This window comes from Thalassophryne amazonica, chromosome 7 (genome assembly GCF_902500255.1).
Source record: "Thalassophryne amazonica chromosome 7, fThaAma1.1, whole genome shotgun sequence".
Classification (NCBI taxonomy): Eukaryota; Metazoa; Chordata; class Actinopteri; order Batrachoidiformes; family Batrachoididae; genus Thalassophryne; species Thalassophryne amazonica.
Window position 1 is genome coordinate 26,732,765 of NC_047109.1, and position 72,089 is coordinate 26,804,853.

The 72,089-nt window shown below is 41.2% G+C and overlaps 1 protein-coding gene across 1 annotated transcript; it reads right to left on the bottom strand.

The window, feature by feature from the left end:
- Window positions 1-768: 768 nt before the first annotated feature.
- Window positions 769-48,818, bottom strand: LOC117513406 (zinc finger protein 84-like). Its single transcript, XM_034173591.1, has 7 exons — window positions 48,710-48,818; window positions 34,953-35,074; window positions 34,677-34,872; window positions 32,150-33,459; window positions 5,810-5,956; window positions 5,545-5,728; window positions 769-1,877 (listed from the first exon to the last, which is right to left on the bottom strand). Exons 2-7 carry the CDS (start codon window positions 35,070-35,072, stop codon window positions 784-786), a joined length of 3,051 nt encoding a protein of 1,016 aa, XP_034029482.1. The 5' UTR covers window positions 35,073-35,074; window positions 48,710-48,818; the 3' UTR covers window positions 769-783.
- Window positions 48,819-72,089: the final 23,271 nt, after the last annotated feature.

Below are 72,089 nucleotides of genomic sequence, written 5' to 3' on the forward strand. Positions count from 1 at the left end.
GGTATGTAAGATATCTTTTTCTTTTTTTGTGGTGTACAGTAGCTCTGCAGGACACCCCTAATTTTGTTGTACCCCCAATCCCCCTGTACAATGACAATAAAGGCTATTCTATTCTTCTAACATGGAAAATCAACAACAACAATAAGTAAGCACAAAGACACATACTTAGGAATGTGTACTGAAAACCGGCTCTCTGCTGAGTACAGCTAGAAAGATAGATTTCAGTTGGAATTAATAACTTCAAAGCAAATCATTTTAAATCAAATGACACTTCTTTCCAAACAAACTCCAACTGATCAAAACTTTTTTTTTTCTCCCAAAATGAGATATCCTCTGTTCTTTATGAATTACACTGATCTTGATGTCTCATTTATACCTGAAAGGAAATGCTTTTGACAAAAACAACAGATTTTATTTCTATTTATGTCCAGAGATCGAGGATACAGTGACCAATTTCATTTTAATTTACTTTAAGACTCAACAAATGTTGTTGACATAGAAAACCTGTAAAGCCTACTTTTAATACACAGAAAATTCACAGGAGGTATTGATGAAAGGAATCGATAAAGAATCGGACTGATAAGTGGAATCGATAACGGCATCGATATAGATAAAATCTTATCAATATCCATCCATACACATAATAGAGGTTTTTACATACAGTGCTGTGAAAAAATGTTTGCCCCCTTGACCCTTTACATCTTAGATTTTTATTAGGACATCAAAAAACAAAGCAAAAATTCAGGCCTTGTATATTCGCCTCGAGGAAAGGCCAGAAACCATCTAAGAGCCAGATGGTTTCTGGCCTGTATGAATTACCATGTGTCTGATCAGAACAATTTTTTGTCTAAAACTTTTACCACACTCAGAACAGCCAAATGGTTTCTCTCCCGTATGAATTCTTGTGTGTGTGATGAGATTGCTCTTTTGACCAAATCTTTTACCGCACTCACAACAGCTGAATGGTTTCTGTCCTGTATGAATTCTCATATGCATATTCAAATCGCACTTCTGTCCGTATCTTTTACCACACTCAGAACAGCCAAATGGTTTCTCGCCTGTATGAATTCTCATGTGTGTGATCAGGTTGTTTTTATGTCTAAATCTTTTACCGCACTCTGAACAGCCAAATGGTTTCTCTCCTGTGTGAATTCTCATGTGTGTGTTCAAATCACGCTTCTGTCCACATCCTTTACCACACTCAGGACAGATAAATGGTTTCTGTCCTGAATGAATTCTCATGTGTCTGATCAGACTGCTCTTTTGTACAAATCGTTTACCACACTCAGAACAGTTAAATGGCTTTTCACTTGCCTGCTTTCCTGTGTTTTGCTTTGAGTAGTTTGTGTGACCACGTGGTTTACCACTTTCATTGAAATGAAATGGTGTTTTAGCAACATTGCCCCTGTTATGAGTAACAGAATCGCTTTTTTTCAGCTCTCTGATCTGCTTCCATTCACAACTGTCATCAGTTTCAGTTTCAGAACTGTCTGAACTCCTACCACTGGCATCTGGTTGAAAAGGAGCATTTGCATCATGTTGTGGTCTTCCACAGTCCTCTCCATCAGATTGTGCTGTCAGTGTTCTGTGTACACTTGAGCTGCTGGCTGCAGTCTCAGCCTCAGAGCTCTCATCACTTTGGCTTTGATGAACCTGTGATGATTGTGATTTTTCATTATCGTTTTCAGTCTTCACTGGGACAGCAGTGAAAGGGAACTCCGTAATATCAGCCTCCTCCAGCTGGTGAAGGTACTGTCTCTGCTGACTTATCCAAAGTTTCTCTTGTTCCTCTTTAATGTCCTCCTGGTCAACACTCAGATTCCACTCCTGCTGTTCAGGGAGGATTTCGTCTTTAATCAGCAACAACTGCTGCATGTCTGCAAAGAATTAATGAAATACCACAATTTCATTAAAATAAAGATAAAGCTGCAGAGTGGAGAGTGTGACTTGACTACACTAAGTTATTGTACTGATGGAACTAGGACTGGGTATCGAAAACTGGTTCCTGTTGAGAATCGATAAGAAATGATTCAATCCACCAAGATCAACAGCCTTTTTGCTTAACAATTCCCTTATCGGTCCTTCAGTTCACATTACGCAGTAGCAGCCATTGTTTTTGAGGGTGTGTATCAGATTAGAGTGACTAACTGGGACTCTTGTCTTGTTGCAGGCAAGAAACGAAAATTGTTCTCCATTCTACACCGGAGTTTTACGTGATGGTTCTCTGGAATGAGCTGGACCCGCTTCGCTGGTGGGTAAGCTAAAGTTGTCCATCACGTAAAGGAAATAATAAAAATATCCTCTGTTTTTTTTTTTGTTTTTTTTGGATTAACTGCACAGCTCAAAATGCTGTGCATCTCTCTGCCGAGTAAAGCTGAAAAGATAGATTTCGGTCAGAATTAATAACTTCAAAGCAAATCACCATTTTAAATCAAATGACCCCTCTTTTCAAACAACATAGCTCTGAGTAACTGAACAACTCTGATCATTATGTATTCATTCTGCAGTCTGATTGCCATAGGTAGGAAGGACCTCCTGTGGCACTGTGTGGAGCACCTCGGTGGCCTCAGTCTTTTGCTGAAGGTGTTCTGACAGGACATCAGTGTGGCATGCAGGGGCTGGAAGGTGTTGTGATGGGTGGTGAGCAGTTTTCTCAACATCCTCCTCTCTGACACCTCCATCACAGACTCCAGTTCCACCCCCAGGACAGAGCCAACCCTCCTGATGAGCTGTTGAGTTTGTTCATGTCAGCTGCTTTCAGCCTGCTGCCCCAGCACACTGCAGCGTCAAAGGAAACGTTGGAGACCACTGAGTGACAAAACATCTGCAACATATTTCTGTATTCACTGAAAGATCTGAGCCTTCTGAGGAAGTACAGTTGGCTCTGACCGTTCTTGTACACAGTATCTGTGTTTACAATCTAGTCCAGTTTGTTGTCTATGTGGACACCCAGGTACTTGTAGTAGTCCACAATGTCCAACTCAGTTCCATTAATGGCAACTGGGTTTGGACGGGTCTTTCACCTTCCGAAGTCCACCACCAGCTACTTTGTATTAGATATGTTGAGCTGCAGGTGGTTGAGTCCACACCACTCTACAAACCTGTCCACCACACTGTTGGACTCAGCCTCCAGGTCAGCGCTGATGCACCCCACAATGGCAGTCCTGCTACCTGCAGAGGTTTTTCAGATGCGCAGTGAAGGCGGGTTGGACCGATTTTTAGGGTGGACCATTTGGTCTGCGACACCAGCACCTAAACAAGGCAGGTGATTAACAAAATTCTGTTTGCTGCCTGCACTGTAACATAGTGTTAAGTTTCACACATATCCCTGGGTGTGGCAAACCAAAGACAGCTGCTTTAGATCAGAGCCCTCTGCATGGCTGCGAACCCGTGCATCTGCTAAATGACGGAAACTGCAAAAGGCTGTGATTTGTCGCTTTTACATTTTCACTCTTTCCTCTCTCCTTGTATTTTAAATGTTTTTTCAGTGTGGCTGCTGATTACATTTCAATCATGGATCAAATATGTTTGGCAGAAAAGTCCACTAATATGACCAACTTGACAACACTGAGTTAGAAAAAGACACTCAAATGACCGGCAATTCATAGAGGTTGATGATTGTATAAAGAAGTGGAGCTCATTGAAGGGCTAATTAATCCAGAAAAAGCCACTGTTCCTGAGGTAAATTGCAATAAGACGCCAACCAATGTGACTAAGAATTTTAAAAGGGTCACGTGCACGTCGACGTTATTGCATAGCCAGAGTTACGGAGTTGCAGAAGCATAAATCAGGCTTTAGGATTTTAAGGTACCACTACACAGTGGACTTAAAAAGAGTGGCTCGACCAAATGTAATCTTTTTAATGCACATAATGTCTGGCGCCTACTTAAGTCAGGCGGTAATTTTTTCTGACAAAGTTTTGACCTGGCCATGAAATGAGGCAGGCCTCGATTCAAGGCCAGGTGTTTAATCAAGGAAATACGTAAGCATAATTGGTGCTGAGAATTCCCCGCAGATCGTTCAGCGCCTCCTGACAGTAACTACAGTAATCTGTTACATACATAAAGATTTTCTCAGTTTTACGCACAATGGATTTTGCCCATTTTATACATATAGCAGATTTTGTCCATTTTATAAATATAACGGATTTCGATTATAACGGACCTAAACGATAGTCAGTCTTCGCTGGTCCACCTGAATCCATTTTCTGCGAGTTTTACTGTATACAAGGTCTGTGAGAAAAGTATCGGACTTTTTTATTTTTTTCCGCTCCTCTTTCCATGAAAAAAAAACTCCTGTAACAGTGGAATGTGCCGTTCATTTCTAAACTGGACGCTGTCTTGATCCGGTGTGTCGTCTGACTAGCACAGGAATTGTGAAAAGACGTGGACATCATTTTGACATCAGCACTTTCTCAGCACATTAAGACAGACGTGCGGAGGAGTTCCGCGCGTCACGGTGGAGCCGCATGGCGCAAAGCAACGCCGTGATGAAACCTTCCAGGACATGTTCGGGCATGTCCAGCTCATGCACAATCACAATCGGATAATCCCACGACTGAAAAGCAACCGGAATCCATCTGAAATCCACCTGAAAGCCCTCCTGTGAGACCAACACGGAGGTGGTTTTGTGCCGTGTAATGAACGGCTCCGTGGCGCGTCCCTCCGCTTTTCTTTCCATGAAAAAAACTCCTGTAACAGTGGAATGTGCCGAAAAAGTGCTGATGTCCACGTCTCCTGCCTTTTTGTGAAAGTCAGACGAGGTCCCGGATCAACAAAGCCTTCACGTTGGAAATGATCTCGTTGTTTGAGCATGTCGATCGGCGCTGGGAGCGCTCTCAGCAGTTGTGGGCCGTCCTTAAAGTGGCAGTAACACTCCTTAATCTGTATAATCCCCATAAAATCGTCCCTGAAAGCCATATTAATTTTCTGAACGGTGTCCACCTGGAGGTCTCTCACAGTTTCTGGAAAAAAACTGATATAACAAAGCTCCAAATTGTTCAGACAAAGCCTGCTCACACAAAGCCTGCTCACAGGCGAATGACGCAACCGACAGGCGTGAAAAAACTCACGCATGCGCACGAAGGTTCAAGCTTGTCTGATGCAATCACACGTGATTCAAATCCATATGGTTTTGAAAAAAATAAAAAAGTCTGATACTTTTCTCACAGACCTCGTACATCCACTGCTTCATTTCTGGACTACAACATCCTTGTTTCACAAGAGGTAAAAAACAACAACAACAAAACCAAACTGTTCAAAACAAAACAGGTGATGTCAACAAGTGATTGTAATCATGATTGAGTTCAAAAGCAGTATCCACAAATGGTTGAATTTTTAAAGCACAAAGACAGGCAGAGGATCTGCAGTTTGTCAATAAATGCATGATAAAAATTCACAAGGATATACAATATACAAGCCTTTGATAATAATTCTTCCATTAATTTTCAAGCTTTGTTACATTGAGTTTACACCTTTACAATCTTTGAAATTTGTGCGTTACATTAACTCCATGTGTCATCAGTCTAAGTGTCAGAACTCTTACCATCAGTATCTGGTTGTAAATCTGACTCTCTGGCTGGTTGTGACCCTCCACAGTCCTCTCCATGAGCTTCTATTTTCAGTGTTCTGGGTTCAGTTGAGTTGTTGGAGTGAAGCTCCACTTCATTGCTCTCTTCTCTTTGACTTTGATGCAGCTGTGATGACTGTGGTTTTCCTTCATCTTCACTCTTCAAAGAGACAACAGTGAAAGGGAAATTAGTGGCATTAGCCTTATCCGGCCCATAACGCTGCTTCCCTTCCTGACTTACCCAGAGTTCCCCCTGCTCCTCTTTAATGTTTGGAAGCTCTGAGTCCTTTGGGGCCAGACTCTGATTCCATTCCTGCTGGTTAGGGGGAACATCATCTTTACTCACTAACAGCCGCTGCATCTCTGCAAGGAAAAATTTAAACAAATAAATTATGAACAACATTCATTTTAATTAAGATAAAGCAGTGTGTTGGTGTTTGTGTGAGTGACCTGACCTCAGCATGTTATTGTACTGAGGAATTCAAGTCAGACCTGGGACCATGTGTAGGTACAACAAGACAAACCATCACTCCATCACCACTCTAAAAAGGAGCCATTTAGGTGATATGTGGGCGTGTTCTTGATCTTTTCCTGTTGCTGAAGTCCTCAACACTGAGGCACGTGCACTCCAGATCATATTCAGGGAAGTGCACCATGTGGCCTTAGTGTTGTAGCTGATGTTACCTCACAGTCCAAGTGGTACTCCTCAGCTGAGTGTCAATAAGCAACCATTCATTTCACAGAAAGTCAACCAGTAGTACCCAAGGATCCTCCAAAGAGACAAAGGAACTAAGAAAATTAAGCCATTCCCTGATATGACCACATAGAGCCAAACATTCTGAATGGAATGTGGGAGTTCTTCTGCAATCAGACCCTGAAAGTTGCTGGGGATTGTAATGGTGTTGCCAGTCTCATATCTGAGGGTCCTCAGAATATCATTCAAAGTTCCAGGCTGTATAGAGAGCTAAGAAAAGAAAAACCTTGCTAACTATCTCTTGAACCTTGAAGTAAAGGAGATTCCATGATTAAATCACAGAGGGTGCCTGTATCTGAGATGCTTGATAGATCAAAGTGGGAGAAAAAAAGACGTGGGGCAGTAGAAACATGGGATAGTGATGGTGGTGGTGTGGGGTTGTCTCTGCTGTTCCTGGCGTTTCCGTTGATGTGTCTTGTCTTCTGTATGTACTACTTTGTCCATTTCAGCCTTGATGGATAAGCAGCCCTTCAGTGCTTCTGGTCCACCTCTATCTTTTGCCAATCATTGGGGTCGATGTCACACACTGTTGGGGTTCATTTCATGCAGTCCTTGAAGTGGTTTCGGAGACTCCTGATTTCCTGTAGCCTTCCGTCATTTTGGAGAAGATTTGTGTTAGGAGTTGGTCATTAGGCATCCTCTGCAGGTGACCAAGCCACCTCAGCTAGTGGTATTCAATCGTCATCACCACTGATGGCCATAAGGGCATCATTCAAGTGGGCTTTAGATTACAAAATTCTGGATGCTTCAGAGATACTGAAATTAAGGGACACGTTCCGCTGCTTCTGCATGAAGATGGTGAGTGGTATTTATGGAACATTGGGGGGAAGAATGCTAGTGTTTTGGTTTTCTTGATGTTGACAGAAAGAAATCAGATGTTTCATATGCTTGCGTAAAAGAGTCCATGATTTCTTGGAGACCCTCAGGCATGGTAGGGGCAGTATTGTTATCGGCAACTGGAGCTCAATGATGGCGGTTGTGGAAGTCTTGTGCTTGGCTTTGAGACCCTGGAGGTTGAACAAGCAGCTACTAAATCAACAAAACCAGATCGTAACTGTCATCAGGAAATCTGTAAGGTACATTGAGAAAAGAGTTGGTGTGAAAACACATCCGTGCTTCACACCAGAGTCAATAGGAAAGGGATCAGAAAGGGTTTTGTGGAAGCATACACAGCCTTGCCTGCCGTCATGGAGATCAGGTCGTTAAAGTGATGGGGACAACAATGGCTTTCTCAAGGTCGAAAAAGCTGAGGTACGAGGTCTGTTATTCCAGCTCCCAATTCAGATCAGGGAGACAGACACCCTCTCTACTTTTAAGATTAGGCTTAAAACTTTCCTTTTTGCTAAAGCTTATAGTTAGGGCTGGATCAGGTGACCCTGAACCATCCCTTAGTTATGCTGCTATAGACTTAAACTGCTGGGGGGTTCCCATGATGCACTGAGTGTTTCTTTCTCTTTTTGCTCTGTATGCACCACTCTGCATTTAATCATTAGTGATTGATCTCTGCTCTCTTCCACAGCATGTCTTTTTCCTGACTCTCTCCCCTCAGCCCCAACCAGTCCCAGCAGAAGACGGCCCCTCCCTGAGCCTGGTTCTGCTGGAGGTTTCTTCCTGTTAAAAGGGAGTTTTTCCTTCCCACTGTCACCAAGTGCTTGCTCACAGGCGTGAAAAAAATCACGCATGTGCACGAAGGTTCAAGATTGGCTCATGCAAGCACACGTGATTCAAATCCATCAGGTTTTTGAAAAAAATAAAAAGGTTGGATACTTTTCTAACAGACCTCGTATACTGGTTTCTGCTGTTCACGTTCCTTTTCCAGAAGCTGCAAAGACCATGCCGGTACCTCTATTGGGACGAAAGATGCTTTGTGAATTGGGGAAGGCAGTTTCAGCCAGGGTTGTGAGGCAATTCAGGAGGCTATGTGAGAGGATCTTCCCAGCAGCTGACAAAAGGAAGATTCTCCGGTAGTTATTACACATGGCTTGGTCGCCCTTTCTGAAGATGGTAACAATGATCTCATCTTTGAACTCAACAGGGACAGTTTGTGTTTCCCAGATCAGCAGGACGCTGTTGAAGGACTGATTTGCTGTACTTGTAAATTTCTGTGAAGACAGCGTCAGCATCAGGTGCCTTGTTGTTATGCATCTGGTTAACAGACACATTGAACTCTGCCAGGGTAGAGCGCTTGGCCCTCCATAGCTGCTGTGGAAAAGTCGGTTAATCATCTGTACATCCAAAAGAAGCCCCTGATGGCCTGCGCAGAAGTTTGTGAAAATGTTATCTCCACCACTGGCTGATGGCATAGTCATCTTTAAGGACAGTGTGGTTGTGGCAGCCTTCAGAAAAGTGGGAGCTATCCTGACTGGGACCAGGTGGTGCAGAGTTTATGTCAATGTGCATAGCCCGGAACTTCCTCAGGCCTTAGCCTGCCATTGCTGGTTTCTGCAGTTGGGCCCCAAGTTTCAATTTTAGTTGTTTGAAGAGGTCTTCTTTGGCCTTGGATTTCTTATATTTTCCCCAAGCAATACAAGCTTTGTTTTTAGTGCTGATCAGCTTCAGGATTTTTTGTTTGTTTGTTTGTTTTTGATGTCTTCAAACCAATCCTGGTGGTGTCTTTCGGGGAAGTTCATTTTAATTTCTTCTGTGCAGAGTGTCATTTTCAGATCTGTCCAATTGTTATCAGGAACGTCTTCAGTGAGACTGATGTTCTAGAGAGCAGCAGAAAGAGTCTGGCAGAAGTGACTTCTTACTTCTGGACTTTCAAGCTTCCTGAGATCGAGCTTGATCTTGGAATACTTTTAACAACTTTATCATACTGAGTGCGAATGTACTGAAAATTGAATTTTAATTCCTCAAAAGGTAAGTAGCTGCCAGAATCATGTAATTACTGTTTTGAACCAATATTTTCTCCATCCACTCAGTGAAAAACAAAGACTGACAGTAGTGTTCAGAATAATAGTAGTGCTATGTGGCTAAAAAAAGATTAATCCAGGTTTTGAGTATATTTCTTATTGTTACATGGGAAACAAGGTACCAGTAGATTCTGTAGATTCTCACAAATCCAACAAGACCAAGCATTCATGATATGCACACTCTTAAGGCTATGAAATTGGGCTATTAGTAAAAAAAGTAGAAAAGGGGAACCTGGAGATAAGCACTAGCACCAATGGGCCTCAGGGCGTACAGGGGGCTGACTTACTTACTTAATAATAATAATAATAATAATAATAATAATAATAACAATAATAATAAATTTTGTTTATAATGCACTTTACATTTTCAAAAAATCTCAAAGTGCTGCAGCAATTAAAAGGAAAGACTGATAAAAACAAACAAAAAGTAGGCAGATTATTAAAACAATCACTAGAACAATAGGGGAAGTAAAAATTCAAGATGTCAATTAAATCATTAGGTAAAAAGAAATGTTTTAAGGCCCTTTATAAAATATTCAATGGTTTGTGGCACCCTCAGATGAGGAGGCAGGGCATTCCACAGACGAGGGGCTGCGTGAAAGAAGGCATGGCCTCCTATGGTGCGGGATCGAGTCCTAGGAATTACAAGAAGATGGGTGTTGGAGGACCGAAGAGAACGTGCAGGACAGTGTGGGGTGAGGAGTTCTGGTACTTGTACAAGTACTATTAATTAATGGTACTTTAATTAATTAAACCTGCATGCCTTATTAGCTACAAAGCAGGGCTACTACTCTGACATGATTAGCAAAAAGAACCATACAGCAATTGACACTATGGCTACACTTTTTCATGGCCAGCCACATGGAAGCCACTCACTATTTACTGTTCAGGAATTATTTTGAAGAGAAAATACAGGATATTATATTATGTCACAGAAATCCTACTTTATAATCACACTTCAGTCATTCTTAAATTAACTCCTGTTGCATTTATAATAAACATTTGTATTTATTTACAGTGTCTGTTTTTCTGGTTGAAATGAGATATGAATAATCTACCAGACTTAAAAAAAAAAATGTACAAATTTCCACACATTTTATTTATCTAAAAATAAATGTCGAAGGTTCCTTATGATCTAAATCATATGATCTGAATCTGAAATAACAGATGGTTTTAATTTACAGATGAAGAAAGGTTTCTAAAGAACCTTTTTATTTATTGCTATTACTTTTTTTTTTTACAGCAATCAGAAATTTTGAGGTAAAAAAAAATTTGCAAGGATTTTTCTTCAGAAAACTGTTCTATAAATGAGCAGTCCTGTGACACGTTTCTGTTTTGTAGAGATCAGTGGTTTCTGCCGCTAGTCTTCTAGCCCAACTCGTCATTCCTATTCAACAGGGCTTGTCATCAGCCTGACAAGCGGCAATGTGCGCTCCTGTCACAAGCTTCGGTTGTGACAGGTAAACTTGATTGTATTTGTGCAAATATTTGCTCATTTTGAAATGGATGCTTGCAACACATTTCAAAAAAGTTGGGACGGGGCAACAAAAGACTGGAAAAGTTTATGAATGCTCAAAGAACACCTGTTTGGAACATTCCACAGGTGAACAGGTTAATTCTAAACAGGTGAGTGTCATGATTGGGTATAGAAGGAGCAACACCAAATGGCTCAGCGATTTACAAGCAAAGATGGGGCGAGGATCACAATTTTGTGAACAACTGGGGTATTGCATCATCTTTTCAACCTGGCCACAGGCAGTTGAGAGGGGTCATTTGGGTATTGCATCATCTTTTAAAACCTGGCTGGCATTATGAACAGGTAGGCCAGGTTGCCATCTTTTGGTGTATATATACCATAAAATATCTGGGAGCCAGATTGAATGAAGAATGATACGAAGTGGGCATCTGTTAGGGGACTGTATGTTACTTTTACATTAGAAAAGAAAACTAATTCTAAGGGGCAGGGAATGAGTATTTCACTTAGAAGTAAAAAAAAATTGTTGCAGACGTAAGCGAAAGCTTGCTTTCAATGTGTGTGGAAAATTTTTCGCTTTATTTTTTCCTTGCCTATTTTTGATTGTAAACCTTTATTACACTTATAAAACACAACAAAAACATATATATTCTGAAAGCACAGGTTGTCCTGAAAAAAGACATAAAACTTGAGTGTAGGATGCAGGGAGAGCTGTTAACAGCAATAATAAAACATTTATGGCAGGCGAGTGAACTGTCCAAAAAAATGCCCTCGGACCCCAGAGGGTTAATGATCTCAAAGCAGCTGGGACCACAGTCACTAATAAAACCACTGGTAATACACTGAGATGCAATGGTTTAAAATCCTGCAGTGCACGCAAGGTCCCTCTGCTCAAGAAGGCTCACGTCCAGGCCCACCTCAAGTTTGCCAATGAACAAATTAGAGACTGGGAGAAAGTGCTCTGGTCAGATGAGACCAAAATCGAGCTCTTTGACCTCAATTCAATTCGAGTGTTTGGAGGAAGAGAAATGCTGAATATGAACCCAAGAACACCCACCCCACCGTCAAGCATAGCGGTGGAAGCATTCTGCTTTGGGGGTGTTTCTCTTCTAAGGGGACAGGTCGACTTCACCGCATCGACGGGAAGATGAACGGGGTCATGTATTGCAAAATCTTGGGTGACAACCTCCTTGCCTCCGCCAGGACACTAAACATGAGTTGTGGATGGGTCTTCCAGCACAGCGACCCAAAACATACAGCCAAGGTAACAAAGGAGTGGCTCCATCAGAAGCATATCAAGGTCATGGAATGGCCTAGCCAGGCTCCTGACCTTAATCCTATAGAAAACTATGGAGAGAGCTGAAGCTTTGATTTTCCAAACGCCAGTCTCAAATCCTCAATGATTTGGAGATGGTCTGCAGAGAGTGGACTAAAATTACTCCTGATGTGTGTGCCAACCTAGTAAGCAACTACAAGAAACGTCTGACTGCTGTGCTTGCCAACAATGGTTCTGCCACCAAGTAATAAATCATGTTTTGCTCGGGGGTCAAATACAATGCAAATTAAAAAATTTTTTTCCATTCATATAATTTTCTCGATTTCTTTTTTTGATATTCTTTCTATCACTGTTACAATAAAGCTACCATAAAAATCATAGACTGTTTATGCTCTCCACAAAAAATTATGAAGTGGCTGAGCACTTGCCCAGAGGGTCAAATCATAAAGAGACCGGAGGCCTATTTTTGACATTCTACGATCATGTTCGATTTTCAAGAGTCAATAATTCAAATCCCTTCAAGTTATGACCACGTTTTACACACATATAACTAGTACGCCAGATATGTGTATTCTACAATATGAAGATTATCCATTGAATCCCTTCTTTAGTACAGCTCTTTGATATTTTCGAATTTTTTGCGAGAATGGACAATGCCATTTTTGTGATGCTACAGAATGAAAAATTAGCTCTGTATCCCATTTTTGAAATTTACTACTGTATCTGGGGTGCTCAAATAGGGTGTATTCCAAATTTGAGCTTTATATCTGCATTTTTTATCTGAGATAATGCCTTTTAAAAATGAAAGAAAGCCCAAAATGCATTCACGAGTGTAAAATAGGATTGTGGGTACCCTTATAAAAAAAAAAAAAAATTATATCTAAAAAAAACTACTTGGAATTAGAGATGGGTATTGATAAGATTTTATCGATATCGATGCCATTATCGATTCCGCTTATCAATCCGATTCCTTACCGATTCCCTTAGCGATACCTCTTGTGAATTTTCCGTGTACTAAAAGTAGGCTTTACAGGTTTTCTATGTCAACAACATTTTAAATTGGTCACTGGATCCTTGATCTCTGGACATAAATAAAAATAAATAAAATCTGTAGTTTTTGTCAAAAGAATTTCCTTTCAGATATTAATGGCATGGCTCTCCATACCTCTGAGCTGAGCTCAGTCGGATGCTGCACGTCAGCGCAGGACGTATCATTTTGGGAGGAAAAAATTTTTGATTTGTTTGTATTACAACAGGTGGAAAGAGGTGTCATTTGATTTAAACAGCGTTATTAATTCCGACTGGACTCTATCGTTCTAACTTGACTCGGCAGAGAGCAGCGCAGCGTTTGGAGCTGTGCGAACAGAACGGATGACGATTATCGTTTCTTTCTTGCAACAAGACAGGAGTCCCAGTTAGTGACTTTAATCCTCACAAAAGTGACTCACAATTGACATATTCAGGGATTAAAGTGGTGAAAAACAAAACAAAAAAAAATCTGAAACCCAAAATTACCCTACCAACACCACCTGCACGGAAATTTTGGAATTCTAGAAGCTCTGAAATGCAATCTGGGACTGTTCCAGACAATAAATTGCAGTGAGTGCAGCATCCATTTTGGTGAGAAAAAAAAACAACTTTCCTTATTCAAATTCACTCCAGTAGTATTCTGCCCTTACTAGGATGCAGCAGTCTTGGCAGATAGTTGTGGACGAAATCACACTGTTACATTTTAAGAAATTAACAAATTGAAAATATGGTTTGACTGAAACAAATTGTCATTAAACTTAAATAAGACAGGGATGAAGTGGAGGTGGAAGAGTCACTAGGTGTTCACAGGAAACATTTATTTATTTCTATATGTATTTATTTATTTTCATTGTTAGTTGGTTTTATCTTTTCTGTTCTGTTTTGTTTCATCGGGTTCTTTTTGTCTCTTTCTCTAAAATTGTATTGTAGCATTATTAGTTATTATGAGTTATTATTACTATTATTGTTGTTGCTATTATTATTAATATATGAATAAAATAAATTAAAAAAAATTACAATTTGACTCTTTTACGACAACGAATGCTGAGTCATTAATTATTATACAGAAAACAAATGCACACAAACGTGCTGAGATGTGAACAGCTTAACGCTAACTTTAACATTGAAAAAGCCATAGACATGCTAACGCGTTAGCATCGGCCCCGTTTTCAAGTTATGAAATACATCTATCGCACTGTTTTAGAAGACCATAACAGGTCGGTTTAACATAAAAAAGGTAAATATTACTCACAGATATATGCTCTTTTGGGTTTTAGCGCGGAAAAATTAAGATCATTGATTCAATTGGTTCAAAGTTCAAAGCAAAGCCGTGCTGCAGAAAAGTTGATTACAGACCTGCTGCAGGGTCTGTAATCAATGTAGAGAAATTATCATTTTCCTGACAAACACCCCCAAAAACAACGGCCACTCTGAAGGACCAATAAGGGAATCGTTAAGTAAAAAGGTTACTAATCAATCATCGATGATCGAATCATTTCTTAATGATACCCAAAAGGAACCGGTTCTCGATACCATCCCTACTTGGAATTAAGCAGAAATATTTTGCATGTGTTCATCAAACATATGTAGGTACTTGCAAAAAAAAAAAAAAAAAAATCATGAGAATCCGAGTCGGTGACCTGGGAGGCACCTGATGATATCATACGGAATGACCCAGGGAGGTTGGATGTTTTTAAGATTGAAGTCATAAAAGAATTTTCTTCGGCAGCACTATAATTTTATTTATTAGCCTTTAAACAGGGCATTCATAATATGGCATTGCCAATAAGATCAAAATGCATGCTGTCCGGAAAAAAAACAATATTTCCCCTGAAGGGAAAAATTTTAAACAAAAACATGGACTTGAACTACATTTGGTAGAGACCCATACAGTCTATGATAGTGACTACAGCAACGTCATAGATCATGTGGAGGCTTCCCCCGTTTGTGCAAGGAATGCTGGGGAGCACGTGGCGACAGCCAATCAGAGTAGAGAGGCACAGTGACATCAGTTCCAAACAAAATAAACCAAGACGGCAGAAAACAGTCCAAAACAGCGTATTTCTGTATAAATCTAATATGTTTATCATATTTTTTTAAGTTAGCAAAATAAACACTTCCAAATAAAAAAAAAATGCAGTTTTTGAAACCAGATAACACCTCTGAAGTGATTTACATGACATCTTACTGATGTTAACGTGCATGTCCCATGTACATGCATTATGCAACGTCAAAGGCCATTTCTGGTCATTTCAAGACCTCATGCATTTGCACACGCACTTCCTCTTGAATCTGAATTCAAATAAAAATAAAATATTAGTTATGAAACTCCCCATAGGGAAATATGTTCTCTTCATTAAAATGAGCTGTAATTTTGCAATGTTTCAAAAATAAACTTATAAGGCTTTGATTTCAGTAGAAACTAAATTTTGTCAGTTTGGTTTTTTTTTTATTTGAAAGGCCATACAGCTTTAAGGTTCTGTTATTATCATAGCAAATCCTTCATGGACTAGCACTTCCCTATCTGGCTGATCTAATTAAACCTTAGGCTATGTACTGGTCCCCGTTCTGCATGTGTTCAGGGCTACTGTGTGTTCCAAAGTTTAGAAACATGAGCAGGCCACAGAGCTTTCTCTTGCCATACACCTGTTCTGTGGAACAATTTGCCTGCTGAAATAAGAGTATGATTCTCTGGAGTCATTCAAATCCAGATTAAAATCCAGATTAAAGATCCCATCTGTTTTCCCTTTCATATAACTAACATATTAGTGTTGTACATATTTCTGTTTGTTTTTATGTTGCGTGATGTGCCAAGTCACACCACCTTCAATATTTTGTCTGTACAAATAATGTCATCTCATGAAGCCTCACTCTGAACAAATTTGAAATCACTGCACACAGTGTTGCTATTCAGCGGCCATCTCAGCACCAATTCATATAAAGCCTCAACTTTGTCATAAATTGGTGGTGTTGTCCATCTAAAATCGAATAATCACACTGATCTCATCTGGTGACAGTGATTCAACAGTGGATTGGTGCACTTTCGCTTTTAGGTTCGTATTTTGGAAGAAAATTGAAAAATTAACCAATTTCGTTTATGCTTTAAATGTTTGTGGGTGGAATAATGCGGTCGCTTGCGTCAAAAGGTTGGTTCGCTGTTCCCTGTGTTTGACTCAAACACAGCAGGCTGACCACGCCTCCTGCACTGAGGGGGCTGACCATAAGACTTGAGGGATGCAGTCTGTGGACATGAGCAGCGCAGCTTTCTGAAATGTTTGTGACTTATGGCCCAGTCACACGGCACTTAACGAAGGGTGACGAAGCCCTGACGAAACAAGAAATCTGGACTTTCGTTGACTGTCGTTGGCATCGTTTAACCTTAGCGCAGCTTCATTCCTGCAGCAGGCAGGAACGAAGCTCAGATCGTCAGGATTTTTAAACTGTTGAAAAATTTGAACAAAGGGCAACGAAAACCTCAGTTCGTCTGTGTTTCGTTTTGCTGTCGTTCTTGACGTTTTTTAATCATTTGTGTAGTTTTTGTAACGTTATTGTTTAATTTGACTTCGTTGTAGCAGCTGAACATTTTCACACTGTGCAGAAGCCGGTTTGTGAACGCTGAGGCTGCTGCTGCGTTCAAGTACCGTCGGAAATAACAGGGCAAACTCAGCCTGCTTGCTTGGATTTTTTTATCTGTGTGGGGGGGCAGCTTCAATGGGCTCAGGCACATTACAGAGGCCAGAATTAATCTTTTGTGTGGATAGAATTAATTATTTTGCCACAAGCAACTGCTGAATTTGAAACAACGAAAAAGTTGTGTAATTTCCAACGGTACTTTAATGCAGCATCAGCGGCAGTAGGAGCTGCTCCGTGCGCTTATTATTTCGTATTAAATATAACAATCTGAGTATAGTAATGACAATCCAGTCCTTCTGTACATGTGGCAACAGGCAGATGAATCAAAAATTATGATATAAAGAGCTGTTCTGGAAGGAAGAATTCACGTTGTGGATCAGTGATCAGCTGGTGGAATAACCGAGCATGTGAGTCAATGCCCGCGTTCACATGCACTGAGACTGAAACTCCTTTGACCTGAGTATCCCACTGTAAACATGGGAGACACTTTTTTAGAGTTTCAGTCTTTTGTTCATGGTAATGAGTCATTCACGTCATCAAGGGAGCCATCAGAAAGGCATCCATCCCATCATTAGAGGGACAGCTGTCCTGTCATTAGGTGTGCTAACACCTAGCACAATAGTTGCTAATTAGAGCTATTGTTTAGTCACTAGCCTATAGCAGTCTGCCTCTCAGTAGGAGGGGTCTGGTTAGGTTTAAAACTCCAGCTTTTGTTGGCTTCTGTTTTATTCTTCTCTACAAGAGTCAGACAGAAGTCAGACTTCCAGAGCAAGAATTTTAGCTGAGGAAACTTCTGCGATTTGAAGCTAAACGTCCTTGCGTCAAGCAACCCAGTCCAGTCGAAGATTCAAGCTTCTCTACTAATCTCAACAGTTGTGGTGTGGACAAGGGACTCTGAAGCAGCCTCAGACAGCAGGATGATATGCTCTGTGACTGCTTGTGCCACTTTAAATCAGCGGTATGCAGTTGCGTTGCAAGGTATGTATTTATTCTTTGTAGCTTAGTTTGTCCAAGCTGGTTTACACTTATTGGATGTATTTTGAACATGGGGTGCACCTGTTAGAGTGCAAGTGTTAGAATGGCTGACTGTAAATCTCTTCAAAATAAAGCAAAAAATAATAATAATACAGATGTGACTATATGCAGTAGGGGCGATTCAACCACCAGAAGCAGTGGTTGACTGCAGTCCAACTAAAGATGTAGAGATGCTCCATGGTCTGGGGCAGAGAAAAGAGCAAAGCCACATATGAGACAAAAATGAGCTCTTAAATTGTGGCTTTGTAAAAATTCAGTGTAGCTGAACAATCCTTGATTTTGCCATCATGAGACACAGTTTGGGTAGTACAGTGACTTAGTGGTTAGCACTGTTGCCTCACAGCAAGAAGGTCATGGGATCGATTCCCACATGTGGCCTTTCTGTGTGGAGTTTGTATGTTCTCTCCACATTTGTGTGGGTTCTCTCCAGGTGCTTCGGTTTCTTCCCACATCCAAAGACATGCAGGTTAGGTGAATTTGAAACTTTAAATTCTCCATAGGTGTAAATGTTTTTATGTTTATATGTGTCCATGTGACAGACTGTCATCCTGTCCAGAGTGTAACCCGCCTCACGACCTATGACTGCTGGGACAGGCTCCAGCCCCCCATGACCCTTAATTGGAGTAAGCGACTGAAGATGACTGAGTGAAACACAGTTTGTGTTAAATAGCTCTGATGTAAACTACTACTTCTTTGACTGCTTTCATTAGGAGTCACCACGGCAGCTCAATCATTTGCATCTTACTGTCCTCTGCATCTTCATGTCACACTAAGACCTGCATGTCCTCCCTCAGCACATCCACAAACCTTCTGTCTGGTGGCTCCATCCTTAGCATCCTTCTCCCTATGTACCCTATGTCCAAACCATCTCAATCTCACCTGTCTGACTTTAACTGTCCCACCTGAGCTGTCCCTCTGTGTTTATTCCTCCCACCCGTCCTCGTCACTCCCAAACACAATCGCAGCTTCTCCAGTTCTGCCTCCTGTCTTTTGTTCGTGCCACCGTTTCTAAGCCATACAACGTTTGATGTGTCGCAGTTTGTCTAAAATAAAGTTTAAGTAAACAAACCTGTTGTGTTTCAGCGAACGTCAGTCTTGAAAACAGCATCCAGCACTTTTACTTATTTCTTCTCTTCTTGTAAACCCTGCGATGTTTTATGTTTTTCTTCATTAACAGAAGTAAGCCGCTGTTTTTAAAAACAAAACAAAAAAAACCTCAGCTGTTGGGACTTTTTGTTCTAAGTTCGTCTTTTCGTTTTCTTCCAGTTTATTGTCAATTTGTGCGGCCGTATAGCGCTTTACGAAATATATTAAAGACTTACAGTGACGTTTAATCAGTCCCAAGAAGATTTTTCAAGGTTTCCAGCTAACGAGCTGCAGCTTCTGAAGCTAACGGGAAACCACTCGTCTGTCTTTTTAGGAGACTGACACCGAGCGTTAAGGTGGATTACTGACACCTTGTGGCTGGAGGGGGGATATGAAACGAAAGCGGCTGTGAGCGTTTTCTGCTAAATGTTTCAACAATTCCAATTTGTGTGTTTTACATGCCTGTTCTCGTGAAATCATCAACATACTGAAGGAATACACTCCCACCTGGCGGATATGAAAGCTCTCCAGATTCCCTTTCAGTGCTCAGTTTAAAGAGTCAGACCCTTTCAATGCCAATTGTGTCCACTTTATTTATTTTTTTTTTTGAAAGGAAATTAGAAACTGGCATTTTGGATCTCTGTGCACTAGAACACAGAAGGAAAGATTTACATTGTCGACCAGTTATGGAACTTGAGAAATATTTGCTTTTGGATTTGTAATGCTGGTGTTCAAGCAAGGACTTAGTCCATGGGCCAAGCAGGTTTTCAGTGCCACTTGAGATAATAAAACAACACTTACAATCCAGCCTCAGTGTACCATGGCCAACACAAAAAAATGTAGTACAGCCATCCCAGGGTGGAAGCTGTGGCCACATGGGGGAGGGGGGTCAATGAAGAATTACATAGAGGTAAAAAAAAATGCTCCAAACATGTTGAAAACTGTACCATATTATTTGTCTGATCATATAATTCCAAAAAGGTATATTTGGACTGTCTATGACTGAATGTTCTGTAGTAATAGGGTAAAAACAACAAAAATGGTGACAAAGGTCAGTTTAGCTTGTATAGGGGTCAAACGTTAGTCATTCCAATTTCAGTAAAAAAAAAAAAAATGATGCAAATTATTGTTTGGGTTAATAGGGTTCTAAAAAGAAAAGTTTGCACCATCTGTCATGCTTAGTTACCATGTTACTGGGTAACATATGTCACATGTCCTAGAATCCAATGGATGTCGACCTTGTTTGACCTTTACTTTGGAGACCAAACATTCAGCGCAGTCAAAACTATTCCATTTATTAATCCTTTTATTTCAACCAGTAATTTGCATCACACCTCATGCCCCATGACTGTTGGAATAGGGTCCAGCCCCCTGTGATTGGACTAAGGAGGCACGGAAGATGAATGTATGAATAATTGTGGGGGTAGGAACACAGGTGTTGGCCACCCTTCATGAAATTTCCTGTTTCTTTTATAATGGCCATATATACTGGTTAGCGGTCTAGCGCCATTAGTTTGGATATTTGCTTTACAGACACTCCATTTACCTATCTATACCTATCTCTGCAGAGATCAGGTATTAAAGAATATGATATTTCTGTTTACAGTTATTAATTTTGCCAACAGAGCTGTTTCATGTAAATTTTTTTCTTCAAAATAGTACAGAGTGTAATAAGATGTAAATGTTCACGCAGTATTGTCATCCTGCAGCATATCTGTTTATAGTAATATTTATAGTATATAGTAATTATAGTAGTTATAGTAATATACAGACCTGTATATCACACTTTGTGTAGGTCACCATCTGTACACAGTAAATTTACCATTGTAAAACCAACACTGACAGTGTTAAATTAACGCTGCCACTGTACATATGGTCCTACTCTGGCCAGAGTGGGGCCATATGTTTACTGTCAGTGTTAATTTCACACTGGTGATTTTACTGTGTAGCATTCCAGCTGTTGAAGAACCTGCTGGAAACTCTGCCATGTTGAGCAAGGCACTACTATTTGGTTCAAAGAGTGCATTTATTAATGAACAATTCCAGCCTTTCTCTCTTATGTCTAGATTGCTGTGCATCACATTTTTGTGTATGTCAAGCAGAACCAGCAATTGGATGGAATGTTGTTTGTATTTAAGGAAGTGTACTTGGCCTTTAGAGCTTTCACATACACAGATGTGAATAAAAGTGATTTTCTTGTGTGCTGCAGGTCTGAAGTGAAGCATACCACTCAGTAACCATGGGAAAACAAAAGCCTTCAGCTGTTGCCCTCAGAAAAAAAGGTGTTCCTGGAAGAATATAGCTACAACAACTCAACAGAAAAACCCAGGAATTAGTGCAGAACAAAGGAAATAATGGCAGACACAAGAGGATCATTTTGAGTAAGAAAAAAGTGTGTTGCAGAATTCTAAAAGAAACAGATGAGCACAAAAGAAGGCAGAGAGAAAATGAGGCCTCAGAGGCAGATGTGGCAGAAAACATGGTTGGAAAAACTGAGCAGACAGAAGAAACAAGTTCTCAAGTAGGAATGTACAACCCCAATTCCATTGAAGTCGGGGCATTGTGTGAAATGTAAATAAAAACAGAATACAATGATTTGCAAATCCTCTTCAACCTATATTCAATTGGATACACCACACAGACAAGATATTTAATGTTCAAACTGATAGACTTTTTTGTTTTTGTGCAAATATTTGCTCAATTTGAAATGGATGCCTGCAACATATTTCAAAAAAGCTGGAACAGGGGCAACAAAAGACTGGGAAAGTTGATGAATGCTCAATGAACACCTGTTTGGAACATTCCACAGGTGAACAGGTTAATTGGAAACAGGTGAGTTTCATGATTGGGTATAAAAGGAGCATCCCCAAAAGGCTTAGCCATTCACAAGTAAAGATGGAGCAAGGATCACCACTGTGTGAACAACTGTGTGAAAAAATAGTCCAACAGTTTAAGAACAAGCTTATGCTTCCTCACAGTGCAAGTGATACTACGCATCTAAAGCCTGGTTCACATAGCAAGATTTTAAAATTATCTGTAGGTTTCCAAAACCTGAGAGACCACACACGGAGATAAAAAAAAATCATAGATCTAACAGTTTTGGTTGTCCAGTGTGTGTTGTGCAGCCAGATGGTGAAGACAACACACCACACATGAACAGATTTCACACAGGAACATTCCCAGTTCAGACAAGAAATCTGGAAAAATCTTGAACGATTAAACATGACTTCAGAATAAACAAAAGGAGATAGTTTGTGGACTATTTACAACAGAGGAAAAAATGATACAAAAAGAAAAAGAAAAGGTGATCTTTAAAGGAGTGGAGACCATTGGACTTTCTGGTAACAGCCATTTTAATTTTAGATTTCGCTCTGTGCGTCCGTCACCTCACTTTCTGATTGCCTGTAATTCACATTCAGCAGGTTGTGTGCTCGTTTGTGGTCAGGGGACACCACACATGCTGCGATATCGGGCCAAGACAATCCAACATGTTGAATATCCCTGATTTGGGGTCTGAGTGGTCCTGACATCCTTCCGAGCAGATCAGAGTGCTGTTAACCCGTTTATACCAAGATTTTTATTTTTTTTTTTTTATAAGTGGAAAAAGTTACATTATTACCTTTGAGATTTTTTATTGTGAGTAGAAAATGACAGTGATACACTTCTGCAACAGTTGTTGCCAGTGAGGCAAAACAGGTTAACACACCACACATGGCAGGAATATCTGCTAACATTATCTTTAGCATCATCACGATAGTTGGTGCGTCTTTAAGATTGTTGGAAGAGGAAGATTGGGTCTAATATCGGCTTAATTATCTTGCCGTGTGAACCAGGCTTAAGTAGCCACTCATTTCACACAGTCATTCCAGAGGCACCCAAGGATCCAAATAAAGTTAGTACCAAAGACATCCAGTCATTGCCTTAATTCACTGGTTGGTGTCCAAGTCTCACAAACATGCAGTAAGTGTGTATGTAATGAGCCAGGTTAAATGATGAAAAAAGGTAATAGATTTACTGAAAATACATTGATGGTATGGACGAGGTGAAAGCCGGGAGGAGAGGACACTGGACGACAGGTCATAGGTGCAAGAAGCCAGGTGAGCCAGTGGAGCGGGTGGCGGCTGCAGACATTTCCTCAGATGGAAAGATCTGGCCACATCGTCCTGTTCAGCCCTGGCTTAAGTAGGATTCTGTTGATTGAGGCAGGTGTGCTGCAGCCACAGGTGTAGACAGACAATCAACTCCACTGGTAGAGAAACACAGTTTTAAGATTTATGTAATTTTATTACATGACAAATTCTCATTTACTTTTTTAGATAATTTTAATACAAACCTACCAAATAAACCTTACATGATGCATATTCATTACTGTAATAAATCCTATTCATTTGAAATGCATAATCCTCAGCTTTATGTATTTAGTATTAATAAAATATAATTACTCTAAATCAATAATAATAGCAGTATTTATTTAAAATACATAAAGTATATTGTCTGAATTGCATAATAATTATGTTACCTATACAAGATAAATGGCATAGGTAACATAATTATGTATGTTGGATTGTGGGTTTATGATTTCTCCTCTTCTTCAGTTATGATTAGTTATTATTTATTTGTTCACTCACCATTTTATGTCAGTTGCGTATTTTTGCACCATAGATATTCCGATTAGCGTTTAGCAGAGGTGGGACGAAGTCACCATCAAGTCGGCTTAATTATCTTGCCATGTGAACCAGGCTTAAGTAGCCACTTAAGCCTGGTTCACATGGCAAGCCATTCAAGTCATGAATCAGCCAGTCTCAAGTCATAATGACCACCAATTCTTTGCAAGCTGACTTGAGACTTGACTTGGGACTTGCTGATGGATGACTTGAGAATGACTTGACAGTGACTTCGTCCCACCTCTGGCATTTAGTCACCCAGTGTTCTGTTCATTTCCACATGTATCTTTTGTTCTGCTCTGATTTTGTGTACCTGTCATTATTTAGTTTGTCTGGTATTTAGGTTCTCACCAGTTAGTCTTTCCTTGTGGATTCATTCACCTTTGTCTGCTCCCTCCACTCCAGCATTGTACGGGATCGCTACAGTGGATACAGCCAGATCCGCATTGACATTTGGCGCGTTTTACGTCGGACGCCCTTCCTGACGCAACTCCAGTTTTACCTGGACAAACACACACAGTGCTGGTGTCCCAAAGAGGTCTCCCATCCAAGTACTAACCAGGTCCTGCGCTGCTTAGCTTCTGAGATCTGACAGCATCAGGCTTACACAGAGCAGACCAGTTCTTTGTGTATTCCTGTAGTCTTTGAGTCTGTTCTGCCTTTGTTAGTTTGCTCAGCTGTCACCCTGTATTCACTTACTCCTCGTTTTGTCTCCGTCTGCAATTTTGGGCTCATCAGTAGAACATAATGTGACAATATTTTTAGCATCAATCTAATACACTGTTTTACATATGAATCCCCAGGTTTCAGAAAATGCTCCTGTAATCCAATAGCTACAGGACTTTTATTCACATGTCAGAGGTCAATACGTTGTTTGGAACTCAGAACTTGATGCTGATGTCAGACATCAATTTCTTACTTGTCAAAGTCTGCATCTGGATTTCTTTTATTCAGATATGAAAAAAAAATAGAATATTCTTTTAAAAAAGCTTACTTATTTATGCCACAAATATGCATGAATATAGGTATGTGAGGTATCTAAATAAAGATACTGACATGTAAAATATGACCAAATAAAAATTGCAGATCCATGTCAGATCTGCTGTAGAAATCCTGAGTGAAAAAAGAGAGAAGCCAAAGGGACTTACCAATCAGGAGATTGATTTATTATAAATGACTAATTTGTTGTAGTGCAGCACAGTAGTTTAGCAGTTAGTACTGCTGCCTCACAGTGAGAAGATCTTGGATAATTGCCATTATTTGGACAAGGTCTTGTTTACTATTCTTGCATAAAAGAATTTGTTTCCCTGCTGAAATTTATATTAAATGGGCCCACATTATTTTCATATCTCAAATTTTATGGTGAGGGATTTTATCTTAATGTAAAAGCAGTGTGGTGATGCTTCAGCAGTGCAAATGATTCTGAGGGAGCTGTAACATCATAGAGTTATTCTGTATGTTATAATCAGCATGCGCACTGCAAAAACTATTAAAATATGAGAGGAGACAAAGAAGTGAAAGCAGAAAACTGTCAAATCACAGCCTTTTGTGGTGTCTGTCAGGCTGCGGGTCTGTGTATGAGCATGGCTTGAAAAAATAAATGATTGGTCTTTTGATCACGGAAATGACTCCGGTCCCACATGCGAGGGGTTTTTAATGTAAATACATTGCAATCAGACAAGACATTTTATTCAATGTGACATGTGAATGAAAAATCCATTATATATATGCTGTTTTTTTACATGGAAAACAATACAAAAACATTGGGACTTTTTTTGTCCAGTGACTGCGAATATCCAGTTTATATGATGGCAGTTTAGGTGAGTTTTACTGTACAAAGTCACTTCCATCCCACACAGCTGACTTTATTTTCCCAAATTTTTCTTCTGTTCAGATCTGAAGGGAATCTGTACATCTTGAAGCCCTTGTTGTGTCTATTCATGCATCCAAATGCACAGCAACCCGGCATTTTCAGTGAATAAATAGATAAAATAGCTGGATTTACATGCAGATAGATGAACAGCAAATGCTATTTTGGCCCCAAGATGGCACCACAAGTCACGTGACCTTTTTTTCAGCTTGTCATGTTGTTACTCTCTGAATTAAAGGACTCTGGTAGGAGTCAGTGAAGAATTGCACAGAGATCAAAATTTAAAAATGCGCCAATTATAATGAAATAAATACCACATTATTTGTTTGATCATAACGATTCCAAAAAGGTATAGCTGGGCTATCTATATGACTGAATGTTATGGGGTAAAAACAGCAAAAATGGTGACAATGTTGTGGCCAACCTTTGCCCTTGGCCTGTCTGTCCTTTTGTGTGTTGTTCGTCCGTTTCCCCTCCAGGTGGAGCGCTGCAGAACCACGGTGCACCTGAAACTCATCAACTCCTTGCACCTGAGGTTCATCAGCTCCTGATCATGAGCGGGCGACTTAAACCCCGGCTTTGAGCTCAGTCTTTGGCAGATTCTACCATGCCCTCTGACTTCTGAAAGCTTTCCCGGAGATGCCCTCGGTGCGACTTCTAAGCTTTCCACAGCTTCTCTCAAAGGTAACCTGGCCTCTCTTTTTTCTGCAATAGAGTACTTTAAACTTTGGTGTTTCCAGATGCCTTTCTGTGCAGCTTCCATGCTGGAACATCTCCTGGATTCCACGCCACTACCACCACTACTACGTCACAGCTGTGCCACTGTTCTGCATTCTGCTTCAGAGTGTGCTGCTCTGCACTGTTCAGCTAAGTTACTGCCGTCTCTGAGTTTGTAAGATTCCACCTCTCATTCAGCTCCTGTCAGTGACTGCTTCTATGCATTTCCAAGAACTGTATGAACTGTTATGCAGAACTACTAAGAACTTCCAAATCATATCTGCAGCCAAGTCCAGCTAAATTGAACTGCATCATAAGACATGCTGCTCCTGACCTCTGTTTCTGCATTAAGCCTCCTTTGAACATTCTGTTGTTAAAGGCTTCCAGTGTTACGAGTGCATTCACTCACCTTTGTTCTCCTCGTCTTCTCAGAACATTCCTCTGTCCTCATCTCTGTGCGTTCTACCTGGCTCTGGATCCTGTCCTGGATTTCAACCCACTCTCTAAATCCCAAGCCTGGCTCCATTTGCACTACAGCTCCCGGCTTTCCACTGCTACAAGCGGGCCCTGTCTCGGCTCTGCAGGCACCATCTCCAGCTTCAGCACTATTAATGCTTTGTTCTTCATTATTGTCAATAAATCTCCTTTCGTTCACACCTGTTCTCATCATTGCTCCCAGCATTTGAGTCCATCTCCTGAACCGGTCCGGTCCCATCCGGACCTCGAACCATAACAGACAAAGTTCAACTTCTATAGGGGTCAAAAGTTAAAGTTGCTCCAATTTTTATAAAAAGTGATACAAATTATTGGTTTGAGTTAATAGGGCTTTAAAAAGAAATAGTTTGCAACATGTTTAGAGGGTAACATATAGAAGCCAGTGGACAATGACCTTTTACTTTGGAGTCCAAGCATTCAACACAGTCAACTATTTCATTTACAGTGCATCTGCAAAGTATTCACAGTGCTTCACTTTTTTCACATTTTGTTATGTTACAGACTTATTCCTTATTATATTATTATTGAATGAAATTAATTTTTTTTTTCCTGAAAAATTTTACTCTCAACACTCCATACTGACATTATTATTTATTTATTTTTTGCAAATGTATTAAATATATACAATAATAAAATCATATATATGCAACCTCAGGTCTTCTCGAATATGATGCCACAATTCTGGTGCACCAATTTATGGTAAATCTGTGTGTAGTAGATAGTTCTCAAAAACTGAGTGACTGTTCAAGAACGAGAAGATGGATAACTGAAGCTTTTGTGCAAGATTCATTTCCACATAAATTCAGCATTATTTCATAATAAAAGATGGAGCAAGTGATAAGAGTGCCGCAGCTACACGAGCTGATGCGTTCACTGCATGCCGGTCATTTCAAAGCATCAGAAATATTGCCTCATTTCTGCTTAAAACTGACTATAGAATGATTTAAGAGGTTTTACCTTCTCATCTGATGGTTAATAATCCTATTAATCCATTTGATTGCTTTGGGTGAAGAGACTCTGCCTTAGACGAGCTCTGAAATGACACGTGCAGTGGAGGCAGGGCAGACCAACTTTTTAGAGGCGGGCCGTTTGGTCTGTGACAATGGGATCAAACTGCAGCCTAGTTGGCTTTGCTACTCTCCAAAACTGGCCTGTGTGTACTGTTACCCATGTTGGCTATTTGGAGATCACAATTCACCCCTTTAAAACAATGCGTGGGTGAGTGGAATCAAAGATTGGGGATATTTGACAGAAAAAATTAAACTCCACGTGTCATCTCAGGTACATGTTGCCACCTGCATGGTGTATGAGCAGTGGAAACACAACTGTGCTATTGATATGCAAATGGAGAGGGACGTGCATAATGCAGCGGTCTTTCGGAGCGCATAGTGATGTGACATTAACAAAATACTTAAGTCTCACAATTCAGAATGAGCTAATTTACATTTTGTCACAGCGAGTTAAACAGGACATTATAGCTGACCTAAATGAAATGCCTTTTTTTCTCAGCAGCCACCAGGCCTCAGCAGTCTCCACCACAGACCTGAGAAGGAATCATGTCTAGGCAAAAACAGGAGATTGAGGACATTAAACAATCCCTCTCTTTTATGTCAGCTGAGCTCACCACTGTGACCAAACAGCTGAAAGTATTGATGGATTTACTGGGTGAGATAAAGGAACTCAAAAAACCGAATATGGAGAAAGACCTAAAGATTTCTTTGCTTGAAAAGAGAATTGATGACTTGAATGACTTAATAGTCAGCGGACTGCATACTAAACCACAGTCCTATGCTGGGGCTGCATCTATGGACACTATGGCCTACGGTGAGTGATGTTGAATCAATTGAAGAACAAGTCATCACATTTTTAGATAAAAAGGGAATACAAGTACAAACTGATGACATAGAAGCATGTCACCCCCTAACACAGAACAAAAAAGAAAGTCCAGATAGAATACTGCATTTTGTAAACAGAAAATGAAAGGTGGAGGTCCTGAAGCAAAGCTGGAAGCTGAAGAGCTCAAATGTATATTTAAACGAACATTTGATGAGGAACAATGCCCACATTGCTCGCCAAGCACGCATCCTGAGGAAGGAGAACAAAATACAAGCTACCTGGATGGCAAACTGCAAGATCTCCGTTGAACTTAATGGAAACCCAGAGGAGGCAAAGACACTGCTTATTTGTGAGCTGGATAAATATGTCTGATATACTTGATTACGACATATGTAACAACTTGAGGTATGTGATAAGACGACTGACATAAACGACCTACCTTTTAGTCCTTGCATATATCAATATACGTATGTAGTCTGAGGAATAAAATTCATGACCTCTCTCTATTTTTGCAATCAAATAATATAGATATTCTTGCAATTTCTGAAACCCATCTGGACAGTTTTATAGACAATTCAGAGGTTTATATAAGAGGCTTTTCAATTTATAGGAATGATCCAAATAGGTTTGGAGGTGGTGTGGCCATTCTCATACGTGACCATTTTCCTGTTAAATTGAAATGTGACTTTATGGTTAATGATGTTGAAGTGTTATGGCTGCAGGTACAAAATTTGATCAAACTTTTACAATGACTGATAAACATGCAGACCATTCGTCGGTGCTTCTAAACAGTAATAGCTTAACTGGGATGATATAGGGTTATGAGAGTTTGGAATTACAACCAATCATATGTAGGATCTGGAATACGAGATAGATCCGGACAATCATTTCTATTCACTTATAAATAGTAACTGTCAGTATTACACAGAGGACCAATACAACAACTGCATTACAAGTGTTGGGAAACTCTCATTAATCAATTTTAACAATAGGAGTCTATATAAAAACTTTGTGAATATTAAAGATTATTTAAAACAGTTTTGTCAACCTTTTAGTATAATTGCTATAATGAAACTTGGCTTACAGAGGTTTATGATACAAGCTATGAACTGGAGGGTTATGAATTCAATTGCTTGAATCGACAAAATAGTGGGGGAGTGGCATTGTATGTTGACAAAAATCTTAATTACAAAAATAAAGAGCAAGTGACAACGCATGGATGAATGGAACATATAAAGCCAAACTATCTGATTTATGCCTTATTGTAACAGGTGGAGATTGAGGTGATTTTGAAGGTAAAGGTTTGTATTTATTTAAATGCCGTTTAGCTTATACAGTTATCTTTTGTAGGTTTTGACACCAATTAGGTGACATGACTATTTCTGACTTGACATAATTACTATATTTATTAATTCAGGGAAATAATGGAATGGTTGGGTTTGTGTGTATATACATATCTGTCTGGACTGACTGTGTGATAATGTGTGCAGAGGTGGTGGTGTCAGCAATATCTATTCCTTGGTTGCATAATGTTGTTTGCAGGCTCATCAATCAGAGGATGTACAATTTTTTCCTAAAATAGTTGCAAATAAACCTGTGTAAATTTATATTGTCTGCCAACCACTGGACAGTTGTTGACAGAATGTGGTGTGATATATGACTGTGAATACTGTATATGCTAAAATTACACTAATTATGGTCTATAATGAAAGAATTATTTAAATCATCAGTGTTAATTTATTTGCCTGTCTGTGAGCAGGATTATGTCAAAAATACTGCATGGATTTTGACAAAATCTTCACCACATATAGATATTAGGTCATGGAAGAATTAATTAAATTCTGAAGGTGATCTGTATCTACGTAGATCCAGATTCTGGATCAGATTTCCCCTTTAATAGGTTTTGAAGGATTACTCCAAAACTACTTCACGGATTCTCACCACCCAAATTTGCACCACTGATAGATATTAGGTCATGGAAGAATTCATTACATTTTGAAGGCGATCCGGATCAGGATCTAGATTCTGGACCAAGTTTCACTTTTTATAGGCTTTGAAGTATTACCTCAAAACTGCTTCACAGATTCTCACCACGGCTACAGACCATGGAAGATGCAATTAAATTTTGAAGGTGATCTGGATCTAGATCTGGATCTGGATTCTGGATCAAGATTTCCCTTTATATAGACTTTGAAGGATTACTCCAAAACTACTTCACGGATTCTCACCAAATTTGCACCACTGATAGAGATTAGGTCATGGAAGAATTCATTACATTTTGGAGGTGAGCTGGATCAGGATCCAGATTCTGGATCAAGTTTCACTTTATATAGGCTTTGAAGGATTCTGGATTCTCATCAAATTTACACCACAGATAGATATCAGGGCATGGAAGACTCCACTGAATTTTTGAGGTGATCCGGATTGTGGATCAAGATTTCCCTTTATATAGGCTTTGTTGGATTACTTCAGCATATTTATATTATATATATATATATATATATATATTTTTTTTTTTCACTTTCATCTTACATCTGGAGGTGACGTGACATGCAGAATATAAAAACAGACATAAGAACCAGAGTAATTTTTGTAATAATTACATTTACTCAGGATATCCCAAATAAATACATACAGACACAAGAAACAGACTATAATAGTCTATTTACAGAAGGCTCATCATACATTCCAAATTCATTCATAAATTTAATATGACCATTTTTTCTTCATGAATTAAGAATACTGAAACAAGCACCATAATATTCAATAAAACCATATAAAATAAATATGAACATAGCATTACAACCATTAATTCAAAATGAACAAAAGCAGTCTGACCTAGATAATAGTGCAGGGCCTAAAATACATTATCATTAAATACGATACACAATTTTGTACCTTTGTTATTCATAATAAATGTAACATTCCCTACACTTTCAGATATATGAAAATACATGCCACAGAAGGAGAATATTGATTTGTGTAGTTTGCATATCTGTAGTCTTTATATCTGTGCAGTCAACTGTCAATTTAAGGAAATGATCTTCAAATTAACGTTCTGTGAAGGGAATGTTTTTCACAGCAGGGTTGAGGAATCTGGCACAACACTGGATCTGCTGTGGTGACCTCTAAGCAAAACCAGGAGCAACCAAAAAAATTGAGATGCAACACAAAAAACTGAGACAACTACATATATTCACAACATATACTGTAACACTACAAAAACAATGCTCTTTTAACCAGAAGGTATTACATTCAGAACTAATAATTTTCTGTATAAATTTGTGTGCAACACAGAAAACCATCACAATAATATGCACGGAAATCACTAAAGCCCCTTTCACACCGGGCCAATGTAGAGTTGCGTAATGTGGCGTACCGACTATGCCGAGCTTATGCAGCCATATGTTACAATATGCTGAGGGATGCAAATGGATGCAAAAAATTGAACACATTACATTTTTTTCGCGGACGTTTGGTGTAGAGCACTGGATGCAGTGCTCTACCCAAGTCTACGCAAACAATGCCTACTACACACCATCCCTCTGCAATTCTATACTACCCTACGTTAGTCCAGAGAAAAATCCTTTTAAGTTTTTTTTTTTAAATCAGTACATACCTGCATTTCTAGATTTTATTCATCCCACTGGAGTGCTGAACTTTGCTGGCAGTGAAGCTTCAAAACCACAGAAGAAGAGGCGGGCCAAGCTACCCCCTGCACGCAACATACGCAGCCATTCCTGTGTAGTAGATATGCACCACAATGCAACTCTATGCAGGCCCGGTGTGAAAGGGGCTTAAGACACACTATTGTGGGTGCGTGTGGTGGTGCTACACATGAATGTCGAAGAGCCAAGTGAATGGATTTTCATGTGTCTGATCAGACTAATTTTATGTCCAAAGCCTTTATCACACTCAGAACAGCAGAATGGTTTCTCTCCCGTATGAATTCTCATGTGTGTGATCAGATGGCCCTTTAGCACAAATTCTTTACCACATACAGAACAGCCAAATGGTTTCTCTCCTGTATGAATTCTCATATGTGTGATCAGATTGCTCTTTCGTCCAAATCTTTTACCACACTCAGTACAGGCAACTGGTTTTTGTCCTGTATGAATTTTCATGTGTGTAACCAGATTGCCCTTTCGTCCAAATGTTTGACAGCACTCAGAACAACCAAATGGTTTCTGACCTGTGTGAATATTCATGTGTGTGACTAGATTGCTCTTTCGTCCAAATCTTTTACCACACTCAGTACAGGCAAATGGTTTCTCTCCCGTATGAGTTCTCATGTGTGTAATCAGACTGCTCTTTAGCCCAAATCTTTCTCCACACTCAAAACAGGTAAATGGTTTCTGTCCTGTATGAATTCTCAGGTGTTTGGTCAGATTGCCCTTTATCCCAAATCTTTTATCACACTCTGAACAGGCATATGGTTTCTCTCCTGTGTGAATTCTCATGTGTCTGATCAGATTGCTCTTTCTTCTAAATGTTGTACCACACTCAGGACAGCTAAATGGTTTTTCATTTGCTTGAATTCTCGCGTGTTGCTTTGAATAGTTCATGTTACCACACTGAGAGAAACTGAATTGTTTATTACTCATGTTGCAGCCGCTGTGACCAACAGAGACATAGCTATTTGTCTCACAATTAAAGCTTGAATGAAGCTTTCTGGTCTTCTTCCATTCACAGCTGTCATCAGTCTCAGTTTCAGAACTGTCTGAACTACTATCGGTACCTTGTTCTGAAGGACTACATGGACATGAGTGGCTGGCTGGTTGTGGTTGTCCATGATCCTCTCCATCAGTTTGTGCTGTCAGTGTTCTGTGTCCAGTTGAGCTGCTGGCTACAGACTCAGTCACTGTCCTCCCATCACTTTTGCTTTGATGAACCTGTGATAACTGTGTGTTTTCATCATTTTCAGTTTTCAAAGGGACAGTGGTGTAAGGGAAATTTGTGATATCAGCCCCCTCCAACTGGTTAAGCTGCCGTCTCTGCTGACTTATCCACAGTTTCTTTTGTTCTTTCATCTCCCGCTGGTCAACAATCAGATTCAAGTCTTGCTGTTCAGAGAGAATTTCTTCTTTAATCAGCCACAACTGATGCATGTCTGCAAAAAAATCAATTAAATTGGTCAACTTTAGAACAACATTATTAAAAGAAAGATAAAGCAGCAGAGTGGTGAGTATGACACAACTACAGTGTGCACTAATCATGGTGTCTAATCAGCATCTTGGTATGGCACACCTGTGAGGTGGGATGGATTATCTCAGCAAAGGAGAAGTGCTCACTATCATAGATTTAGACTGGTTTGTGAACAATATTTGAGGGAAATGGTGATATTGTGTATGTGGAAAAAGTTTTAGATCTTTGAGTTCATCTCATACAAAATGGGAGCAAAACCAAAAGTGTTGTGTTTATATTTTTGTTGAGTGTAATTACTAATTAATTATTAATACTATTAATTATTATTATTATAAATTACAAATTAATTAAATTAATTAACATGACATGATTGCGATGCGTCGAAGAAATCTGCGATGACTTCTATTTCTTTGCATTTACGCAGAAAGTTGAGAAAATAAAAAGAGCAAACAGGCTACTGCAACAAGTTGTGTTTCAGTTGCCATGTTAAACAGTGAACACGGCAGTTTGACACGGGCAGTTTCTTTCTCCTAAGGTGGAGGGGTGTCTCAATTCATAGAGCTAGAGACATACCCCTTCGCCTTAACCCTTGTTTTAAAGGGGTAGGGATAGGGCCAAGGGGAAGGGGCACAAAAGAGAATTGAGATTGGGGGTAAATGCAATGCAACACAAATGGAACGAATTAATCCATGTCATGTGACATACAAAGAACCAATCAAATGACAAGGATCCACTCAGCCATTATATAAAAGCTTTTACACAGTGCTTGACTGCTGACCGGAAATGAAGTTTGATTGATTTGTTTCAGTCCAGTGCCTTTCACAGTGACATTACTGTATTGCTAATTAGCATGCTAACATCTCCATATGCCTTGTAGATTCCTCTACAAAAACAGCATTTCTAAACTTTTTATTTTTTAATGTGTTTATTTCTCACTACCTTTTACAAAATACAAGAGAAAATGTAACAACCACATTGTTTCTGAGCATATTCTTCCATCTTTGATTATTTTGTTAGAGCGAGCAAACGGCATCACGCGACCACTTGCCTCTTGTCACTGAAAAATGCCCACTCTGACTGAAAATAAACAGCAGCCCCTCACTTTGCTTCTGTCGCTTGTAGCTCATGTGACCAAAGGATGTGTGTCATCAGCCTCAGTGTGAAAACAGTCAGAGCTCTTACCATCAGTATGTGGCTGTAAATGACTGCATGGACCAGAGTCTCTGGCTGGTTGTGACCCTCCACAGTCCTCTCCATGAGCTTCTATTTTCAGTGTTCTGGGTTCAGTTGAGTTGCTGGAATGAAGCTCCACCTCTGTGCTCTCTCCTCTTTGGCTATGATGAAGCTGTGATGACTGTAGTTTATCATCATCTTCATTCTTCACAGAGAGAGACAGAAAGGGAACTTAGTGATATCAGCCTCCCCCAGCCCATGAAGTTGCTTCCCCTCCTGACTTACCCAGAGTTCCTCCTGTTCCTCTTTAATATTTGGAAGCTCTGAGTACTTTGGGTCCCGACTCAGATTCCATTCCTGCTGCACAGGGCGAATGTAATTTTCACTCACTGATAGATACTGCATGTCTGCAAAGAAGAATATAAATGGGTAAAATTATGAACATTCATCATAATAAAGATAAAGCAGTCTGGTGGTGTTCATGCACAGCATGTTAGAGGATACTGTAGTCTTGTGTGAACCCTTCGTGATATCGCGGGTAGTGCTGCAGATATCGAATATTTTTGGAATCGAGTATTCTATTGATTATTTTATCGATTAATCGAGTAATCGGATAAAAAAGTACTTTTGTATTTTTAAACAATATCAGTAGTGGCAGGGCTCTCCCTAAGCAATGGCACAATGTCGCTGTGCCATCATGCAGATTTTTAAGTTTAAGATGTTCCCTCTCTGTTTTCCCAGGTAATTATTTATTTTTTCACATTATTAAGAGTTTTGGAGCTTTGCCAAACCATAAGCCCAGGCGCTCTGTGAAATCTTCAGTCTGCAGACAGGACATTCTTTTTTTTTTCTTATTGCACATTTCATTTGCACTTTTTATTGCTGTGATTTATTCAGTGTTTAGTGTATATTTCTACATGCCGTACAGAGCAGCTCAAACCAAAGTCAAATTCCTTGTTTTCTGTGGATACTTGGCGAATAACAAAGCCTTTGAAAAAACGGCTGTGGAGTAAAACATTTCCACAACAGCAACACTGATAAATTAACTCTACAGTCTGTTGATAAAAACTCTTATCAAATTTGAATATAGGCATTCTTTTTGAATGGTTAAACATGATTAATTTAAAGTGCGCTTCCTTTCGCTTCATCTGCGGAGGTGGAGAGCAGCCAGTGGAACAAAAATAAAAAACAAAAATATATATATATACATATACATATATATATATATAAACACACTGCTTCACTTTAAATGCATAATAAGTCCGTTTCAGACGATCAGCACAGACCCTTTCTCTTAAAAGGCTTTATTTTACTCAGCATCTGGCTTTGTAAACTTGTAGCATCGCCTGCTACATTGATTAGCGCTTACATTAGTTATGGGCATGCTCTACGGTCTTCTCGGTTTTTTGTGGGAGCGTTACAGTGGCATATGTACTACAGCTTTAAAAGAACCTTCGAGGCAAAGAATTTGCCTCGAACATTTTTTGTAATCGAATTACTCGATTGTTTCAGCCATAATTGCGGGATTTGACCACTTACGGGGACCTCCATTTAATATATACACATAATAACTTCACACGGATAAACGGTGTGCTGTTTTGTTTTCCGCTGCAATCACCGAAGCAATGGCAAAAAGTAATTTTTTTCGGTTCCCAGTGGAGAAGAAAAGACGAAGCAAGTGAGAGACATTATGTCAGTAAGTGTTAGCCTACACAGCTAACCAGAGTAGCTCTTTTCTCTCGTCTGCAAAACACGCCTCGACTGGCTTTCGCTCTGGATCATAAACAAACTGCACATGTCACATGTCCACTTTCCCACCGCGTCATCACCTTTTCTTTCCATTTTCACTTTGTTTGCGTGTAATTTGCTTAAAAACCCATTGAAAATGCCATGGCTGGGACCCTGGAAGTTGAGAAATTAAGTCATATGCTTCATATTTTACTCCTTTAGCGCCCGCCCTCAAATGAGACTATGGTATCCTATTGTACTGAGGAATTCAAGTCAGACCTGGGAGCATGGGGTGGTGCAACTAGGCAAACCACCAACCCATCACCACTTTCTAAAAGTAGGCATCCAGATCATACGTGGGTGTGTCCGTGGCCTTTTCAATTTCCTGGAATCCTCGCCAGAAGGCAGATTTCCATTATCCTCCAAATTGCACAAACTGAAGTAGAGAACTGATACAATGAAAGGAAACATGATTTACAAGAGGAAAAAAAAAAACACTCAAATATCAAAAAACATTTTTATACTTGCACGAACAAACAAACAAAAAAAATCCTTATTTCAAAAAACTGAAATGCAAACAGCTTTCTCACTGTCACAGGACACATGCACAGAATGAGTCAAATGACATTCTAAAATACAAAATCCGGTATGTGTGGCACTGTTGCCTCACGGCAAGAAGGCCATGGGATTGTTTTCCACCTGTTGCCTTTCTGTGTGGAGTTTGCATGTTCTCCCTGTGTTTGCGCGAGGTCCCTCCAGGTGCTCCGGCTTCTTCCCACATCCAAAGACGTCCAAGTTAGGTGGATTGGAAACTTTAAATTATCCGTAGGTGTGTGTGTGAATGTGCGTGTGTGTCTACAACCCCAATTCCAATGAAGTTGGGGCATTGTGTGAAATGTAAATAAAAACAGAATACAATGATTTGCAAATCCTCTTCAACCTATATTCAAATGAATACACCACAAAGACAAGATATTTATGGTTCAAACTGATAAACGTTATTGTTTTTGTGCAAATACGAGGTCTTTCCAAAAAGTATCATACCTTTTTATATTTTTTGAAAACTATATGGATTTGAATCACGTGTGATTACATCAGCCAAGCTTGAACCTTCGTGCGCATGCGTGAGTTTTTCCACGCCTGTCGGTTGTGTCATTCGCCTGTGGGCAGGCTTTGAGTGAGCACTGGTCCACCCATCCCGTCGGATTTCTTTTGTCTGAGAACTTGCTGAGAGACTGGCGCTTTGCTCCATGAAATTTTTTTCAGAAACTGTTAGAGACAGGCAGTTGGAAACCATTCGATAGATTCAGTTGGATATCGGTGAAGATTCTGTCGGCGTCACGCGGATTATGGACTATTAAAACCTTTTTAAAGACGCCCCACAGCGGCGGAGGGCGTGTGGCGCGCCGAGCGGCCATTTGACAGGCTGGATCGACCAGATCATTTCTAAACTGAATGCTGTGTTGATCCGGGACATCATGTGACTACCACAGAAATGGCAACAGAGCTGGACATAGCACTTTTGTGGCACATTCCACTGTTACAGGAGATTTTGTAATGAAAGACGTGCGGAGGATTTCGCGCGTCGGCACGAAGCAGCTCAGGACGCCCAGCAAAAAAACACCTCCGTCTTGGAAGTCTCACAGGACATGTTGGGGCATGTCCAGTTGTTACACAATTTCTTAGATACTCACTCGACTGAAAGCCATCGAAAGCCGTCTGAATTTTCTGAATGGTTTCCAACACGGAGGTGTTTTTTTTTTTGCTGTGCGTCCTGAGCTGCTTCGTGCCGACGCGCGAAATCCTCCGCACGTCTTTCATTACAAAATCTCCTGTAACAGTGGAATGTGCCGCAAAAGTGCTATGTGCAGCTCTGTTGCCATTTCTGTGGTAGTCACATGATGTCCCGGATCAACACAGCATTCAGTTTAGAAATGATCTAGTCGATCCAGCCTGTCGAATGGCCGCTCGGCGCGCCGCGCGCCCTCCACCACTGTGGGCCGTCTTTAAAAAGGTTTTAACAGTCCATAATCCACGTGACGCCGACAGAATCGTCACCGATATCCAACTGAATCTATCGAATGGTTTCCAACTGGCTGTCTCTAACAGTTTCTGAAAAAAATTTCATGGAGCAAAGCGGCAGCCTCTCAGCAAGTTCTCAGACAAAAGAAATCCGACGGGATGGGTGGACCAGTGCTCACTCAAAGCCTGCCCACAAGCGAATGATGCAACCGACAGGCGTGGAAAAACTCACGCATGCGCATGAAGGTTCAAGCTTGGCTGATGTAATCACACGTGATTCAAATCCGTATAGTTTTTGAAAAAAATAAAAAGGTACGATACTTTTTTGGACAGACCTCGTATTTGCTCATTTTGAAATGGATGCCTGCAACACGTTTCAAAAAAGCTGGGACAGTGGTATGTTTACCACTGTGTTACATCACCTTTCCTTCTAACAACACTAAGTGTTTGGGAATTGAGGACACTAATTGTGAGTGTCATGAATGCGTATAAAAGGAGCATCCCCAAAAGGCTCAGCCGTTTATAAGCAAAGATGGGGTGAGGATCACCACTTTGTGAAAAACTGTGTGAAAAAAAATAGTCCAACAGTTTAAGAACAATGTTTCTCAATGTTCAATTGCAAGGAATTTAGGGATTCTATCATCTACAGTCCATAATATAATCAGAATATTCAGAAAATCTGGAGAACTTTCTACAGGTAAGCATCATGGCTGAAAACCAACAGTGAATGCCCGTGACCTTCAATCCCTCATTAAAAAAAAAACCCCGACATAATTGTGTAAAGGATCTTACCACGTGGGCTCAGGAACACTTCAGAAAACCACTGTCAGTTAACACAGTTCACCGCTACATCTACAAGTGTAAGTTAAAACTACCATGCAAAGCGAAAGCCACACATCAACAACATCCAGAAACGCTGCCGCCTTCTCTGGGCCCGAGCTTATTTGCAATGGACAGACACAAAGTGGAAAAGTGTGCTGTGGTCTGATGAGTCCACGTTTCAAATTATTTTTGGAAATCAAGGACATTGTGCCCTCCGGACAAATAGAGGAAAAGACCATCCAGATTGTTACCAGGGCAAAGTTCCAAAGCCAGCATCTGTGATGGTATGGGGGTGTGTTAGTGCCCATGAAATGGTGTGTGGAGAAAAGATTATGTTGTTTTGCCCCTGTCTTAAAGTAACCCTAATGATGTACTTGTTATTATTACACTAATTGCACGAATTTGTTTTTGTAGCCACTAATGACTGGGAGTGAAGCATGCTGGGGTCATTCTGAACTGGGAGTGAAGAGCTGGGGTTATTATGTTTTTGCAAGAGGAAATAACTTTCAGATGCCTGTTGATTAAAGGAATTATGTGCGCCAGGGAGTTTGAGATGGCCACTCACCCTCCCTTCGCGCACACACTAGAAAAGAGGGGGCAGAGCCATGCTCCGATAGAGTCTGCTGCGGGTTACGTTGAACGCCCAGCCGGTTGACAAGCGCACTCTGCCGAAGGTGTTGGCTCTCCACCTTAAAAGGCGTCACGGTAAGAGAGAAAGAGTTATTTTATGCGCTGCAACCACTTGTGTTTGATGTAACTGCTTTTGTGGGGAATAAATATACGCCTGTTTGTTCTAGCAAAATGCAGTCTGTGTGATCATTTCTGTGTGCCGATCTGACCGAACCTTGTTTCAAAACATTTTTGGCGTTGTCGGCAGGATAAAGTGCGTTCAGACTACACACAGAAATGTTTTGTTTTAGAAGGGGGAAAGGAGATGTGGAGGAGGCATCTCAACAGGAAGAAGTGGTCCCGGGGTGGGATGGGATTACTTTTAAAGAAATAGGCCAGCTTCTACGGAGACGCGGGGGACGCCCTGGGCCGTGGACTGGAGCAATTCCCACCGCGACACCACCGGTTTTGTGAAATGTTAAAGCGGGTGGAGGTTAAAACGAAAGCTCCATTGGGAGGTATTTTAGAGATGATGTGGATTTGTGCGGAAGCTTGGAAGGAGCGAGTCTTAACTTTAGACACAGTCCGTTCGTCAGAATGTGCTAAGTCACAAAAAGTGACGAAGTTAGAACAACAGGTAAAACAGTTGGAGGGACAGTTAAAGGAGTTTGTATGGGGGGAGGAACAACAATGCTCATTTGATATGGCAAAGGAATCCATACAGCAGGCTGTGTCCTTAGGAAAAATGCAATCAGGACCAGTAGAACTTCAAGTGTCTGCTCTAAATGATTATGCTAATTGGAGCTTATGGCAAAAACAAAACAGGATACGAAAACCTTTAGGGTTCTGGTCGAGGAAACTCCCAGATGCGAGAATGCGTTATACGCCTTTTGAAAAACAGCTTTTAGCATGTTATTGGGCGTTAATTGAAACTGAATCGCAAACGGCAGGACATGAAGTAATGATGAGGACACATATACCAATTTTGGCATGGGTGATGAGTAATCCCACCACTCACCGAATAGGGACAGCTCAGGAGGCTAGTGTAATAAAATGGAAATGGTATCTATCAGAGCGGGTAAAGCCAGGTGAGAAGGGGGTTTCGCTGTTGCATGAACAAGTAGCTGATGCTCCTGAGAAAGATGAGGTACCTTTTGAAGTTCAACCATTAGAGGAATCTCCTGTGAAAGCGGGAAAAAGATGGGATGATTTGTCAGATGATGAGAGAAGTCGAGCATGGTTTACGGATGGTTCTTGTCAATATCAAGCAGGAAAAAGGCGATGGAAAGCAGGAGCTTTCAACCCACAATTAGGTCAATCTTTAGAAGAATTAGGAGAAAGAAAAAGTAGTCAGTGGGCGGAGTTGAAGGCTGTGCATATGGTGATCATGCAGGTAGGAGAAAAAGGAGTTAAGCCGAGTACCCCTCCCATTGAGGAGGAAGAGGAGGAGGATTCCGATGACGACATGGTGCACATAGCTGCTACGCGTAAGGTCAAGAAAGATAGAAGGAAAGGAAAGAATAAGGGAAGGCGTTCCCGGAGTCTTGATTGTTATGATGAGGATTAGGAAAATGGTCAAGCTCTTGTGGCCCGCCGAGATTTAACACAATGGTCCACAAGTGATATTAGGCCCTATGTTCGATTGGAAATTTATTGGATTAAATCAGTTCAAGTTACTTCGGCTTTAGTGGACACAGGAGCGGAGGCCTCATTAATTCATGGCAATCCAGAAAAAAAATGAAGGGACCAGTAGTTCCGCTAACTGGGTTAGGAGGACAAATGGTTTATGGAAAAAGTATAAAGATACCACTTAAAATTGGAAACATGCCCATTAAAACCTATATGGTGGTAGTAACTCCAATTAATGAATGGATTTATCATATTCCCTATTACCCGCAAGCGGCGGGACTAGTAGAACGAATGAATGGGCTCCTTAAAGAGACCCTATTGAAGCTGTCAAAAGATCGCACTATGCGACAATGGAGACAGGATTTGACTACTGCCGTGGACCAGCTGAACAATCGGCCAATAGGGTCGGGATCCACACCCTTGATAAGAATGATTTCAGGGGAAGAGATAGAGCATACTACAGAAAGCATCAAAATGTGGAAAATTGATCCACAAGCGGAATTACCTGTCAGAGCAACTCCAGGCTCAGCAGGATTAGATTTAAGGACATTGACAACCGTCACATTGGTACCTGATCAAATTCAAGTGGTAAAAACAGGGCTAGGCCTACAGTGTCCGAAGGGCACATATGGGCACGTCCTGCCACGCAGTGGTCTATCACTCAAAGGGCTGACTATTCAAGCCGGGGTGATAGATGCAGATTACCAAGGCGAGATTGGAGTGGTTTGTAGATTGTTTGGAGAACAACCCCTGATATTAAACAAAGGGGACAAAATTGCTCAATTAATAATTAAACCCTGTGAAATGGGGTTGGTACAGGAGATACCAAAACCCGTAGTAATAACTACACGAGGAACGCAAGGCTTTGGTTCCTCAGATCAAGCAGGTGCCAAAGTTTGGGTTAAACAACCTAACGGACCGCCTAAAGCGGCAGAAATTATAGCTCAAGGGAATGATGCAACCGTTAGTATACTCTATCAGGGTGAAGAAAAATGGGTAAATGTGCCTGTATCAAAGTGTAATGTAAGAGAAGACTAATCGTCGTCATTCTACCCGTAGTTACCCTTGTGTTGTCTAGGCTTGATGCCCTGGTGGGAGTTGCTGATCGGGCGATCAAGAACCACAGGAGGTGGGCGCCGCCATGGCAACCAGTGGAAGTCCTGGAATTGGAGGTGTCGGTTGCTGGGTCATACTCCTCCTTGTAGGTGGTGCCATGGTCTCCAGTTGTTGGGGGATGACAGAAGGAAACGAACTTGAAGAGATATCATTGTTTCAAACAGGATGGAAGAACTCTGCCAACAACAGAACGCAAGATGATTCACTAGTGATTGCAAACTATGGCGATGTGTGAACTGTTTTGCCAGACACCATATACCAGTATTTACTATGGGATGTAATGTCACTCTTCGTGCTAGGGTGAACATGTGTGTTTTTAATATGACAAGTTATTCATGTAGTAATGTCAATGGAACCACCTGGACTATTAAACCGTGGAGTAAAGTAATGATCAGTAATAGTACTGAAATTAAAGGGAGGAGATCATTCCTGTACATGCTGTGGGTACTACCAACAGAGGCTAAGGCAACACAAACCCAGGTTGCACCTTTAATTGATACCTGCACCTATTTGGCACAAGCAACAGTGAAGACAAAGGTATATTGGCAAGTTACCTTTCCAAATATTCCAACTTGCAAAAGGCGCCGAAGAGCGTGGTATGATACTCTATTAGGAGGAACAGGAACTGTCTTGGGAGTATCAAATACAGTTGATAATGAGGTAACTAGAACAATGTTATCAAATACCGGAAAGTATTTGTCTCAAGTACTCCATCAGGTTGGAGAGTGGTTACCAACAGCGTTGGTGGGACAATTACAAAATGCTAATTTATGGCAAAAAAGTTTTCAATGGCAATTGAAGTTATGGAATGAAACATATGATTCATTGAAAAATCTCTCACATATGGGAAATTGGACAGTGTGTGCAGTACAAACTATTCATGCAGAGGCTCAAAGAGAGAGATTTCAGCGTATAGTTACCACAGGGAACTATCATGATTGGAGGACGATTTGGAATATAAACAATACCTTATGGTTAAAACTGCATCCGGAATTTACACGATGTAATAAAACGGTATGTACTGGGCATTGGACCCCATACAATGTAATACAACCAAAGGTTGTTTGTAAATATCAAGTATTACCTGTGATAACGACTAATGGTTATTGGTTCTTGCATATGGATGGAGAGTGGTTAGAACCAAAAACCAATATAACTTTTGATACTAAACTGTGTGATATAACGGATAAGGGTATGGCCTGTGTGCTGCAAACTGGATATGCTAATCCATGTCTAACCGACTCAGAGGTTGTACTTTGTGACTGGACTAGGGAAACACCAAGAGAAATGTTGTGGCAGATCGGCCCACATGCTCTGTGTGTTGCAACAATGAAAAATAATTCACAGGTACCTTCGGTTCCGTATACTGGCTGCCTGAACAATGTGCATTTATGGCATTGGGGTGATCGGACGTATCGTTTGACTAATTATTCTGTATCAAGTCGGCTGACTTCGGTACAATGGGATGTATTGCATTCCCCATGGAGTCTTTCCCTGGAGCGTTTCAAATGCGCATTGGAACAATCTACAGAAATTCAGCAATTAATAGAGTCACATACGTCCAACGTCTCCAGTCTCATGGCGTCTACATTGATAGCTAGCGAACGGGTAAAACATGTGGCAAAATTAGTACAGCAAGCATCAGCACACCATTGGTGGGATATCTTTTCAGGGATGTCCATCATTGCCAGGAGTACCTTAGTGCCGCCCTTAATTTTATTAATTATAGCAATATGTGTTATATGTTTACGGCGAGAGGTGGAATGGGTAATATTTCAGCGTATGAGATGAAGTTATCTTTGCTATGTCATGATCCCTTTGGAGTAAACCAATATAATGTCACATTAGACCCCACAACATCGGGTTTTGTATATGCATCGGGTTTTGTATATGAGTATATTGTTTGGAACAGGTATAATCAAGACTATATTACTCAAAATTTTGTTTGTGAATCACTAGAAGAAATGTGGGAAATGCTATGGCAGGACATAATCGTTGGAATAGGCTGGAGCCCAGCATTACCTGAATCTGCTAGTGGTTACATAAATTGACTGGTGCAAAACACCAAGAGTGGAATGTGTGGAGAAAAGATTATGTTGTTTTGCCCCTGTCTTAAAGTAACCCTAATGATGTACTTGTTATTATTACACTAATTGCACAAATTTGTTTTTGTAGCCACTAACGACTGGGAGTGAAGCATGCTGGGGTCATTCTGAACTGGGAGTGAAGAGCTGGGGTTATTATGTTTTTGCAAGAGGAAATAACTTTCAGATGCCTGTTGATTAAAGGAATTATGTGCGCCAGGGAGTTTGAGATGGCCACTCACCCTCCCTTCGTGCACACACTAGAAAAGAGGGGGCAGAGCCATGCTCCGATAGAGTCTGCTGCGGGTTACGTTGAACGCCCAGCCGGTTGACAAGCGCACTCTGCCGAAGGTGTTGGCTCTCCACCTTAAAGGCGTCACGGTAAGAGAGAAAGAGATATTTTATGCGCTGCAACCACTTGTGTTTGATGTAACTGCTTTTGTGGGGAATAAATATACGCCTGTTTGTTCTAGCAAAATGCAGTCTGTGTGATCATTTCTGTGTGCCGATCTGACCGAACCTTGTTTCAAAACAAATGGGCAACTTACACATCTGTGATGGCACCATCAATGCTGAAAGGTACATCCAGGTTTTGGAGCAACACATGCTGCCATCCAAGCAACGTCTTTTTCAGGGAGGTGCACTAGACTGGCCTGCCTGCAGTCCAGACCTGTCGCCCACTGAAAATGTGTGGTGCATTATGAAGCACAAAGTACGACAATGGAGACCCCGGACTGTTGAACAACTGAACTGAACTGAGTTGCAGGCATCCTTTTCAAAATGAGCAAATATTTGCACAAAAACAATAAAGTTTATCAGTTTGAACATTAAATATCTTGTAAAAGAGAAAAATAACTGGTGAAACACAGAAATAAGTGCCAGACAATTTAATAAGGTGCTGAAAGCAAAAATGTACACAGGACTAACGTTTCGATGTGAGAGTCACATCTTCCTCACAGTCCTGCAAAGACAGAGATGGTACAGCTGTAAATACTAATGAGAAGCAGGTGTCCTGATGCTTCCAATGGGGCATCCGTCAGACACAACACTCACTCAATTAGTAATCAATTCATGATTTGAAACACACTGTCCCAAAGCACACAAAACTAAAACTGGACTAAAAAACAATTATTAAAGAAAACAAGTAAATTTTAGATCTTCATTCAGACCAAAAGGTTCCAAAGTGCCAAATGTGTAATATTAAATTAAATATCTTGTTTTTGTGGTGTATTCAATTGAATATAGGTTGAAGAGGATTTTCAAATATTCATATCCATATTCTGTTTTTATTTACATTTTACACAATGTCCCAACTTCACTGGAATTGGGTTTGTATATGTGGCCCTGCAATAGACTGGCGTGCTGTCCAGGGTGTACCCTGCATCACACCCTATGACACACACACACACACACACACACACACACACACACACACACACACACACACACACACACACACACACACACACACACACACACCCTCCACTGTGGCCCTTAATTGGAGTAAGCGGTTGAAGATGATGGGGTTCTTGTGAGGATTTCACTACAATGCCAGTCCAGGGTAGTTAAACATCGGGAGCCCCTACCCTGTGATTTGGGCCCCTGTTCATCAGTGAGGCCAGACGGAGCTATGACTCGCCCAGCCAGAGAGACAACAGTCGGGTCAGGCAAAGAGCCAGCAGCTGCTGTAATCCAGCAGGTACACTGAGTCCGAAATTCTCCACTTTTGGATTTATACACACACCCAGTTTGAACAACAGAGCTTCTGAAAATTTGTCTGAGGTGAGTGATCAATCTGAAAATAATCCATGACGTTAGTGCACTGTTGAAGTTCATCAGCTAACGTTAGCCTTTAGCTACAGGATGTTGAATCAATCACTCAGTTGAGCTGAGTGAACGTTTTATAATTGTAAATTATTCAATCTATTTTTTACCAAATGAAGGCACAAAGTTTTTTAATGGTTACTGCTCTACTACAAGCACTCTCAACTTTAAATAACTTTTAACTATCTAGTCATCAGACAAAGAAAACAGCACAGCACTAGTTCATGTCTCTTTATATTTAAAAAAACATATTTCTTCACTTGTCCCACATCAGGAACATTTCAACATTTTCTGTGCAGAGAACCTTACTAATACAAATGGACTTCAAAAACATCCAGTCCAGTGATGGAGCTGAACACCAAAACCTGAAATCTAGAAGGAAGAACATCTCTGCTCTTCAAAATGTGAGGAAAGTGTCCCCAAAAGCTCCACCAACAGGTTGAAGCTGCACAGGAGACCATCTGGTTAAATCTATTTTTGGGATCCAATCTTTGATGGATTCTAGAAAAACCTCTGCATCTTGATGAGAGCATTTGGAACTGTAGATAGTATGATAAAATTAATATTAATTTATATATATATATATATATATACACAAAAATTGTCAATTTCACTCTGATCTGCATTCAGATACTCATTAGGTTGGTTTTTTGAACTGCCTATTCTTTTCTAAATTGAAGAAATAAGAGGAGTTTTTCTCACCTTCCTCAATCCATCTCACTCATGAGCAAATGAATGCCCCTTTTGCTTTTTCAGTATACAGGTCATCCAGCCTTGATAGCAGTTTTCGAAGCTGAAACTTATTTTCTTCATTTAGATTAGTTTGGTTACATAGGTAATTTATTACATCAGCCAAGGACAAAATAAAATTATCGGCATTTATTTATCTGTCTGTCTGTCTAACTCTTAGCAAGATTACATCAAAACTACTGCACAGATTTTGACGAAACTTTCACCACAGATACGCATTAGACGAAGGAAGAATTTATTACATTTTGGACGTGATCAGGATCAAGTTTCACTTTATATAGACTTTAAAGGATTACGTCAAAACTACGACACAGATTCTCACCAAATTTGCACCACAGATACATATTAGGCCATGGAAGACTCCATTAAATTTTGGAGCTGTTCCCAATCTTGAGCTGGATTCTGGATCAAGTTTGACTTTAAAGGATCACATCAAAACTACTACACAGATTCTCATCAAATTTGCACCACAGATACATATGTATTAGGCCATGAAACACTCCATTAAATTTTGGAGAAGATCCAGATCCGGATCTGAATTCTGGATCAAATTTCACTTTATATAGACTATGAAGGACTACGTCAAAACTACTTCACAGATTCTCACAAAATTTGCACTACAGATACATATTACGCCATGGAAGACTCCATTAAATTTTGGAGGTGATCTGGATTCAGATTCTGGATCAGGTTGCATTTTCTATAGGCTTTGAAGGATTACATCAAAGCTACGTCACCGATTGTCACCACATTTGCACCACAGATACATATCATGCCATGGAAGACTACATTAAATTTTGTAGGTAATCCAGATCTGGATCCGGATTCTGGACCAATTTTCACTTTATAGGCTTTTAAGAATTAAATCAAAACTACTTCACAGATTCTCACCACATTAGCAACACAGACAGATATTATGGCTGGGAAGACTCCACTGAATTTTGGATTTGATCCTGATCTGGATAGGCGAATGTCAGAAATCACTGATTGCTCGTTTCATTGATAAACTCAAGCTGTTTCTTCTGAGTTAAAAAGCTAGTTTCTTGCCCTCTTGAATACTGTTTTTTAAATGTTGTGTTTAAACCATTCCCATTTGTTTAGAGGGGTACTTTATGTTGTTCGATCTCTTTTACTAGGTTACAAAACAACCTGTTATTTGATAGAGGGCTATTAAATTTCCAGTGGAGTTCTAGAATGAGGTAGGCAAAACTCACTAAATTGTTTGATATTATCCAGAAGTCTAGTCTAGAGCCTTGTGTCCTTTCGGTATTATTGCTCCAAGTGTATTGTTTTTCTATTTTTAACTCTATGATGTGTTTTTATTTTTCGTCATTAGCAGTAGTTAGCCGCTGTTTAAACCACCTTCTTAAGTGTCGGGCGTTTTTGCGCTTGTCTTTTCTTCTTCCCGTTTATTGTTTGCAGCTGTAGGGTTCTTGGAGAAGCACATTAAAGACTTACAGTGACGTTTAATCTGCTCCAGGAAGATTTTTCAGGGATTCCAGCAAAGAAGCTGCGGCTTTTGAAGCTAACAGGAAACCATTCGGCTGTTTTTAGGAGGCTTCTTCTTCTTCTTCTTCTTCTTCTTCTTCTTCCGTCGAGCTTATTGGCGGTTTGCAAACCGACACGGTGCTTTACTGCCACCAGCTGTTTAGGTGTGGAGTATCAGTGGAATCTGACGTACGGTGCATTTGGAAGGAAATGGAGAGATAAGGGAGGAGAGGAAGAAAAAAAGACGGTGGAGGGGGGATTGATTGCACTGCATCATATTGTATATTGTATCCTATTGCATATTTGCATTCGCATTTACATTTGCATATTTAAAGGGAACAGTGTTCCTTTCCCTTTAAATATGCAATTACATGCCTCCAAGCTGATGGTAGGGTCGAAAAGGAAACTAATCCTTCAAGTGTTATGTCCTAGCGCTCTGACGTCATCTAGGAGAACTCTTCGCTGTCTGTTATATGCTTGGCACTCCAATAAGACATGCTCAACAGTCTCCCTTCTGCTGCATCTCAAACACTGACTGGTTTCATGTTTTCCAGTGATGCTAAGAATATGATTTAAACCTGTGTGGCGCATATGTAATTGTGTGATTACTTCTTCTTCCCTGTGACTTTATCTCTCTTGCCTCCTTGAGACAACCTGTCCTTGAATTTTATGTAAAAACCAACTCTTAGATTCCGTGTCCCACTGCTTTTGCCATTGTAGTTTAAATAAGCTTTGAAACTTGCGTGGACTTCTTACACATGGTGTATGCCAAAACCTAGAAACTGGCATAAGCACAAAAATGTTCAGACATATCAAAGTGTGTGTAGGCATGGATCCACGCACGCTCTGTATGTACATCCCGCTGCACATGGATTGAGCGTGGGACCAAACTCCTCCCTGGCCACGCCATACATGTCAACCTATACGAATTGTCCATAAATTATACGGATTTTTCCGAGTTTCAGTGTCATACGGACGTACAAATAAAGTCTTACGGATATTCAGGGTTTGGTCTGCAGCGGCTCTGTAATGAGCCGTTTCTGCAGTGCGACTCCACTTTGATGCGTGAACCAAATGAAGCAATACTTCGATCCACTAGCTCATTGGTTCTTTGATTCGCCTTTCTTCAGAAACGGCAAGTCTGCTTCTTAACTCCTCTCAAAGCCATTAAAATATCGTGAGTCACTTTTGTGTGGATTAAAGTCACTAACTGGGACTCTTGTCTTGTTGTAGTCAAGAAGCGAGAATCGTCCTCCATTCCGTTGTCTGCCGAGACAGGGTCAGGTCGGAATCAATAACTTCAAAATGAATTGCCGCTTTAAATAAAATGACACCTCTTTAAAACGTTGTATTACAGACATGAAACTACAATCGACTAAGACATTTTTGTCTTCCCAAAATGAGACGTCCTGCATTCTTTATGAATTAAACTGATGCTAACGTGAAGCACAGCGAGCTCAGATGTATGGAAAGACATTCATGCCAATAGAGCAGGGGTGGGCAATCATGTGCCATAAAGGGCCGAGACACTGCAGGTTTTCCATGCAACCAATCGCCTCAGCAGGTGATTTCATTAAAGATCAGTTGTTTCAGCAGGTGATTTCATTGACAACCAGGTGTTTATGTTCAGAGCAGAAGCTCATCAGCAACCCACCTGCTGAGGTGATTGGTTACACGGAAAACCTGCAGTGTCTCGGCCCTCGATGCCCACCCCTGCAATAGAGGGTTTTCATGTGACGTATCGGTCACGTCATTTTGTGTCCCGCGCCCATTCTGGATTACGACATGGTGACCGCTGTGATACACTACGTGCATTTGGCGAACAATTGCAGAAGCTTCAACATTGATGTGAAGAAGCCCCAGAATTTTATTTTATTTTATTCGACAATAAAATTATATAAGAATACATAAAAATACTGCAGAGGATAACACAAGAACGCTTCCAATACGGATGCTTATTTACATTGTGGTCCTCGAGCACCGAGCTGCTGATCCACAAGCTGCCCTTCTAGCGCCTGGTGAGAGAAATCGCTCAGGACTTCAAGACCGGCCTCTGCTTTCAGAGCTCCGCTGTGATGCTCTGCAGGAAGCCGGCGAGGCTGACCTGGTCGGCAGCTTCCTAGTTCACAATATAGTTCAGATTCACTACAGATTTTGTTTATTTCTATTTATGTCCTGACTTTAATGTCATTGCGGCAACTCATAATTTGCGGACAAAAACCCAATTATGTGACACCGCTATGCGGTTGTGTGTACTGTAATAAAACTGATTTTGGTGCAATTTGAAGGTTATAAGGATTTTGTGTTGATTTTATGGATTTTCTCACTTGGTTATACAGGTGGACCCTCAAAGGGGTTGACATGTATGCCACGCCCTATTTAAATATGCAATTTCATGTAAATAAGCCATTTCAGCAGGGATTCCCCTCACTGTCACATCAGCCAACATGAACACATAAAAGAAATTATACTATTGATGACTGGAAATTACGTGGAGGCACGCAGGGATAATTTATTTGATACGCTGTTAAACAGATTAATCATGAAACTGGAAAAATGTTTGTGGGAGAAACGGAGCATGTGTGTGTAAGGCCGACACGCTGTAAGCTCAGAAAAGCACGCACGCACGCACACACACACACACACACACACACATACACACACACACACTGACGTTAAAAAGGTGAGGCGCGCCTCTGCTGACAGTGTGACATTCACAATTTACCAATGCGTTTATTGACAGATACGGAACACAGGAAGCCTGTTAACTTCTGCAGCTCACCATCAAGCAAAAAACAAACAAACAAACAAAAAAAAACCCCAAAAACATTAATTATAATAAAAACATATTTGAACGCGCACATTCCCAAATGCTGGTTTTTGTTTAGAACTTTGGAAACAGGTCAGTCCATTAGAAAAGTACGAGTATTTGGTGGACTTGGTGAAGGGGCGATTTGGATTTGCAGTCATGGTTAACATGGTAAAATGTATCAATCGAAGGACAAAGCATGTTTGAAAGTAAGTTCTGGGAAAAGCCACGCATCAATAAATCTAGTTATGACCATTTAGTTGACTTGTAACTTCCTGACTATCTGTGTACATTTGATAACACTTGAAAGTAACAACATGTAAATGATCTCATTTAAAGTCTTTTCTCCCACTCAGTGTGTATGGCCACAACAGACACAGTCAACTCCCGCCACTTGTCTGCGACCTTCTGTTAGCGATGTTGCCCTGGTTGCTAACTATTGTGAGGAGCTCATAAAACTCACTGTCATCACTCCCAAAACTGTTGGTTTTATAGAGCGCGTAACCTTGGGTCAGAGAGACAATCCACTGTGATTCGCGCAGCGTGATGGCAGGATAACGGCATCGCCGTTCCATTAAGTGTACACCAAAGTTAATTTGATGAAGAAACACACTGATAAGACAGATGTATATCACCTTCTGGCCAAATTACTGCAGTACAAATCACTTTCAGAAAGTCTTCCCTCATTAAAGTACGGAAGGAAAATGGAAAAAGAAGCTAAAACGGCCTTTTCTAAACTCATGCAGCAGTTGAATCACAGAAACCTGAAAGTGGAGGAATGTGGATTGTTTGTCTGTGCACAATATCCCTACTTCGCAGCCTCGTCCAATATAGTGATGCTGTGTGATTGTTGCGGCTTTACGCTTGTGGAAATCAAGTGCCCAAGTTCTGCAGCTGCCATGGCCCCCACAGCTGGTAGCCTATCATTTTTAATTGAAATAGATAGTGAGATTCATCTTAAAAGAAGTGATGCTTATTTCACACAAATACAAGCCCAGATAGGAGTCACAAATATTTACAAGTCCGTGTTGTTTGTCTATAGTCAGCAGGGCTTTGTCTCTGAAAAAAATTGATTTCGACAGCACATTCTGGGAAGGACTTTTGCAAAATATGATTTTCTTTTTTACATATGCTGTTGCAAGCAGCCGGTGTGCTCTGTGTAAGCCTGATCCCGTTAGATCTCAGAAGCTAAGCAGAGCAGGATCTGGTTAGTACTTGGATGGGAGACCTCTTTGGAACACCAGCGGCTATGTGTATTTCTCCAGGTAAAACTGTAGTTGCATTATGAAGGGCATCCGGTGTAAAACCTGTGCCAATTACCAATGCGGATCTGTCTGTTAGAGACTGGCAGCTAGAAACCATTAGAAAAATTTATCTGGCTTTCGGTGAAAATGTTACGGGCTTGGTAGAGAATAAGTTGTGTTACTGTCGCTTTAAGGACGGCCCCCAGCGGCTGTGGGGCGCGCCGCGTTCCGAAGCCGCCATCGACAGGATGAACAACCATTTCATTTCTAAACGGATGGCTGTCTGGATCCGTGACCATCGTGTGCCATTTCTCTGGTTATCACAAGAGCTGGACATCAACTATTTTCCGGCAGATTTCACTTTTAACAAGAGATTTTGTCATGGAAAGCCGAGCGGAGGCTTCGCGCATCACGATGGATTTGCTACTGGAGCGAGACAAAACCACCTCCGTTTTGGTCTCACAGGATTGGCTTTGAGATGGCGTTCAGACAGCTGTCAGTGGTTTTTCCATCGAGTGATTATCCGAGAAATTGTGGATGTGCCTGGACATGCCAGAACATGTCCCGTGAGGCTTCATCACAGCGTTGCGTTGCGCCATGCGGCACAGCCGTGACGCGCGGAATTCCTCTGCACGTCTGTCTCAATGTGCCGAATAAGTGCTGATGTCCATGTCTTTTCACAATTCCTGTGCTAGTCAGACGACGTCCCGGATAAAACACAGCATCCAGTTTGGAAATGAACGGCACATTCCACTGTTACAGGAGTTTTTGTCATGGAAAGAGGAGCAGAGGCTTCGCGCGCCATGCGGCCTTGCCTTGCCCCTGGCGCAGGTGGTATAGGCCTGTACATAATCCCGGACGTCGGCTTCCATAGACACCCACCAGAAGTGCTGCCGGACCACTGCCACGGTTCTTCGTACCCCTGGGTGGCAGGAGAGCTTAGAACCATGACAGAAGTCCAGGACGGCAGCTCTGGCCTCTGGTGGGACATACAGTTTGTCTTTCAGGCCAGTCCCCGGGTCCGGGTTCCGTGCCAGGGCCTCCCGGACGGTCTTCTCCACGTCCCAGGTGAGGGTGGCCACGACAGTGGACTCGGGGATGATGGTTTCCGGAGGATCCGACAGCTCGGTCTTGACTTCCTCCTCGTGTACCCGGGACAGGGCGTCGGATCGTTGATTCTTGGTCCCGGGGCGGTATGTGATCTGGAAGTCAAAACAGCTGAAGAACAGTGACCACTGAAGAACAGTGACCAGTGGGCTTGCCTGGGGTTCAGACGCTTGGCGGTCTGGATGTATTCCAGGTTCCGATGGTCCGTGAAAACCGTAAATGGCACCGCAGCTCCCTCCAACAGGTGTCTCCACTCCTCAAGGGCCTCTTTCACCGCCAGAAGTTCCCGATTGCTGACGTCATAGTTTCTTTCAGCCGCGGTCAACCTGCGGGAAAAATAGGCACACGGATGGAGAACCTTGTCGGACTCCCCACTCTGGGACAGCACGGCTCCTATCCCTGAGTCAGAGGTATCCACTTCTACTACAAACTGGTGATTGGGATCGGCTGCACCAGAAATGGTGCAGTCGAGAACCAGCATTTCAACTCCCTAAACACGGCTTTGCACCGATCCGACCAGGTGAAGGGGACTTTAGTGGAGGTTAGAGCCGTGAGGGGGCTAACTACCTGGCTGTAGCCCTTTATGAACCTCCGGTAGAAATTTGCAAAGCTGAGGAACTGCTGCAGTTTCCTACAGCTTGTCGGTTGGGGCCAATCTCTCACCACCGCAACCTTGGCCGGATCAGGGGCGACGGAGTTGGAGGAGATTATAAACCCCAAGAAGGACAAAGAAGTGCGGTGGAACTCGCACTTCTCGCCCTTCACAAACAACCGGTTCTCCAACAACCGCTGCAGGACCTGACGTACATGCTGCACATGAGTCTCAGGATCCGGGAGAAGATGAGAATATCGTCAAGGTATACAAAGATGAACCGATGCAGGAAGTCCCGCAAGACGTCATTAACCAAAGCTTGGAACATCGCGGGCGCATTGGTGAGGCCGAACGGCATGACCAGGTACTCAAAGTGACCTAACGGGGTGTTAAATGCCATCTTCCACTCGTCTCCCTCCCGGATCCGAAACAGGTGATACGCATTCCTAAGATCCAGTTTTGTGAAAATTTGGGCTCCATGCAAGGGCGTGAACACTGAATCCAACAGAGGTAACGGGTATCGGTTGCAAACCGTGATCTCATTCAGCCCTCTGTAATCAATGCATGGACGGAGTCCGCCGTCTTTCTTGCCCACAAAAAAGAAACCAGCACCCATCGGGGAGGTGGAGTTCCAGATCAACCCGGCAGCTAAAGAGTCCTGGATGTAGGTCTCCATTGATTCGCGCTCCGGATGTGAGAGGTTGTACAGCCTGCAGGACGGGTACTCGACGCCCGGGATCAAATCAATGGCACAATCGTACGGATGGTGCGGGGGCAGCGTGAGTGCCAGATCCTTGCTGAAGACGTCAGCAAGGTCGTGGTACTTGGCTGGCACCGCCGCCAGATTGGGGGGGACTAGAACCTCCTCTTTAGCTGTCACACCGGGTGGAACCGAGGATCCTAAGCACTCCCGGTGGCAGGTTTCGCTCCACTGCGTCACAACCCCAGACGGCCAGTCAATCCGGGGATTGTGCTTTATCATCCATGGGAAACCCAAAATCACTAGGGAGGTAGACGGTGTTACATAAAACACAATCTCCTTCCTGTGATTCCCAGACACAACCAATGTCACGGGCTGTGTCTGGTGTGTGATTAATGGGAGAAGGGCGCCATCTAGTGCCCGTACCGTCAATGGTGAAGGTAGGGCCACTAGAGGGAGCCCAACTTCCTTTGCCCATCTGCTGTCCAGCAGATTCCCTTCCGACCCCGTGTCCACCAGTGCTGGGGCGTGAAGGGTTAGATCCCCACTCAGGATCGTGACTGGGATGTGTGCGGATTTATGGGGTTTCCCCACATGAGTATTATGGCCCACCCTTAGCCCAGTCTGTAAGGGTGGGCGTTGTAGTTTAACCACTTGGGGCAGTTCTTCTGTATGTGCTCACTTGAGCCACAGAAAAAACACTCCCCGCGGGCCAGCCTCCGTTGTCTGTTATTTGATTTCACTTTGGCCCTGCTCGTGTCCATAGCTTCGTCAGCAGGGGGAGCTGTTGCCACACAGAGCTCTCTGGCTGTGGAGCGTGGGGACAGCGGCACCCTTTCGGACCCAGAAGGAAGAGGGACGCCTCGTGCCCGGCCACGCCCTTCGCCCCGCTCCCGACGATGTTCTTCTAGTCGGTTGTCTAACCGTGTAACCAGGACGATAAGCCCGTCAAAATCCCACGGCTCGTCCTTAGCCAGCAGATGCTCCTTCAGGACCGGAGACAGTCCGTTTATGAAGGCGGCGCAGAGTGCAACAGCATTCCAACCAGACCTCGCTGCCCAATGCGGAAGTCGACTGCATACTCGGCTGCACTCTGACGCCCCTGTTTCATTGACAGCAGCACGTTTGAAGCAGTCTCGACTCTATTGGGGTGATCAAACACTTGTTTGAACTCCCACACAAACCCAGCATATGTTGTTAGGAACCGTGAATTCTGCTCCCAGAGCGCTGTAGCCCAGGCGCGTGCCTCTCCTCAAAGCAAGTTTATAACATAAGCCACCCGGCTTGCATCAGACGCGTACATGACGGGACGCTGTGCAAAGACGAGTGAACACTGCATCAGGAAGTCTGCGCACGTCTCGACACAACCTCCGTACGGCTCCGGAGGGCTTATGTATGCTTCAGGGGATGGGGGGGGGTTCGTTGAACGACCACTGGAATGTCTGTATTCGGCACTCGGTCAGCAGGAGGAGGTGCTGCAGCAGCGCCCTGCGAGTGCGCTTCCACCTGAGCGGTGAGAGCCTCCATCCTCCGATTGAGTATAACGTTCTGCTCGGTTACCAAGTCCAACCGAGCAGTGAAGGTGGTTAAGATTTGCTGCAGCTCACCTAATACGCCTTCTGCTGGTGCCTGTGCACCTTGCATTTCCATTGGTGGTTCACTCGATGGTTGACGCACCTCGGGATCCATGATGATTGGCCGAGAAATCCTGTTGGGAAAGTGTAGTGACCCACAACAGGGGGCGTAAATGAACGGCCAATGAAAATGCCAAAGATAACAATTTAATGTTGTGAAATGTGAACAATGGAATACAGATACGACTTTAGGTAACAGTCAATTAAACAATAGGTGACGTGTGGGCAGGCTCGAGGATAGGAGATGCCTGTCCAGAGAAGAGCCGGTCCCACACGATTTCCACTGCCAGCGGAGACCTGCAACACACCGAAGCCGCCAAGTCCTGAGTCCCCAGGTGGCCGCCGCCTCCAGCTGTCGGATCGGGTACTGCTGGCAGGAAGAACAAACAGATCAAGTGGGTGTGTGCACACCCAGCAAACAGTTCAGCAAAGTCACAGTCCCCTCCTGTGGGAATAATCCACCACTTCCAGGAAACAGGAATGCTAAGTACATGCAGTGCCAATAGTATACTTAAGTGAGGAGCGGGAACGCCAACTCCTTCCAACTTCCACCACCCAGCTCCAAGCTACGAGTATACAAGGTTACGACTGCCAAACTTAGAGACAAGAAATGTGCAAACGGCACAATAACGGCTGAGAGGTTTACCTGTCGGGTACGCTGATTTCTCGGCAGGGATGTGACGTCTCTGCCAGGCTTTTATGGTGTGATGAATGATGAGATGAGTGGTGACAGCTGTCAGCTCCGGGCTCCTGGGGATCTCATGCGGCGACTGCGCCCTCTGGTGCCTGAAACCCGCCATTCAGGCAGGGCGCCCTCTGGTGGTGGGCCAGCAGTACCTCCTCTGTTCGGGCAGCCCACAAAACAGTGTCATATTGTCCAAAACTTCCAGTGAGTTAATTGTAGATTTCTGGTTTTGTTTTTAAATGAGATATTAACTAGATTCAATTTATTGCATCACTGAACGAAGGTGAATACAATCATACATGTTGTAACCTTAAATAATTTTGCAACCCCGGCATTTGAAGCACAAACAAATTTATTTGAGGTGGGATGTGAATGAATGTTGTTCTGTGATAGCACTGTGTTGAAGGAATGAGACACAGATTTAATGTTAATGGGATGGGGTGATGTCATATGAAATACTACATGTGTATGTGTTGCGATTGAAACTTGAAAGTTAATAAATTACATTTTTGCCACCATTTAACATTTTGTACTTACAACTGTATCATATTATTCTGGAATGGGTACACTGCAAAATAACTGATGAGATCTTTTATAAAATGTCATGTATGAGTATTTAACAAATAGGCAAAGTTGAGTTCATATTTCTCCTGAGCTACAATACATACAAATTTTGGAAGACGTTTTCAAAATTATTCATTATGTAAAAACAGTATTCCCTATAGACTTGAACACGACTTTTTCTGATGTTGGAACATCAGAAAAAGTTGGTGAAATTTTGGCCATATCAGGAACACTGCTACTGGTTAGTACACATTTAAGAAACTAGAGGTCCAAGCAAATTACATAGCCCAGCACAAATGGTAATTATGTCATCAACAGTTGGCATTAAAGTTACAGGCATTTTTTTAAATCCTGAACCAGTTGATATGATTGATGGCTCACTTGACGTGTATCTGGAGGTTGTTTTGTTTTTGCAACATCAAGGGCCGACATTTGGCCCTATCCTTTGGCAGACGGAGGAATTACCAGAGTTGTGCGCCTCAAGAAAAGATCTTTGATCAGAAACCACAGTCCGTCATCACCAACCACATCTCTAGGATCCATCAAATTAAGAAAATGTGATTCTTGCACAATGGTCCTGTCGGATGATTGCCCGCCCATGCTGAGCTCACAAATCCAATGTGCCCTTGAGAATTTATGGCGACTAAAAATTTTAGCATGTTAGCCTTTTTATAGCCCAACCACATTAATGTTTGTGTCTGTAGATCCCTGGCGTGTTCAATGTAAACCTCACTGCAGTCAATGATAACTGCTGTTACAATTCTTGTTAAGAAACTGTTCTGGCATTGTGGCTTTTACATTGTCACATGGAGGCAAAAATATGAGTTTCTGAATATATTTGCTGAGCAACCAAATCTGAATGTTGAATATGCTCGAGGCTGTAGACACAGACACATCAAACCGATCAGCAAGATCCTCTAACATAGGTAACAAGTCCAAGTTTTATCAAGGTCATCAAGAATTCATTGTTGAGTTGCCGTTTCCTTTCAGGTCCTTGTTTATTTCGTGAACCTTGAAAACTGTGAGGGACTTTGGTGCAGGCTGAGTTCTTGCTACCTCTCCAGTAAGTCATTTTCTTTGCAACAGGTCTAAAAAAAATTTGAAAAGTTTGTGAAAAACAGTCTTGGATGGCAGCCCAGTGTAAAATGAAACTTTGTCATGTCAAACCATGCTTGATTTCAGCTTCTTCTTCTGCCTTTGTGGAAAGAGTTTGTCTTCCAATTTGGAAATTTTCTGCCGCAGCTTCAGGATCTCTCGCTCTTTGTCCATACATCCAAGACGTGTGCAAGAAGAAGAGCAGGTACATTTCAGGAAGTACTTGTGTTCATTTTGTGAAGCAAACAGTTATGACACGAAGAAATATTCACAACTGGTACACTGTCACACACAGGATCGAAACAGTCATCCGGATCAGGAGCGCTTTCACACTCTTTGCTGTTGATGATCCTCTCTCTCTTTGTTTTAGTTACTGCCGTCCTCTTGATGATTCGTCTCCCTTTCTCCAGTCGCGAATCGTTGCCTATATAATGGTCAGCTTCGGGTGTTCTGGTGTTGGCCTTCCATCTTCAAAATGCTTGCTGCAAACCCTGGAAACATTATTCGGGGTCCAGCTCTTTCAGATGTGCTCTGGATCCTTTCTGATCCTGATCGACGTCTTCCAGTTGAAAGGGAGGCTCACACAAACAAATGCGACACTAAAGTTCATTCCATCAAGTTCACAGGTTTGGTGTTACCATTTCTTAAGACGATATGTACTGTTGTTGACGATGAGCATCTGAAATAGGAATTGAAATAGGTCACATACACTGGTATACCTGTTACTTAGCCCTCTATTACCTTGGAATCTTCCTGTTGGTCTCTGTGTACAGAAACAGTGGGCTGAAAACACCAAAATAGCTCAAACAAAAGAGATTTACAGTTGTTTGACTGATGCTGTCACTGACCGACCGAGCGTTTTTACACCTCTCGACCTTTGAACCAGCCAGGTTGCTCATGCGCATTCTCAGAGCGTGAAAAGGCTTATTGGAGACAAGAGGCAACACAGTAAAATTGCACAGAATGTAGCAGTTTGTCTGGAAATAAGCAAATTGTTATTGTAAACTAGATTGATTCTTCCACCAGCCTAACTAAATGCAACAATAATATCCAATTGATGTAAATTAAAAGCACTTCTAATGTCATTTTTGTGGGAAATGCAATGATTTATGAATCAGTTTCAGCTGGAAAATCATGAATGTATTTTTCACGGTGAAATAATATGATAAAAAACAGAGTTCGAGCATAGAGGGGATGATTATGATCATTATGAAAACGCCATGCAGGGCTGCAGCTGTCAGGACAGGAACACAGTTTATAACAAAAAATCTAAAGCTTAAAGAAGACCTCACGAAAGAACATTAGATCAACTTTTTTTAACAATAAATAAATACAATAATAATAATAATAATAATAATAATAATAATAATCTCATAATCTTAATTTGCTATTCCCACTCCAGCCAGAAGGTGGCAGTAATTCACCTTTTCCGAATAAGCAAAGCAGACGAGTAGGCGTTTCCTGTCAGAGCTTCCGGCTTCCGTAGCTGTAGCTAACAAACTGAGCTGAACACTCTGAAAGCTCTCGTTGGAAGAATTCAAATTTCACAGTATAACCTTGAATATGTTTCTTAAACATCTTCAGAGGCACAGAAACCGACAATAAACCGGAAGTAGGTGAAAAAAAACGATGTTAGTGTCAAACGCTCCAACAGCTGGGAAGGTGGGTTAAACAGCGGCTAACTGCTGCTAAAGAAGAGAAAGCATTGCAGAAAAGTACCAAAAAAGAGATTAGATGATTAAAAGAAGAGAAGAACCAAATCAAAGTGCTGGATGCTGTTTTCAAGATTGACGTTTGCTGAAACAGAGCAGGTTTGTTCACTAAACTTTATTTTCGACAGACGCCGCCAACTTATGTTGGAGTTATCTTTTTGACCAATTTTCAAAATGTGCATTGTAGGCATTTGAATCTCATCATTGACAACCATTCAATACTCATTCTCGATACACTACCAGTGATATGATACATATAGCGATACATGACAATATGATGCGTTATGAGTCATTCCTGTTTCTGATTCGATGCGATTTCATATATAGTTGATGGCGATTCAATTCCCCACAATACGATGCGATGTGTTTCGATATGATTATCAATCTGATTCTTTATCGATTGCCTTATCAATAGCGCTTGTGAATTTTCTGTGTACTAAAAGTAGGCTTTACAGGTTTTCTATGTCAACAACATTTTATTAAGTCTTAAAGTAAATAAATATGAAATTGGTCACTGGATCTTTGATGTCTTGACATAAATAAAAATCAATAAAATCTGTACATGTTCACTGGATCCTTCATGTACATGATGGATCCTAGATCTCTGGACATAAATCGAAATAAACAAAATCAAAAGCATTTCCTTTCAGATATTAATGACACAAATGTAACTCCACAGACTCTGAGCTGAGCTCTTCAGCCGGCTGCTGCACGTCAAGATCAATATTTCATAAAGAATGGAGAACGTCTCATTTTTGGGGGAAAAATCTGGTTTATTCGACTGTAATTTGTTTATATTATAACATTTGGAAAGAGGTGTCATTTGATTAAAATGCCGATTCGCTCTGATGTTATTAATTCAGACGAAGTCTGCACGGCTCTTTCGAGCTGCGCATTTAGTCTCACAAAACAGAGGACGTTATTATGATTGTTATTTCATTTACCTGATGGACACCTTCAGTTTATGCACAGCTGGTGTTCACGCCAAAGAACCATCACGTAAAACTCTGGTGTGGAACGTTGGACGTTTCTTGGACCAGTGAACAGTGGGTCGAAGCGTTACTTCATTGCTTCAAGCTTCAAACAGACCTGCCGCAGTCTGCAATCAACGTAGAGAAATAATCATTTCCCGATAAACACCCTCAAAAACAATGGCCACTCCAGTGTCCCGAACTGAAGGACCCATAAGGGAATCGTTAAGCATTGAATGCAGCAGGAGCAGCTCGTCATTGCTGCTGTGTTCTGATCGCTTCCTCTGTCTTTTATGATGAAATAATGCTGAGTTTATGTGGAAATGATTGTTGTACAAAAGCTTCAGATATCTGTTTCTGAGATAGATAATAAAAAAAAGAGACATAAAACTTGATGTGGGGTGCAGGGAGAGCTGTTAACAGCAATAATAAAACATTTATGCCAGGCGAGTGAACTGTTCAAAAAATGCCCTCGGCCCCAGAGGGTTAAGGACCATGGTATCCCTGTTCTTAATTGGCCAGCAAACTCGCCTTGACCTTATCCCCATAGAAAATCTATGGGGTATTGTGAAGATACGACACACCAGACCCAACAATGCCGAAGAGCTGAAGGCCACTATCAGGCAACATGGGCTCTCATACCACCTGAGCAGTGCCACAGATTGATTGACTCCATGCCGCGCTGCATTGCTGCAGTAATTCAGGCAAAAGGAGCCCCAACTACATATTGAGTACTGTACATGCTCCTACTTTTCATGTTCATACTTTTCAGTTGGCCAACATTTCTAAAAATGTTTTTTTTGTATTCGTCTTAAGTAATATTTGAATTCTCTTACATACTGAATTTGGGATTTTCATTAGTTGTCAGTTATAATCATCAAAATTAAAAGAAATAAACATTTGAAATATATCAGTCTATGTACAATGAATGAATATAATATACAAGTTTCAGTTTTTGAATGGAATTACTGAAATAAATCAACTTTTTTATGATATTCTAATTAAATGACCAGCACCTGTATACACAACACCAGGATCAAAGATTGAAATATTTAACAATAGCATAGAGGAATTATTTACTAACCTAAATCAGAAAGTGGTATTAATTTGTGGAGACTTTAACATAGACTTGTTAAATCCAAATCATCATAAAAATATGAATGACTTTGATACCATGTACAGCATGGGTTTATCTCGATAACTAGGCCAACTACACTCAACAAAAATATAAACGCAACACTTTTGGTTTTGCTCCCATTTTGTATGAGATGAACTCAAAGATCTAAAACTTTTTCCACATACACAATATCACCATTTCCCTCAAATATTGTTCACAAACCAGTCTAAATCTGTGATAGTGAGCACTTCTCCTTTGCTGAGATAATCCATCCCACCTCACAGGTGTGCCATATCAAGATGCTGATTAGACACCATGATTAGTGCACAGGTGTGCCTTAGACTGCCCACAATAAAAGGCCACTCTGAAAGGTGCAGTTTTATCACACAGCACAATGCCACAGATGTCGCAAGATTTGAGGGAGCATGCAATTGGCATGCTGACAGCAGGAATGTCAACCAGAGCTGTTGCTCGTGTATTGAATGTTCATTTTTCTACCATAAGCTGTCTCCAGAGGCGTTTCAGAGAATTTGGCAGTACATCCAACCAGCCTTACAACCGCAGATTACGTGTAACCACACCAGCCCAGGACCTCCACATCCAGCATGTTCACCTCCAAGATCGTCTGAGACCAGCCACTCGGACAGCTGCTGAAACAATCGGTTTGCATAACCAAAGAATTTCTGCACAAACTGTCAGAAACCGTCTCAGGGAAGCTCATCTGCATGCTCGTCGTCCTCATCGGGGTCTCGACCTGACTCCAGTTCGTCATCGTAACCGACTTGAGTGGGCAAATGCTCACATTCGCTGGCGTTTGGCACGTTGGAGAGGTGTTCTCTTCACGGATGAATCCCGGTTCACACTGTTCAGGGCAGATGGCAGACAGCGTGTGTGGCGTCGTGTGGGTGAGCGGTTTTCTGATGTCAATGTTGTGGATCGAGTGGCCCATGGTGGCGGTGGGGTTATGGTATGGGCAGGCATCTGTTATGGATGAAGAACACAGGTGCATTTTATTGATGGCATTTTGAATGCACAGATACCGTGACGAGATCCTGAGGTCCATTGTTGTGCCATATATCCAAGAACATCACCTCATGTTGCAGCAGGATAATGCACGGCCCCATGTTGCAAGGATCTGTACACAATTCTTGGAAGCTGAAAATGTCCCAGTTCTTGCATGGCTGGCATACTCACCGGACATGTCACCCATTGAGCATGTTTGGGATGCTCTGGACCGGCGTATACGACAGCGTGTACCAGTTCCTGCCATTATCCAGCAACTTCGCACAACCATTGAAGAGGAGTGGACCAACATTCCACAGGCCACAATTGACAACCTGATCCACTCTATGCGAAGGAGATGTGTTGCACTGCATGAGGCAAACGGTGGTCACACCAGATACTGACTGGTATCCCCCCCCAATAAAACAAAACTGCACCTTTCAGAGTGGCCTTTTATTGTGGACAGTCTAAGGTACACCTGTGCACTAATCATGGTGTCTAATCAGCATCTTGATATGGCACACCTGTGAGGTGGGATGGATTATCTCAGCAAAGGAGAAGTGCTCACTATCACAGATTTAGACTGGTTTGTGAACAATATTTGAGGGAAATGGTGATATTGTGTATGTGGAAAAAGTTTTAGATCTTTGAGTTCATCTCATACAAAATGGGAGCAAAACCAAAAGTGTTGCGTTTATATTTTTGTTGAGTGTAGAAGTACATCTCATTGTGCCACTTTAATAGATAATATATTTACAAATGTAAAGATAACATAAGTAGTGGATTGTTAATTAATGATATAAGTGATCATCGACCAGTATTTGCAGTTACAATTGTAACTATAAGGTCAACAGAAGTGAGAGTAATATTATGCATAAAAGAATAAGAAATGATGAGGAACAGAACAAATTAAAAAATGAATCATTAAAACAAAATTGGGATATAATACACAAAGACAGTAATATCAACAAAGCTTATGAAACATTTTTAAATATATTTAAAACCCTATATGATAAAAATTGTCCAGTAATAAAATATAATGGATGACTAAAGGGCTACAAAATTCCTGCAACAAAGAATATTTTATATAAAGAATTCATAAAGAGCAGAACTATTGTTACAGAAATTAAATATTAAAGATATAAAAAAAAAAACAACATAATGAGAAGTTATAAGAAAGAATAGGCTATTATATCAATAAAATAGAATAGAATAAAAACAACACAAAAGGTATATGGAATATATTAAATGGGATCATTAAAAGTGAGACAAGAAACACTTATTCAAAATATTTTATAGATAATGAAATTAGTATAAAAGATATGAATGAAGTAGCCAATGGATTCAGCGATTTCTTGTAAATGTTGGACCAAACCTGGAAAAGGCCATAAAGACTGATGGGGTTGAAATAGATGTTGAAAGAAATTATAGCTCCATGTTTCTAAAAGCAGTGGAAGAAAGTGAAATTTATGACATTGTCAACAGCTTCAAGAACAAAACCTTTTATTGACATGCTAACAGTGAAGAGTGTTATCAATGGTATAGTAAAACCACTAATGCATCCACTAATGCATGTCTTCAACTTGTCTTTTCAATATGGGGTCTTTCTCTACAGGATGAAAGCAGCTAAAGTTGGTTCCATCTACAAATCAGGAGATAAGCACCATTACATGAATTATAGGCCTATTTCCCAGTTCTCTAAAATGTAGCAAAAACTATTCATAAATCGATTTGACAATTTTATTGAGAAACATCACTTGCTGACTGAAAGTCGGTATGGCTTCAGCAATAACAGATCGATATCCTTTCCGCTGATTGATCTGGTAAAAAAAATAACTGACAGTACTGATACAAAAAATGTGGTCTGAAGACAGCATTTGACACAGTCATGATATATTGATATGAAAACTGGAAAAGTATGGCTTTCGAGGTGTTGTTATGACTGGTTAAAAAGCTATTTACGTAACAGGCAACAATTTGGACAAATAAATCAGTGTGCCAAAGCTAAGCTAGCTGTCTAGACTGAAGAATATTACATGTGGAGTACCTCAGGGATCATTTTTAGGTCCTAAAATGTTTCTAATGTATATCAATGACATTTGAAAAGTATCAAATATATTGCAGTTTGTGTTATTGACAAAGGACACAAATAAAACCCCACTTCCAATGAAGTTGGGACATTGTGTAAGATGTAAATAAAAACAGAATACAATGATTTACAAATCCTCTTCAACCTATATTCAGATCAATACACCACAAATACAAGATATTTAATGTTCAAACTGATAAACTGTGCAAATATTTGCTCATTTTGAAATGGATGCCTGCAACACGTTTCAAAAAAGCTGGGACAGTGGTATGTTTGTATGTAAACATAAAGCCTTTTAAGAGAAAGGGTCCATGCTGATCATCTGAAATTGACTTATTATGCATTTAATGTGAAGCAGTGTGTTTATTATTTTTTTTAAAAATCACGGTTTGCTCCACTGGCCATTCTCCACCTCCGCAGATGAAGCAAAAGGACGCTCACTTTAAATGAATCATGTTTAACTATTCCAAAAAACAAACAAACAAACAAATGCCTTTATTCAGATTTGATGAGTTTTTAATCAACAGGCTGTACAGTTAATTTATCAGTGCAGCTGTTGTGGAAACGCTGAACTCCACAGCCGTTTTTCAAAGGCTTTGTTATTGTAAGTATGTAAGTATCCACAGAAAACAAGGAATTTGACTTTGGTTTGAACTGCACTCTGTACGGCATGTAAAATATACACTAAACCAGTAATAAAAAGTGCAAATGAAATGTGCAATAAAAGAAAAAAAAATGTCCTGTCTGCAGACTGAAGTTCACAGACCGACTGGGCTTATGATTTGGCAAAGCTCCAAAACTCAACAATGTGAAAAAAAATAAATAATTACCTGGGAAAACAGAGAGAGAGGGAACACCCTAAACTAAATATCTGCATGATGGCACAGTGACATTGTGCCATTGCTTAGGGAGAGCCCTGCCGCTACTGATGTTGTTTAAAAACACAAAAGTACTTTTTATCCGATTACTCGATTAATTGATAAAATAATTGATAGACTACTCGATTCAAAAAATATTCGATAGCTGCAGCCCTAATGTACGACTTCAGCTGTTCAACAGTTCGAGGTCTCCGTTGTCATATTTTGTGCTTCATAATGCTCCACACATTTTCAGTGGGTGACAGGTCTGGACTGCAGGCAGGCCAGTCTGGTACCTGGACTCTTTTACTATGAAGCCACACTGTTGTAACACATGCAGTATGTGGCTTGACATTGTCTTGCTCAAATAAGCAGGGACGTCCCTGAAAAAGACATTGCTTGGATGGCAGCATGTGTTGCTCCAAAACCTGGATATACCTTTCAGCATTGATGGTGCCATCACAGATGTGTAAATTGCCCATTTCATGGGCACTAACACACTCGCATACATCACAGATGCTGGCCTTTGAGCTTTGCGCTGGTAACAATCTGGATGGTCTTTTTCCTCTTTTGTAAATCAGTATGTCAGAACAACTTAAAAAAGTATGTGTTTCAATATCAGGGGTAAAATTATGGAAAAGCTTAACAGATCACTTAAAGGAAAGTAAAAACACCAACCAGTTAAAAAAAAAGTTATAAAATGCAACTGTTAAATGAATATAAGCTTAAAGAACAGCAGGTTAATCCAGGATGGTAATGATGATGTTATAGAGTATAAAAGGCAGAAATGTTGTGGTGTTATGTTTCAACATTTTTGTGACTTTCTTTTTACTTAATTGTCATTTTTTATTTCGTGTGTGTGTCTGTGTGTGTGTGTGTCTGTCTGTGTGTGTGTGTGTGCGCGCGCGCGTGCGTGGAGGGGGTTGGGAGGGAGTGTGTAAAGCTTCTATTTCGAAAAAGATAGAATTGTGTTATCGAAAAAATGTGTTATAATGTAGAAATGGGGTAGGGTAATATAAGCTTATACTTCTGCCTACTCCTTTTCAAACATAACAATGTGAAGATGTAAATATTGTCAATACAGTAACTTTGTTAATGACAGAACATGTTTGAAATTAATGAATAAATAAATATTTAAATGATATTGAACAATCTGATCTCCTTAGAACAACAAAGTCTGAAAATGTAATTATTTAACGTTGATAATTATATATATAGAGAGAGAGAGAGAGAGAGAGAGAGAGAGAGAGAGAGAGAGAGAGAGAGAGAGAGAGAGAGAGAGAGAGAGAGAGAGAGAGAGAGAGAGAGAGAGAGAGAGAGAGAGAGAGAGAGAGAGAGAGAGAGAGAGAGAGAGAGAGAGAGTTTTTTTTTGTTTACTTTCTACTAACATCATACTAGAATGCTGTCATAAATGAAACATTTCTCCTATTTCAATATATCTAATAGAAACAGACAAGAGAGAAATTAAAGGGATGTTTTATTTTCAAAACATTGAGAGACACATTTGGGACGTGTCATCGAAATAAGAAGTATGGTTCACTTTCAGAACAGAGGACAAATTTTTTAAGTTGATGTTTTCTGTAGTCACATTGAAATAAAAGGATGTTTCATTTCCAAAACAGAGCACCATAGTTTGTTTCTTTTAGCTATATAAATATTAATAAAACTTTGCACTTTCATAACACAAAGGAACAAATTTGTTCCTTTTTAGCCATATTGAATTAAACGGGATGTTTCATTTTACTCAAGTCAACGTGCACCTGGTACACTCCCACCTGTTAGTCGTCTTGGACCCAACTTGGTCAACGTGTAAAGAGAATTAGGAATCAGTGAATATAGAATTGTCACAAGACTATAAAAATCAAAACTGAAAGTTTAGTGTGGTTTTGTTTGAGTGATGGATGCAGCAACATACAACACCGGTGTCGCAGTCTGAACGATCCTGCCTAAAAATTGGTCCGCCCTGCCTCTACTGCACATGCGTCATTTCGGAGCTCAGCAGCTCATCTGAGAAAGAGTCTCTTCATCCAAAGCAATCAAGTGGGTTAATGGGATAAACCATCAGATGACAAGGTAACTAAGTCCCTTCGGCTGCTCCCTTGTTTGCACTCAGGGTCGCCACAGCAAATCCAAGGTGAATCTGCATGTTGAATTGGCACAACTTCTTAAATCATTCTAAAGTCAGTTTTAAGCGGAAACAAGGCCATTCTAAGCAGAAACGAGGTGATATTCGGTGACGCTTTGAAGTGACGGATGCACAGTGAATACATCAGCTAGCAGCTTGTGTAGCAGTGGCGCTTTGATCGCTTCGTCCATCTTTTATGATGAAATAATGCTGAATTTATGTGGAAATAATTGTTGTACAAAAGCTTCAGATATCTGTCACTGAGATAGATGATGACTGGAGTGCAGTTTTAAGCAGAAACAAGGTGATAATCAGTGAACCGCGGCTGATGGCACAGTGAAGGCAGGGTGGACCGATTCTTAGGGGGGACCGTTCGCTCTGTGACACTGGCACATGATCCCAGACCTGCGTTGGTTTGCTCAGTGCAGTAACATGCAGTAGTCAAAACACACACACACACACTCTGAATTATCTTTGTCATAATAAATGTTGTTCATAAATTTATTAATTTAAATTCTTCATTGCAGAGATGCAGCAGCTGTTAGTGAGTAAAGACGGAATCAGAGTCGGGATGAAAAGTACTCAGAGCCTCCAAATATTAAAGAAGAGCAGGAGGAACTCTGGGTAAGTCAAGAGGGGAAGCAGCTTCATGGGCCGGGGGAGGCTGATATCACTACTTTCCCTTTGACTGTTGTCTCTGTGAAGAGTGAAGATGATGAAAAACCACAGTCATCACAGCTGCATCAAATCCAAAGAGATGAGAGCACAGAGGTGGAGCTTCACTCCAACAACTCAACTGAACCCAGAACAATGAAAATAGAAGCTCATGGAGATGACTGTGGAGGGTCACAACCAGCCAGCGACTCTGGTCTATGCAGTCATTTACAGCCACATGCTGATGGTAAGAGCTCTGACCTTTCTCACACTGAGGCTGATGACACACCCTTGGTCACTTGAGCTACAAGCGTCAGAAGCAACGTGACGGGCTGCTGTTTATTTTCAGTCAGAGTGGGCATTTTTGAGGTATGGCGTCTGATCGGTGCCAATTTGAGTCTCGTGTAAAATATGCGTTCGGGCATATAATATTGTTTCACGTGTAGATATTAACTGTGCACATGTAAATTATCTTTGCGTGTGTGCGCTTAATGGAAACTGCCCCTTGAGCGAGGAAAAGCTGATGCAAGTGAGGAGGAATATGTGACCACTGCACCCCCACACTCTCAAAGTTGATTTCTACTTGTGCGTGGTGGATTCCTGCTCTCTCGCTCAAAACTTGGGGGAGGGTGGTGGCATTATGGGGGAGGGAACCAGGGGTCGGTACTAGCTGTGCTATGATTGGTCATTTCTGAAGAGTGAGGTTTGATTCATTGACAGCCCTCCTCTCAGAAATCAACTTCTAGAGGGTGGGGGCACACCGGTCACATATTCCTCCTCGCTCGCAGCAGCTTTTTCCTTGTTCGAGGAGCAGTTTCCACTGAGTCCGTGCATGCGCAGAGAAAATTTGCATACACAGTTAATATCTACACGTATGAAATAATATAAATTTCAGGATTTTTTTTTTTTTTTCTGCAAGGGCCACTCTCATCACTGCTGTCCATAAGTGTGATTGTGATGTCTAAATTAAGACTAAACATGCAGCATCATAACTGAATGGTCATTATAAGTGGTTGAGTTCAAACCCACTTGTGGGCACCTTCTCAACGCCTGGTGTTGCCACTTGCTGCATTTATTGTTTTGTTTTTTTCATCCCACTGCTTTTGCCACACACACACACACACACCTCAATTTTTGTTTCTGGAAACGTTCTTTTCTTGCCACTCCAGGACCTTGAAATGCTTCTTACAGAGCCCCTCCTTAGTTGCCCTGGCTGTGTGTTTGGGGTCATTGTCATGCTGGAAGACCCAGCCATGACCCATTTTAATGCTGTTACTGAGGGAAGGAGGTTGTTTGACAAAATCTCGCAATACATGACCCCATCCATCCTCCTTTCAATATGAAGCAGTCGTCCTGTCCCCTTTGCAGAAGAGCACCCCCAGAGTATGATGTTTCCACCCCCATGCTTCAGGGTTGGGATGGTTTTCTTGGGGTTCTTCTCATCCTCTAAACATGGTAAGTGGAGTTGATTCCAAAAAGCTCTATTCTGGTCTCATCTGACCACATGACCTTCTCCCATGCCTCCTCTGGATCATCCAAATGGTCACTGGTGAACTTCAAATGGGCCTGGACATGGGCTGGCTTGACCAGGGGGACCTTGCTGCCCTGCAGGGTTTTGAACCATGACAGCATCATGTGTTACTAATGTAATCTTTGTGACTGTGGTCCCAGCTCTCTTCAGGTCATTGACCAGATCCTCCTGTGTAGTTCCGAGCTTTCTCAGAATCATCCATACCCCACAAAGTGAGCAAGCACTTGGCGACAGTGGGAAGGAAAAACTCCCTTTTAACAGGATGAAACCTCCAGCAGAACCAGGCTCAGGGAGGGGCAGTCTTCTGCTGGGACTGGTTGGGGCTGAGGGGAGAGAATCAGGAAAAAGACATACTGTGGAAGAGAGCAGAGATTAATCACTAATGATTAAATGCAGAGTGGTGCATACAGAGCAAAAAGAGAAAGAAACACTCAGTGCATCATGGGAACCCCCCAGAACTCTAAGTCTATAGCAGCATAACTAAGGGATGGTTCAGGGTCACCTGATCCAGCCCTAACTATAAGCTTTAGCAAAAACGAAAGTTTTAAGCCTAATCTTAAAAGTAGAGAGGGTGTCTGTCTCCCTGATCTGAATTGGGAGCTGGTTCCACAGGAGAGGAGCCTGAAAGCTGAAGGCTCTGCCTCCCATTCTACTCTTAAAAACCCTAGGAACTACAAGTAAGCCTGCAGTCTGAGAGCAAAGCGCTCTATTGGGGTGATATGGTACTATGAGGTCCCTAAGATAAGATGGGACCTGATTATTCAAAACCTTAGAAGTAAGAAGAAGAATTTTAAATTCTATTTTAGAATTAACAGGAAGCCAATGAAGAGAGGCCAATATGGGTGAAATATGCTCTCTCCTT

What these genes read in the sequence shown, in the direction of transcription:
- LOC117513406 (XM_034173591.1), bottom strand. Translation starts at nt 35,072, where the DNA reads ATGCAGTATCTATCAGTGAGTGAAAATTACATTCGCCCTGTGCAGCAG. An exon ending in AGGAGCAGGGGGAACTCTGG is followed by an intron (nt 5,729 to 5,809) that starts GTAAGTCAGGAA and finishes GTCTCTTTGAAG; the next exon opens with AGTGAAGATGAAGGAAAACC. An exon ending in TTTACAACCAGATACTGATG is followed by an intron (nt 1,878 to 5,544) that starts GTAAGAGTTCTG and finishes AATTCTTTGCAG; the next exon opens with ACATGCAGCAGTTGTTGCTG.